Raw genomic sequence first — 56,504 nt, 5'->3', positions numbered from 1 at the left:
TGGAGCTTTGCTTTGCGTCACGCTCGCTGGAGGGAGGTCAGGCTGTGACTAACAGACAGTTACGCAGGGCTGTGTGTCAGGAAGTTCTCTGTCTGCGCGCTCGTACGCTCCTCATCCTCCTGAACGTTCTCAGGCTCTTCTGCGATGGGAAGGTGAGTCATGCGAGGGCAGAGGTTCTCTGTTAGCTGGCCAGGGACTCCACGTGATTCCTTTGGAAGTGACCTCAAGCAGCCCCGGTTCAGAAAGCACAGGCAGCTCAAGGCAGGAAACCTGCTAAGGACTGTTTCCATTATGGTGCCATTGAGTTGGCTGAGATGGGATCAGGGGCTTGCTGATAGGGCAGAGAAGAACCAGCTGCAGGGTACTGTTACGTGCAAGTAGAGGACTGATGCTTACAGCCCCATTGTGCTCTCTGAACATCCAGGATTGCATTGTCATCTAAAGCAGGGTTCTGCTCTCAGAAAAACCCTCATCTCCAGCAATGTGCCTGTGCCCAGGTCCAGGTCTTGGCTGGGGAGGTGTGCAAACAAAATAAGACTTGTGATTACTTCAGTACCTGGATCTTGTCTGGGTCATGAAGCATCTGGCTGGTGTGGTGTCAGTCCACGTGCAGTGGGTTTGTGAGCATTTTGTCCAAGGTTTAGGAGCCACAGGGTGTCCTGGAACACAGCCCTCTGTGTCTCATACCCCTCTTCCAGCAGCACAGCTTGGGAAACAATGGGTTTTAGGTCTTGCAAAAGATGGCAGAGAACCTGTGCAGCCAGGGATCTTCAGCAGTGCCCCACTGTGATCTGATGTTCTTGGTGGGGTGGGATCTCTGTGGGAAAAGAGCTCTTCGGAGGTGTTTGCTTTCTGTGCCCATCAGAAAATACTTCCGAGCCTTGTGTTTCTGTAGCCTCTCAGTTTTGCTGATTTTCTCACCCCGCTGATAAAGGTGATTAGATCTGATTTGTTTGAATTAACAGCCTGACAGCTTTCAGCTCACAAAGACACAACACCGTGCTGTGCTGGGTTCACACCGGCTTGCATGCAGGGGAAGTGAGGGGAGAGCCTTTCTCCTCCTCTGATAATAGCTAGCAGATGTGATATCATTACCAGGTCAAGGATCTGAAAGCATCAAGCAGCAGGAAAAGGTTGCGCTCAGATGGCACTTTAAAGCTGTAAAGAGGAGGCTGTGGCAGAGGCTGGATCATCCCATGCTCAGCAGCAGGTCTCTGCAAGCTTTCACAAGCTGTGGTATATTTAAGTAGCCTGGTCTGGTGGGTTGGCCCCAGGAGCTATTTCTTTGCATCTGTACTAAGCCATTACTGATTTCTTCATCAGAAAACAAGGATGCCCATGGCTCGTTTGTATCTTGAGAGCTGTGCAGCCGGTTTGGTAATGAATGAGTCTTGTTTTCCTGGACATGTGATGCCCATTTTTTTCCCTTTTCAGAGGCTCTGGACTACTAGAAAGACTTCCGTCCTCTAGCCAGGGTTTGTCCAAGATTGGGGACCTCCTGCAAGACAGACCATGATGTACGCAGTGTTAAAATCTGGCTCTTCTGTGCTTTTGGGAGTGGTTGGTTTTTGGTGGGGTTTATTTTCATGAAGCCCTTGCAGTAGCTTTCCAGGGTAGTTAAATCTGGGTTGGGTCATACTACAGATACTCCTGTGCCCTTATACCTTTGTCCTTTGATCTAGTGGCTGGAAATCTGGAATAAGACGTGATCCAGCTGTGGGTTTGGTGCCATTTCGGGCTCAGGGAGGAGGCTGAGTTCTGCCTGGGCTTGGCTGGGTGCATCCCTGAGTCTTGCCCCCCTCACCCTGCCCATCCCCTCTGCCAGGTGATTTAAATAGGGCCATAGAACCCCAGACTGGTTTGTGTTGGAAGGGACCTCAAAGCTCATCCAGTTCCAACCCCTGCCACAGGCAGGGACACCTTTCACTAGAGCAGGTTGCTCCAAGCCCCTGTGTCCAACCTGGCCTTGAACACTGCCAGGGATGGGGCAGCCACAGCTTTTCTGGGCGCCCTGTGCCAGCGCCTCAGCACCCTCACAGGGTGCTTCTGCCTAAGAGTTCATCTCAGTCTCCTCTCTGGCAGGTTAAAGCCATTCCCCTTGTCCTGTCCCTACAGGCCCTTGTCCAAAGCCCCTCTCCAGGTTTCCTGTAGCCCCTTTAGGCACTGGAGCTGCTCTGAGGTCTCCCAGTCTCCCCTTAAGGAGCCTTCTCTTCTCCAGGCTGGACCAGCCTGGCTCCAGAGCAGAGCTGCTCCAGCCCTCGCAGCATCTCTGTGGCCTCCTCTGGACTTGCTCCAACAGCTCCACATCCCTCTGGTGTTGGGGGCTCCAGAGCTGGACACAGTATGATAAAATCCTTGTAGGATTCCCATTTAGGAAACAGGCTCTGCTTTAGCTTTGGCTGATGGTCTCAGTATGCTTGAAAAGCCGCATCGCAGTCCTTGAATACAGCCATGGGTAAAAGAGCTTCCCAGGTTCTGGCCAAATGTGATCATCAGAGAGTCAGTGGTTGCTCCTGGCATGAAGCTGGAGTGTTGCAGGAGTGTTAAGGAGAGAACAGTGTGCCTACAGCATACCAACAATGATCAAAATACATGAAGGTCTTGAGGAGCTGCTGTGGGAAAGAGAGGACTGAGGTGCATCTTTGGGGGCTTCCATGGGGAGGAGTTATGGGAATGGGCTGGAAGGGAGGATTTGGCAGCTTCATCTTAACATGGATGTCCATGTTAGGGAGAAATGGCTCACCATAGCCTGAGCTTTTGTCACTGCTATGCTCTAGTGGTGGCTTCATGGTAAAAGACTATGTCCCTTTCCCATTCCTCTGCTTCCACTGCCCCCTTCACCTCCAGCAAGGTGTCCTCCAGGTGAACTTTAGGGTGAAGAAAGGGAAGTCGATGTGTTTTAGCTCAGTGGCTGGTTTCAGTACCTGCTGTGTGAATGCAAAACAGGGGTTTTGCAGCCAGGAAAATCCCATGGGGACCCAAGTGTGTGTATGTGTGTTGGCAGAGGCTGTAAATAGCATAGAGATATGTACTACATTACATTGTATTTTGCTATTCTCTTATGCTGATGGCACATTTTCTGACAGCACAGATGACAGGCCCTTCCAGGTGATATTTGCCAATATTGAGAGCACTTGTGAACTCTTAGGCCACTGCTGTTTGCTGTCTAATGGACATTGGAAGACAACTGCAGCACTTGCAACGCGCTTGCTCTCTCCCACCTCCCCCCTAGCTGATTTGACCACATCACTCCCCATCTTTGATTCTTTCCTCTTATTTACAGACCTCCTGTGGCTGCATTGTCTGGAAAAGCTCTGGTAGAGGCTTCAGAGCTGTACTTCCACCTAACTAGAGAACACGCTGTCATTAACAGCCCTCGAGGAGGATGAATATCACTGCTACCTTCAAGGAGAGATACAGAGCGAACTCCTGGCCCTCAGCTGGATGGAGCTCTGCTTTAGACATCAGCAAGATCACAGCATCAGCTGGTGCGAACAGAAGTGATGTAGGTGTTCCTCTGTGATGCAGGAGTTGTGGTGGCTTTGGTGGTCCCTGGAGACACGAGGTGAGCTGTCCTTAACTGGCTTTGGTACCGATCAAAGGGCAGCAGTCACTTGGGTGAGTGGCCCACCTACTTGCCTAAGCCTGTCTGAGCACCTCTGCCAGGCTTCTGTCTCCTTTCTCAGTGTTGTACCTCCATGGATGAGCTCCAGATGGTTGAGTGGGAGCCTTGCCAAGCATGGAGGGCGATCAGCAGTGTTATGGATGACTGTAGGCTTCCTACTGAGAAGTGTGTAAGATCTGTTGGCTTCTTATTTTAGTCCCCTAAAAGAGCACCCTCACAACTGCTTTTGGCTTTCCTTTTAGCCTAATGAGTTCTTCTCTCTTTTCCAAGAATTCTGATGCGAGTCAATCCTAAGTGATCCACAGCATCTATGTGTCTGATTTCCCCCTTCTCTGGAAGCATAGCCAGTGAGTGCAGTGGGGTGGAGGTAGGTTGGACTTCAGCCATCCTTTGGCTCCTGCCATGAATGCAAAGACTTTTATCTATGGGAGGAGGGGGAAGAAAGAAAATAACCCACAAACAACTGCATTAAAATAATAATCAGAGCCTCATGAAAGCACACAAAACCCCAGTAAACTTTCTGTTCTTTGAAACTTGAATCTTATCTCCCCCTGTCAAGGTTAATTGCTCCTGGGTTCAAACCATGGACAAGCTTTCATTATGATTGGATTTCTGAGGCATGGCTGGGCCAGGTTCATCTGCTGGGTGATGTGTAGCAGGGTTGAATTTGGTCAAGTCTGTTAAGGAGGCGATTTCATCTGTCACTGTGCATTTTGTTGTATTTGTGGATTTAAATCCGACCTTCAGTGTTTCAGGGTAATCATCTGTGGAGCTATTTTAAAGGCAGTCACTTCATTTCTTTCTGTATTACATTGAAGACTACAGTATGGTCAGAACTGGAAAGCTTAGAAGCTTTAGAAGGTCCGCTAACATGAGACCCTTCTAGTTTATGTGGTGGGGAACAAACAGCCTGAATTGTGAACAGGTCCTCCCCATTTTGCAGTTAATGAAGCTATCAAGATGCAAAGACTGGTTTTCCTTTGACCACTGCAGAGTTGCTGAGTGTTCAGGATCCCAGCTTTTCCAGTTGTGCTTTTCAGCCCTGTAGCTCTTGTTCTCCTGAAGGCATGCTTGGAAGAGATGGGTTATTAAAAGCATGAACAATGGAAAACTACTAAACTACATTACAGTATTAAAAAGACATTAATGAAATGGGCATAATGAGTATCTGAGAGTTTTATACCCCCTTGAGCAAGGAAATACAATAAATGACACAGAGTTGTATTTTCAACTGGCTAGATTAGTCTGGGACACAGTATTTCACATACAGATAAGTTTGGGTTATGGTTCTGCTTGGGTAAATCACAGACACTGTTCAGTGCTTCAGTTTACTCAACCTTAAAAGGGGGTCATTGGTGTTCTCTTCATCTCTGCACTGTCTCCTGAGATCCTTAAGCACAAAGGGAGGCTGGGTTGATATTAGAGGAAAAGAACTTTTCTCCCTTCCAGCCATTTTTATGAGGTGGGTGAGGGAGCTGCTTCTGTCAGTGCTGGAATCTTTCCTAGAGGTTGTGCTAGAACTAGCAAAGGAGCTTGTAACCTTGTAAAGCATCTTTGAAAGTGCTGGTTTTCCAGCACTGAGCCTTCAGTGATTTCTAGGTTCTCCTGGTGCAAAGCAGTGCAACTGTGGAGCTATGGGATGTGTAGTCATGGCTGCTGATGTCTCAAAGGAGCCTGTGCCCAGCAAAAGAGCTGCAGGATTGGGCATGCAGGATTCTTCCTTTGCTACAGAGGTGCTGTTTTGAACAGGAGGAATCCTCTGACATGGCTAATGGGATGTGGCCAGCCATGGCTTGACATGGATGCCTACCATTACATCTGCATCTTTTCCCCCAGCCCACTTCTTTGCTGTGGCTGTTTTCATTTCCTTGCTAATTCAAGCATGGCTGATGCTAGCATGAGGAATTCTTGTCAAGGTGATCTGAGTGAAACTGTACTTTGCAGGTGACATTCATATATACAGGTAGGAGTATAGGACAACAGGCAGGTCATGGAGATGGGAACTGTAAGAGACGCTGTTGTAGATGGGGAAGTCTGGAAAGGTGAAATGCATAAGAATAACTTGCAGCAGTGGGTAAAATGTGGTCAAAAGACTTGTGAATGGGCACAGATGGGTGCAATCCATGGGGATTTGTGTTGTCAGAGGAAGGTGAGTGCCTGGTCCCTGGCTGTGGGCACCAGCTTCTGTCACTGTGCACCATCAAATGCTCTCCTTGGCCAACTCAGAAGTGCTGGTGATAGGAGGTGTCCCTGGCTGGTGTGTGGAAAGAAGAGGCAGCTTGCCTTGCAGTGCTTTCCCCAATGACAGCTTCAATCCTTGCCTGTGTGAGGCTTAGCCCATTCATTGCTGTGAGTTACAGAAACCAGACCTCTCCTTTTCCTATGGACTGTGTCCATGAGCAACCGGGTGGTGCTGGTATTTGATATGAGCTGGGAACCTGGGCAGGAAGCTTGTTGCCTACATACACACCGCTTGGTCTGTCTGCTTCACCCCACTTACACATGCCCCAGCAGTACACTGGGGTAGGTGTGAGCTCGCATAGCACAGGGGCCAACACGGTACCAAGCTATAGATGGGTCTCACTTTGGGCAGTCTGAACTTAGGATCATTTCTATGAAGCTGGATAATCAGAGAATCAACCAGGTTGGAAAAGACCTTTAAGATCATCCAGTCCAAGCGTTTCCCAGCACTGCCAAGGCCACCACTGAAAATGGGAAGATGTACAATTTACTCAAGATGATGCTCAGAGAGCTCAGAGCTGTAGCTTTTACATTTCTTGTGAGTTTATTTTTATGGGGAAACCAAAAACAAGTCCTGTGTTTCCTCCATTAAGGGATAGTATTTGCTTTAGGTACAGCAGAAGTCTGATGGTGAGCATCAAATGAGGTAATTCCATAGTGCGTCTGATTCCAGATCTCTTCATGGTACGTTTAGGCTCCATGTCCATATTGGAGACTTAAAGCTCAGCAGCCTGAGCAGCAAGGGATCTAAGCCTTCGTCTGACTTTTAGGCTTTATTAAAGGCTGGTGCCATAGGGGGGTGCAAAAAGCTTTTTACGTGGCCAGAGGAGAGCCCTCCAAAGACAGCCAGAGGCTAATGTTGGTGGAGGAAAGTCTATAAGCAAGGTGAAGACAGGAATCCAGCTGGTTAGAGGCACCAGGAAGGTGCCAACTTCTGTTGGTTCCTTTGCTCTAAAGCAAACTAAACCTTGCTTTGACTTTGGTCATTTGGCTTTTCTTTCTCTGGCAATGTATTGCTTTATCATGATTGTCACCACTGCCATCATTCTGCAGTATGTTATGCGTGGTGCCCATCACTGTACCCAGCACCAGAGGTACAGAAAAGCTGTTTCATGTGTGTGCTTGCTGGATCAGAACCACAGCACTTGGCGTTTTGCAGGATGAGGTATGAGGGTGCTGCTCACCCTGGTCTCTAGTTTATTAGCAGTCTCTCAGTAATGACTTTTGAAGGAGAGATGGCGCTTATCTCCCTTGTGCTTTCTAGGCTTTGGATCCAGCTCAGTGTGACTGTGCCTTGCAGCAGGGATCATTATCATGTAATTGACCCCTTTTGAAATCAGGTGAAGCCTCTGGACTTGCTTTTGATTTGTGCAGTGTCAAGGAAGTACTGTCAGGCTTTTCCTCCTGTCCAAGAGATCTCAAGATGAGACAGGTTAATAGTGACCATGAAGATCTGCCCTATCTTCTTCCCTAGCACTTCTAGTAGGGCGGATGCACCGTCTGTAGAAGAGGGGAGTGCAATTGCTGTCTACTTGCCCAAGCACACTTGGTTCTGGCATAGCCTTTTGCAGTATTCTAGTGCTGGTATTAGATTAACTGGAATTGGTAGTAATAGAATCAAATAATCAGCAAAAAGTAAGCTCATCAAGGAAAAAAACAAACCCAGACAAAAGCCCCAGGAGACATGGGCATCTCCCCATCCCCCTCAGTGTTCACAGTGTCAGAAAGCCTTCTGTAAACTGTGGGCTTTGGGAAAATAGGTTAGCAAATGCATGCTGCTGCTGTTGGACTGTGCAGGGACTTGCAAGCAGATGCCATGGGTGATGGTCATGAGGAGCTCTGCCCTTTGCTGTCATGTATAGAAGCCTCTCTGCAGTCATCTTCTCATCCTGGAATAATGATGCACATTCCTGCCTAACCAAATCACTTTACCACACATCTCTGTCAGGCAAACCCCACACTGAAGTGACAGGCATTAGGAAAAGCAAAGCTAATTCACTACCTTACCTCCAGTGTGCCGTATAATTGATTTCATCAAATAAGATCTGTGTAATAAAGCTCTGGAAGTTAAGAGAAAACTACAACTTAATGGTGGTTTAGGCAAGGATCGATTCCTCATTTTGTTTCTTGGCTATTGATGGTCGCTGCTTGTTGCTGAGGCCAGGGAGGATGGAGATGTTCCACATGCTGACATCCTCTGTGTCACTGGTGTTTCAGATCCAGGCTAAAAAAGAAAGGAAAATATTGCAGCTATTTTTTTCCTCTGGATCAGCCACAGCAGGGAAATGTCTGGGTCGCAGCAGTCACCCAGCAGTGAAGGGCTTCACCCCTGCATGAAACTAAATCCATTTTTCAGCTGTAAAGTTTTCACAGTATGCTGGAGATTGGAAGGGACCTCAAAAGATCATCTAGTCCAATCCCCCTGCCAGAGCAGGAACACCTAGATAACGTTACACAGGAATGTGTCCATTTTTCTCCAGGGAAGGAGACTCCCTGGGCAGCCTGTTCCAAACTGTTTTGTTTAAGTGGAACCTCTTGTGTTCCAGTTCTTACCCCTTGTCCTATCATTGTTTGCCACTGAGTAGAGCCTGGCTCCAACACATATATTTATAGACACTTATAAGGTCACCCCTAGGACCCTGGTTTAGTTCTTCCTGAACACAGAGTTAGGGAAGAAATGGATTAGGAGCATCTTTTTTTATGGTGTCTCCATTTCAGAGATGCAATAAAACTTCAAAGCACAGTAAGAAGTGGGAGCCTCAGCCCTCTTTTGCTGAGTTAAAATGGTTTAGGAACTGCTTTGGCTCAAACCTCGGCAATGAAACCCTGCGGTCATTCAGGCTGATACATTATTTTGCTTCACTTTGGCTTCAGTTCAGACTAAGTGCCATACCCAGGAGGAAAAAGGAAGGATAGGACCATTCCAGGATGCCTGGGTAGCTGGAGGAGTGATGGATGGATTAGGTGAACTCCTGTTACATAGGCATAAATTGTTTGTGAAAATATATTCTATAGGAGTCCAGCCCATCCAAAATGCAACATGTAATTTGTTCTCTAGATGGAACTGTTTGCCTTCTGGGTGCTTCTTCAGGCACGGCTTGGCTCTATCCAGTGGTTAGGTGTCAGCTGCAGCTCCTGAGAGCTTTCCAAGGTTGATTCTTGTAGAAAGCCTCCATTATACTTCATCTCTCTCCATTTGTTGCTGCTTTTCATAACTGTAAGATGCAAAATATGTTTTGGTCACATAATGAGCCTTAGGCTTTTCAGAGGAAAATGCTGTGGGGAGTGGTGAAGTGAGAATTGGCATCTCCTCTCCCTGATCTTGTCAGCCTTGGGTTTTCAGTGTGGGCTGAGCAAGAGGCGGCTGCTTAAATGGAAGCATCATCTCTATTTAGATGTATGTCTTGCTGGGGCTCTAGTTCCTATCCAGGTAGGTTGAATGTGCCGGATACAGCAGCCTGGGTTCAGGAGGGTGTTCTTAAAAGCATATCATTGCAGGCTTTTTATTTTGGGGATGTCCCTGTTTGTGTCTGCACAGATCAGGGAGTGTCAGGAATGAAAGGAGCAGGGAAAATCTACCTAGTTCTTGACCTGCCCTCCAGTGCTGCAGAGCTGGGCTTCACCAGCGATGCTGCTCCTCACTCGCTTTGCTTACACAGCTGGGTCTTAAGTATGCTCTGGAAAAACATGCATTGAGTACAAATGTTATCCCTATACATCCTCCCCCTGTTATTTCTTGCATGCAGGACCAGCAGTTTGCAGCATGTACCTCGAATCCCTCAAGAGGCTGGAGCTACTCTGAGAAACATCACCTTTAAAACAACCCTTCACTGGGCCAGCTATGAGGGAATGCCAGCAGTGACCAAGAGGTGCAGTGTCCCTGCGATGGGCTGTGTCCAGCCAGGTCGTACAAGGGGGTGGATCCCAAGGAGGTTTTGGTCTGTGGGAAAGAATGGTGAGGTGTGAGCTGGCTCCATGCAGCCCATTCCGCTCCTGTTGCTGGTTTTGAAATACTCTCTCTGTTGCTGAGAGAGAGCAGGTTTGCTTCTACTGAAAACATAGGGGTGGGCTTTGGTTTCTCTTGCACCAGGGTGTGTAACTTTAGATGCCTGCTCTGTGCCTGCTTATCTCCGAGATTTCCTTTCCGCTGACATTCACCTTGACAAGCTACAAAGAGGTAAAAACTGCAGCGGCTTGCTGCGTCTTGACTAGTGCCTTGCTTTGATAGGAATCCTCAGGGTAAACCTTGTGCAGCAAAGGCTGAAGTAGCTTTCATGAGGCAGGCTCAGTTCCCCTGGAGGAACTGACATCCCTGGGTTTGAGGCCTAATTGCATGAAGTCTCCTGTGATAATTTGAGTGATGAAAAGCAGCTAGAGCCAGCCTCCAGCATTGAGGTATGACCCCAGCAGGTTGTGTGGCATCTTGATAGGGCAACAAAGAGATCCACAGACTTGGACAACAGTGATCCTGTCGGATGGCATTAAAGCCTTTTTTCATCCATTGCTAACACAGATTCCTCAGGTTGAGCGATATTAAAGCACTTCACTTAAACGTGCATTCCCTTTGCAACTTGTAATGATATTCTTGTGATAAAAGAATGCTCTTGTATTAAGTTACTGGTTTTGATTGGAAGCAGTGCGTGTAAGAGTCATTGGTCTGACTGGCCTGGTGGTGTCAGCTTGGCTGTGCAGGGCTTTTGCAAATACCCATGAGCAGCATCTGCCTTCGTGCTATCCAGGAACTGCAATCCAGGCTCCCTGATCCACAGCAGCAACCTGCAGGTATTGTGTTACTGGCTCCCTCCTTCACTCCATCCTGCAGGATCACTCAACGCTGTGCTTCCTACCTGCCTGTTGTCCCGCACCAGGGGGAAGCAGCTGTGCCTGGGGCTGCTGTCACATCCCTTTGCTCTCTGCTTTGCGGGTGATGCAGTGTCATGACCCCCTTGGCTTAGCTTGTAGCAGTGTGTGGGGTATTGATTCCTGTTTCACAAAATGATAGCCTTCAAAGGCTGGCTGGGCATAATGAGTTGGGCAGCTGCCAATAGCTCCGTGTCACCAAAAGCCATAGCTCTCTGTGTGTTAAAGCCTTTTTGCTCCTCAGTAGTTCAGATGGCTTTGTGTCTGTAAGAGCAGGCACAATTTCCCAGGTTCTTGGGGTGTGCCTTCATATTCTGAACCCTTTTTGAAGCTCTTTCTGCATTTGATTTGGCAGCCTGAAGCCCTCAGAAGGGAAGAACATAGCTGGTTTGCAGGCATGTGACCCCTGCATTTAACTTGGACATCATAGCCCGCTCATAAACCCCATTACCCTCAGTAACAGCGGTTTTGAAAGTCCTCTGCAGTATTGATTTATATTTTTCATCAGCATCAGCATCACTTTAAGGAACAGGGGATTTTCTAAAGCGGTTGTAAATGATTCCTGTAAGTATCTTAAGTGCCTCATGGGAATGCACGATCACTTGAGATGCTGCCTAACTTAGTTATTATGTTTTTCAGCTGTGCAATAAACCACTTGTAAATACCCAGGAATGAGGGTCCTAACAGATGGCACTGATGTACACCAGGCTGGCATGAAAACCCTTGTATCATCTGCAGGGAGGAGAAAAGGAAGATAGGAAAGTTTCCTGAACCTATGTGGCGAGTGTGTGTCACTGAAGGTTATAACCATGGTAATTTTGCTTCTTGAATCCTCTTCCCATTGGAATCTCCCCATGCTGATTGTGAGCTGTGGCTCGTGCTCTGAAGTCAGCTGTTTTCCTGACTAGGTGAAGGTATATGCTGGTTGAAATCTTACAAGGGTGTGTTCTTGAGCTGCAAGATTACTGTTCAGTGAGTAAACATAGAGAAGTAGTCTTGATTTTTGACTGGATGTTGGCATTTCCAGCTAACTGCTTCTCCAGGCGCACATACTGAGTGCCAGCAAATTCTTGTAGGTAAGTCAGTGAATGGTGCTCCTTTGACAAAACAGATCTTGAGGGGTTGCGATACCATCAGCCTACCCCCTGCCTGCTCATATTAGCTGATGCAGAACTAGTAGTGGTTGTATTGCTCAGGGCATAAAACAAATACCAGTCACAGCAGAACATTGATCTCTGTAGCAAAGGAATTGTTTGTGGCGTGTTGACCTGCCCTGAACTCCTGGGCAATCACAAAGTGTTACTGACAGTTCCAGCACGAATGCAGTCAGCAGCACCTTTTGCTCTGTGCAAACATAGTGTGCATGCTTGAGAGAGCAAGTGTAAGTCCTAGTGACTGCCCTAAATTCATTCTCATTTTGTGTATGACCTCCCAGCACGTCCTCCCTCTCTCACGAAGTTGTTCTGGCTATGGGCTCCAGATGTTTGCCCCACTGTGGCTGGCTGTCCTTGCTCATACATAGTTCATGCCCAAATCTTACAGAATAAACCAAAATGCCTGCCTTGAAAAACCAGGAAAGCCCCAAAAGCTTTGTGTAGTGTCTGATTCACAAAAGCAATCATCCTTGGTGTGTGGGCTTCTTGCCTTGAACAATTAACTGCTCGGTGAAGATCTTGCAGACCTATTGGAAGTGCCTTTTGACCTTGCTTTCATTCATCTGGCCTTTAATAGCTTGTTCAGGGATCCAGAGGACTTAGAATGACTGGCAGAGATTGTAGCTGGTGTGGTGGCAATCCTGCTGCTTGCACCACTGTCTCCTGGCTTCATATGCAAGCGATATAGAACCCTGCCTTGCTTCAGGAGCCAGCTGTGGGTGTGTGCTCATTACACGGCTGTGGTTGTCATCAGCATCTGAGCTCTCATCATTGGCTTGAAAACAAATGTCTCTTTCCTCTTTCGTGTCAAGAACACGATTAACTTCTCCTGTTTCTGTGCACGAAAGGCGATGGGCCTCTGCAAGGAAAGAGTAATCCTGCAGGAACAGCTGCCTCTGTTCTCCTCTGGCTGGACTGTGAGGGATACAGGAGGGATGCCAATGAAGCAATGTCTCTCCTGAGAGAGAGTTGGATGATTCATGTTAACAGAGTTCACCCACAAGGGGTGGGGAGTAGCAGCTGATCTAGACCAAATGATGACTTAACCTTGCCTGACAGTGAAAGACGTCGTTCCTTCAGTTTTTTTTCTTCTGGGGGACTGAAATGTTGCCATGAAAACAAACATTTATTTTCTGCAGAAACTTTTTTTTCCCTCTCTGCCCTTTGGGAAGCTCCCCCCTCCCCACCAGCACTATTGGTGGGCCAGGGAATTGGCCAGGATGAGCCTGAAATTTCCATTAGGCAACACAAGGCGTTTTTTGCTTGTTTATTTGTTTGCATTTTAATCCAGCCAAGCAAAACAACTGCTGGTGAGAACTTGAGTACCTGATTCCTCCTTATAAAATGCTCTGCAGAGTGAGAAGGCATTTTCCAAGCTATTTTGCTCTTAAGACTGAATTTTCCCTAATACTACAAGCAGGAGTTAAACAATGATTTAGGTGTTTGTTTCATTTTGGGTGCTGAATTGGTTCTCAGTTTGCTTCAGATGAGACAGGTTACATTTATCCCATCACCCTGTAAATACAATCTTCCCATCTCTTAAACAACCTCCCTGTCCTTTCAACCATTCTTTTTGGTTCATCTTCCTGGCGTCCAGTTTTAAGTAAGTATATGAAACTTGGAGGAGCACAGTTCCCTGCTTCCTGCTTCTCTGGCTCCCTTGAGGACAGCGAGCGCTCCATTGATTTACACTGGTGGACTTGAGAGCAGCTCCAGATTTCTTTCTCGCCTTTCATTTGAAAGCTATTTAAAGAGTGGAAAGGAGCCTCGGGGAATCTCCTTTTTCTCCTTGACAAGTGCCAGTACTGGCATGCTTGGCAAACAATCACTCTTCTGTCTTCTCCACCTTATGAGCTTGGTGCAGGTGATGGAGCAGAGCCTGGCAAAGCAAAGTCCTGCAGAAGGAGGAGAGGATGTGCCCTCCTGCCTGAAAAGGGTGGAGTGGGGTGGGCTCCTTGGCTCTCCACTAAGCCATGTGTAAGTCACCACCCATCTGGTTCTGTGGATGACTTCAGACTGGCTGGGGATGGAACAACACCAGGGGATGGTATTTTACTCACATTTCCAAAGCTGTAGGCATTGTCCGCTTCATGTCTGATTGGTGACACCTCAGCCAGTAACTGAGCTCATAGCTTCTGATGTTTTTTAAGAGGGAATGCTGGGCTTTCACTGCTTCTGTAGAGGTTTCTCCATGTGCTTTGAAATGTGACTGTCTGTGAGGCAGTTTTCTCCACCCCCCCTCTCCTTAGTGACTACCTTTGCTTGGATTTCTTGTCCTGCTTCAGGCTTAATCACACTGGTAAGGAGAGACAGTTGAAATGGCCACAGGTTTAAGCTGAACATTTTGCTGTGTTAAAAGAACCCTCTTCATCTAGCTTACAATATTAATCATAGAATCCCAGACTGGTTTGGGTTGGAAGAGCTTCTGCCTAAGAGCTCATCTCAGTCTCCCCTGTTCTGGCAGGTTAAAGCCATTCTCCTTGTCCTGTCCCTACAGGCCCTTGTCCAAAGCCCCTCTCCAGGTTTCCTGAAGCCCCTTTAGCCACTGGAGCTGCTCTGAGCTCTCCCCTTAAGGAGCCTTCTCTTCTCCAGGCTGCTACCTGCCATGCTGTGCAGAAAGACACTTTGGCTGCAGTGCACTTGATACCAGAGCAGAGAAGAGGCAGGTAATGGATAGCAGACTGTGAAGGTCTGCTCCTGACTGTGACCTCTGCTGATGGGTGGAAAATCTCTAGGATTGGTTTTCCTCATGTTTTTACTGGAACTGACTTTGAAAAAGGAGGGTTCAGTTGGTCTCAGGGAAGACAGGGAGTGAGAAACAGAGTTGCTGTGATGATGACGTTCTGTGAAGGAAAGATGTGTCCATTAACAAATACTTGCACTTCCCTGTGTGTAACCCTTGGACCAGTCCTGACAGAGCAATCCCCACTGCACTGGAATTTAGGTGAGAAGTCATTGTCCCAGAACTCCCTGAGAGGACCAGTGTTTGGGCACTACCTGTAAAGCCACTGCAGGGAGACTGATCCATACATTCTCTTGGTCCTGATGTAGAGGATGGACGTGTGCTGGGAAGGTCTTTACTAGAGCGTTGGTGTTAGATGGTGTTGGTTGGCTGTGAATATTCATGTGTGACTTGTTTCTGGAGCAAAAGTGTGAACAGGCGATTGCAGTTGAAAGTGTTAATTTTCACACACTGCTAAAAGAAATCCCAGTTTTGTGAAGATTTCACTGGAGCCAGGGGTGAGGCTCCTGACAGATTTAATGGGTGCAGATGTGAAATGCCGAGTTTGAATATTAAGTCCCTCTTAAAGTACTTTATTTCATCTGAAACATTCCCAGGCGCTCTCAGCATGTTACTTTGTCAAACTCACCTTTCCTTTCCCCCTAGAGAGGTTGGAGTCTCGACTTACTATTCAGCTTTCTATTGCAGCTTTGTTTAGTGGAGTTTATACATTCTTACATCAAACATTATACAATCTGACCAGGAATCGTGCAATCACAGTGGGAGATGGGAAGAAGCAGCATAATTTGCTCTATAAACAAAGGGATCTTGTACATTAGAGCACAAGTTGGTTAATAAAGTGGGGTTTAGTGAAATAACAAAATAAATACGCACTTTTCCCTGGGCTGTGTTTAGAAATACTTGCACTCAAATGGGGAATGTGGCGCTCATGTCTTACCATAGAGACTGCCTTTATCTCCTGAAAGCAGCTTCCCTGGGCTGATGTGTCCTCAGTGAAGCTCCTGCTGGGGTTTGACTGCTGGCTGGACAGAGGATCCTCCAGAGCATTGGCTGGACAACTAGTCACATTGAGAAGCTGGGAAGTGTGTTTAGGGTATGTGTTGTAGGTATGGGCAAAGGGCTGGTAAGTCAAAGAGCTGCTTCTGGATCTGAGGTCTGGGAAGGAGGAGAGTCAGGAGGGAGTTTTTTTACTTATTTCTGTGGATATCAGATGAGGATCCCTCCTATCCAGGGAGACCTCAGAGAAGCTCCAGTGCTAAAGGGCTACAGGAAACCTGGAGAGGGGCTTTGGCCAAGGGTCTGTAGGGACAGGACAAGGGGAATGGCTTTAACCTGCCAGAGGGGAGACTGAGATGAGCTCTTAGGCAGAAGTTCTTCCCTGTGAGGGTGCTGAGGCGCTGGCACAGGGTACCCAGAGAAGCTGTGGCTGCCCCATCCCTGGCAGTGTTCAAGGCCAGGTTGGACACAGGGGCTTGGAGCAACCTGCTCTAGTGGAAGGTGTCCCTGCCCATGGCAGGGGTTGGAACTGGATGAGCTTTAAGGTCCCTTCCAACCCAAACCAGTCCATGATGCTATGATATACTGCAGTGTGGGTAAAGGAGTCTCTCTGTGGCTCCCTGCAGTACAGACCTGGAAGTGTTTTATCCAACAACAATTGAAATAAGGCTCCTGAAGGAAGAGAAAGGCTTCAGTGGAGTTCATGGTACAACTCCCCTTAGCATGAGCCAGGAGCAGGATTTCGTCTTGGAGCTGTAGTGAGTACAACTCGCATTCCTCCTGGACCATAAAGCTAAAGTTGCTGAGAGTTATTATGCACACGTGCACACAATAGTGCTCAGAGCCCCATCCGCTGAGATCCTTCCTTGGGGATCCATATAAAATACCTCTCACAAAAGCTGCCCTGTGTGAGAGCAGAGGAACTCCATCTAGTGATGCTAAGCAAGAAAAAAAGCCCACAAACCCTTTTTCACACACAAATGCAGTCACGTACCTCTTATCTTCCTGCTATTCTGAGGAAGATAGCAGCACAGCTAAACAGCACACACTTGCTGTATGGGGAACTAAAAATTCTGCCTGGAAAGCGCTTTCAGTCCCTGCTCTGCATTCTGCCAATGAGAAAAATGCCCCTTTGTCCTGGTGGTGAATGAATTTTCTTGTTCCCCTTTCTCCTTGGATTTATGTTAGCCCTGGGTTTCAGCCGAGTTTGATCTCCTCGCTTTATTGTATTGCAAACAGTAGTCAATGGCTCTTCAGCTTGAGATTGCCTGGATTTATTTTCAGGTCAAGTCAACTCTCCTTGACCCAAGTCTGAACCAAAATACATTCCCAGAAGATTCCCCCACAGGATATTGGATCCAAAGACAGAGTGACATTGTAATGAGTTCAAGGCTTCAGCTCAGTACAGTGCAGTCCCTGTTGGCATGAGGAAGGCAACTGAGCCATCCTTCTTACTTCAGAGCTGGGACCTTAATGCTCATCCAGCTCCAACCCCTTCCATAGGCAGGGACACCTTCCACTAGAGCAGGTTACTCCAAGCCCATTGCATTCCTAGTATTTGTGGTCTGAAGGGAAGCTGGTCCTAGCTCCTTATGTGTTTGCGTGGCTCTAACATGCATACATATAATTTGGTGTGCAGGCTTTAAGCAGCTGAAGAGATCATCTTCATTCTTCGTTCTTCTTTAAGGAAAAGTAGGATCTCTTTTGGGAACTGCCTACCACAGTGGCAGAGCCAACTGATATAGCATCCTGAAGTAAAACCACCACTTTGAAGACCTGGGACAAAAATGGGATGAAGTAATGAATTTATCCTGAATAATACATCTCCCTTCAAAAGAAGGCAGCCTTATGATTAGTACAGAAGGGTGTTTATTATTTCTATGGAAAAAAAAGAAGTGGTGTAATCAGATAGGATTAACTTTCCAGGGGGCCTGGAAAGAAGCTAAAGCACAGGCTGCCTCCCTCTTGTGCTCACACTGGATAATCTGAGTTAGCCTAAAACCTCTTTGGCTTCCTATGGCGTTGGGCAGTGAGCTGCTGCCAATGTGCCTTGCACACCTAAAGCCATTATTAAGGACCCCAGCAACAAGTGTTTCTGCAGGACCTAAGGCTGTCCAAGTGTTTGGCTGGTATTAACTGCTTGTCTCAAGTGGGAGCCTGGCCCAGGTATGGAGTAAACCCCAATGATATTAGTGTTTTTACAGGTAGCTGAATACACTTAACGGCAAATACGTAAATAACATACAACTGACTTAATGTTGCATTAAGAGACTGGTTTGTGTGTGCTGACTTTGTTGTTTTGACTGTTCACGGTTAATGCTTCATCAGTTCTTTTTTATCTGGTTACTTAATTGCCTAGGAGCAGGCTTGGGTGCAGTTCTGTCAGTGGGACCGGTAGTGCTTCCGGTTTCTACCTCATTGGGATGGATGGGAAAGTTTTCAGCAAGAAAGCTGGGTCAGCAAAAGGTAGGAGCAGAAGAGGTCCAGCTGCAGTTTGCATGCATGTGCTCTCCTGTGCAATCCAGGTGATGAGCAAATCCCATTTTTTCTGATGTTATCCATGTGTTAATCAGGAGGTTAAGAGTGTGATGTGGTCGGACTGGTGTAAGTCATATTAAGGTGCAGGAGCTGCTCAGCAGTTACTGTTATCTTTTGTGGTAAGCTTCAGCTGTCTCCTCTCCTTGTTCCTCTAGAATAGGCTACTTTGGATCCCAAATTATCAGAGAAAAGATAAGATTGTGCCCAGTTATTGTCCAGTAACTTGTATGTTTCCTGAAAACCTTCTCATATTATGGCAGCAGTTATGTGGCAGAGCACTCTTGGGATGATGGAGAGAATCAGAGACGCTGTGGCTGCCCCATCCATGGCAGTGCTCAAGGCCAGGTTGGACACAGGGGCTTGGAGCAACCTGCTCTAGTGGAAGGTGTCCCTGCCCGTGGCAGGGGTTGGGACTGGAGGAGATTTAAGGTCCCTTCTAACACAAACCAGTCTATGATGCTATCATTGGAATTGTGCTTATGGTGCTTTGTGAAGCTAATATGAGCTCAGGTCTGTGTGTGTTTCTCTCTGTGATCCACAGCCTTCTCCTGCAGGAAAATATGCTCCAGGAGCTTGTTGGGAACTTGTGCATGGGATGACTACCTGGAAAAGACGCAGAGTGGGCAGGAATTCCTTCCCGGTGTCCTCCACATCTGAAGGCATGCTGGAGGAGATTTGAACCTACAGCATGTGTGGGCTATGCTGGCTACCATGCTAAAGGTATGGATGGAGAAAGAGGGGAAAGGATGCTCCTATTTCAAATGAATGGGGTCAGAAAAGAGGTGGGAAGCCAAAGGTGGAGTGTGGCTGTGAAAGGGGGCTGTGAGACCAGTCCCACCTCAGCATTCTGCCTGTTGTGAGGAGACCTCATCCAAACTCTGTAGCTGGCTGTGTGCAGGGTGCTTATCAAGTGAATGTCAGATATTGTCCCTCAGGGAAGGGGGAGGTATTTATTATCCTCAACCTGATTGCATCTTGGGCAGGAGATTGGTGTCAGTTTGGTGCAGACATCTCTGGGCATGTGCCACAGTAGGCATGGACAGAAACCAGGCACATAGGGAGCCTAGATTCAGCAGCAACCAAAGAAGGACTGTGGTGAGCCCGTATTTTGCAGCTGGGTGTCTGGTTCTACCTAAATCCTGAGTATTGGCTGCACTGAGAGCCAGGAGAGCTCAGCAATTTCCACTGCTGAGGCAGAGACAATACAGAAGGAGATGGTTGCTTAGTTCCCAACCAGTAACCATCAAACTGAATGCAACTGTGATGTCTTTTTCTTCTCACATCTGTCAGTGTTTGCTGGTGGGCAAACAGTGGCTGTTCACAACAGGCCTAGTGAAAAATTACCCTTTGTGTTCATTTACTTAACGTTTTCAAGGAGGTGTAGCTAAATGGAGGTGACCTTCGTTCTCAGCTCCCATCTTGGGCTTAGCTCCAACAGCTCCAGTCAAGCTATGCGGACTTTCGGCAGCTGGGACTTGGGCCCTGCTTTTAATGTCCCTTACTTGGTGCTCGTGCAGTCAGTGTTCCTTGCCAAGGTTATATTTGCTTTCCTTCCTAAAGGACTGCTCTAAGTATCATACTTTAACACAATATGTCTTTTTCCTCCACAGAGAACAATATGATATGCCACTGTTAAATCCGTATGTTCATGTAAAACGAATATAATCTCCCCAGTAGATTCCCCTTCCAAAAGATTTATGATTTAATTAATTTTTTATTCCTTACTGGCATGTCGTATTTAGTTGTTTTACACCTAGCAGGACTCTTTCACATGGAAGCAAGTGAACGTAGGGGGGGATCCCATCATCCTAATTCAAACTCCTTTCTTCCCTCTCTGTCCCTGGCATACCACTTGTAAGCCTTGCTGCTGATGCAGGGTTGGAGTTCAGCTTTCCATAGCATGACTTCTGTCAGAACCTACCCATGTTAATGTCACCTTGCTCATTTGAGGCAGCACTGTACAGGAGAGGAGTAGTTTATGAATAGCTTTTATGTAAAAATCAGTGCCTCTGAACAATCTCCCCTGCTGCCTGGCTGCTCCAGGCAGGATTTCTGGCTCAGGGTCCTGATTTATCTTCCTTGTGGTCACACTTCAGCATGCTCTCAAATAAATGGCAATAATACTATGTCAGTAGCTTATGAAGCTGCAAATAACATTCATAGGTAACACCTTCATTTAGTGGAAGAGTAAGGTGGAAATGAACTGTGAAGGAGAAAACCATCTGCGATAATTAGTAGCTACACGAGTAATATTCCTAATTACACCACCAATTGATTTGTCCCAAAAGCTCTCATAACTTGAAAATAGTAAGTTTGCCAGCCCTTTCTTTATCAGATCCTGCAGGGATGCTTGCTGTACTGTTGCTTGGCTTTTGGGAAGCTCACTGGGGTTGACAGAAGGTGCCCTGCCGTGTGTTAACCTCTTCTGCTGCATCTTTGGAGGGGGGAGAAGACAAAGAATAGTTAAAATCCTGGGTGGCCCCGTTCATGGAGACCCACATGAAGTGTTGTGTGCTTTGCGTTGTCTCTCTGCAACAGCGCTGTTCAGCATCACTTGTCAAGAGGTGAATGCTGACACAGTGTCCCTGGGCTGGACAGTGCCTCGAAAACACCAATCACCTCTTTAAAAGGCTCCAATGTGTGGTGCTTCAAACCGCAAGTGCTGGGGGCCTGTGGCATCCTAAGGAGCTCAGCTTTCCTTCTCTAAAATATTCCTCTTAAATTTGGTCCTCATTGTAGTGGTGGTGAAGTTTAAAATACAGCTTTGGAGCTACAGCACAGGTGGGAACCAGCTCCCAAGGGGCTTTCTGCAAAGAAACCCTCACCAACAATTCTCATGAACCTTTAAACCAACAAGTGGAGTGGTGTGGAGGGGAAAGGGAAGTCCTGCGCTGTGATTTCTCTTTTGTTGCTTGGTTTAGTGCTTTAGGCGAAGCTGGGGGAGGTGGGAGCCCTGCTCTAGGGTAATTTGTGGTAACACCTGGGTTGGGGCAATCCCAAGCACAAACAGAGGATGGGGGATAATGGATGGAGCAGCCTGAGGACAAGGACTTGGGAGTGTCCCCATGACCTGGCTTTAGCGTGCACTTGAGCCCAGAGGCAGAGGAGGACACTGGTTTCCTTGGAGCTGCCTGTGAGTGCCTATCCTGTGCTGCTGCAAGCACAAATAGTGCCTCTTTGCAGCAGAGCACTTCTCCTTGCTCTCTTCCCTTTGGTGTTCTCATCGTGTGTCTCTTCCAAACAGGAGAGGATGGAGCGGGACAGGAGAGCAACCCTGTGCCTTTCTTGAGGGCTGCCGGGGGGTGCTGAGACTGCTGTAGGCATGCTTTGGCGCTCAATAACTCGATTGTTTGCTGTTGGTAGGGGAAGTGAGGCTGGGCAGTGCTGCAACGGCTGCCTCTGGAAATCACTGCTGGCTTCCTTTCTGCCTCCAATCTCAGAGGTGATTCCTCATGTAGTCATCTATTTATTCCTTTTGGTAGGCTGGTAGCTTCTTCCTCCATCCATCACCCAACCAATGCAGCGAGGAACGTGACCGGGAGAGGACAGAGAACTGGCTGTCTTGGAAGAGGGAGGAAATGAGTACTGTGTTTTCATCCAGCAGCCCTTTGGCGCTGGCTCCCAGGACTGCAGGAAGCTTTTTTTTACCTTCATGAACTTCATGGATCACAGCCTGATTTCCTCCAGGGCTCGCTCTGGCTCTCCTCTCCATGTGGGTGTTTGCAGTGTGTTGTTCTCTGCCTGTGCATCAGGCTGCTGCTTTTGGACACCCACTCGGTGCTGCTGCTCCCACCTTGCTCTTGCTGCAGGCAGATCCTCTTGTACGCAACAGGGAAGTGTTTCCCTGTGTCTCTCTTTGATTCCCGCTGTGCTGTTCCAATGCTCCACACCCAACACACATACGCACTTTGCCTCATTGCCTTTGTATCTCTTATCCCCCACCCCAGATCTTCCTTAGCACTTGAAGCTGCCAACTTGTTTAATTGTTGGATTTGTTGGCTTAAACAGGCAGGGCTGGGTGTTAGCTTCCATCTGCTTCCCACTTGCAAAGGGAAACCTGGAGAGAAAATGAGGATGCTTCCAGCCCATGTTCCCAGTGCCAGCTGGGAAAGGCTGCGTGGGCCCCGATAAATTCCCACCTTTTCTCTCTCCCTTCCCTCTCTGCCCCCTTTAGTAGAAAATTATGCTTTTGGAGAAAGAATTATACATTGCTGTACTCAGGCGGTTAATGTACGAATACAAAACCTTTGAATAAGCAGTCAAAGCTTTTCAGTGCCCAACACCCTGTGCCTGCTCCTCCTGCTATACCTATCTCTGTGGGTCAGACCTCAGCCTTAGGTGTGTTTATCTGCAGTGCTGAGCATGGTGGAGTCGACCTCATGCAGGGCCCCATGAAGGAGACCAGTCCCTCCCTGCTGTGTTGCCACAGACTCCTCCATAGTGGGGTGAAGAGCTGCAGAGCTTTGCTTTCCCCCTTTCCTGAATCATAGAATGGATTGGGTTGGAAGGGTCTTTAAAGCTCATCCAGTTCCAACCCCATCCAGCCTGGCCTTGAACACTGCCAGGGATGGGGCAGCCACAGCTTCTCTGGGCACCCTGTGCCAGCGCCTCAGCACCCTCACAGGGAAGAGCTTCTGCCTAAGAGCTCATCTCAGTCTCCCCTGTTCTGGCAGGTTAAAGCCATTCCCCTTGTCCTGTCCCTACAGACCCTTGGCCAAAGCCCCTCTCCAGGTTTCCTGTATCCCTTTAGGCACTGGAGCTGCTCTAAGGTCCCTCCTTAAGGAGCCTTCTCCAGGCTGAACCAGCCCAGCTCTCTCAGCCTGTCTCATTTGAATGAGCGATGGATTGCTTGCCTGCATAGCTGCATCTACAAGGAGGTCTGGTCACAGGACTATCTGAGCTCCTGTCTCTTGAGACACCTGCTTGGACTGGCAGCAGATACCAACAGGCAGGTAGCAGGTAGCATCTCAGCCCTCTGCTGATCTTACCTGGAGTGTCCAGCTCTGCTTGCTGTGTTTTAGGGATGTAGTTTCACATCGCGTGGGCTTTTCATGCCTGAACATGGAGCAAAATCTGGCTTTCATAATGGAAAGGGAATGGGCTCTGTCTCCTGCGTTAGGGACTTGCTCCCAATAAAAAGATGGCTGGAGGGAGGAACCTGGAAATGGGATGGCTGGAGGGAGGAACCTGGAAATGGGATCGAGGGCTCTACTCGCAGCGAATGCAGGCGGGGAGGAGGTTGCTTGTGCCTCCTAGACAGCTATAGCAGCTTTCTGTTTGCAGGTCCTGGCCGGTGGTTTTGGAGAGCTTTGAAATGAATCATACTGCTTGATGTTAGTTTCTGGCACACCAGGTAGGGAAAGCCCACTCTGCTGACCTGTTTGGCTAAGGGATTTGGGAGTTCTGCTGGATATGGCTTTTTCCCTAGGATTTTCAGAGCCTGATTTAGCCCCGTGCTTCAGTACATGCTTATTTTTTACCCTAATCCTGTCATTGCCTGAACTCATCATGCTTTAATTCCACCAATGTCCACAGACTTGGGTGAGCACTTGGAATTTAGGCAGATACCGGAATGCTTTGCTCACTGTCAGCTGTGAAGTTTGGAGAACCTCAACTAGGGGGAGCGGGACACAAGGTACTTTACATACCCTCTATCCATGGGATGGCAAGAGACTCATTGCTCTGTGCTTCTCCTCTGCAGTGCTGTGAGGATGGTAGCGGATGGAGTGGTCCAGATGGCCTGCTTGGTGGCCTCTTACAGTCCTGCTGCAGGGTGGCACTTACTTTGAGCCAGTGGCAGCCCATATCCTGGTGATGAAGAGGCTTCAGTGTATGCTTGGTGCTGCAAGAGGAGTAATACCTGCAGTTGAATCTTCCCTTTGCTGGCAACAATGCTGAAGCTGATTGTGCTTTCAGAGCCATATGTCAGCCCAGCTGTCAGTGCCCTTGTCAGCCTTCAGTAAGTTGTATGGTGTGGCTGTTGTGTTGGCAGGTAGATTGTCATCTAATCCTAGCATCTTCCCTGGGACAGACAGACAGGCTGACCCTGCTGAAGCAAAATGCAGACCTACCCCTTCTCCTCCAGGGCTAATTTAATCAGCTGCTTTTCTTGTGCTGAGGAGGAGTGTGAAGAAATGGATTTTCCCTGCCCATGGCAGGGGGTTGGACCTGACTGATCTTTAAGGTCCCTCCCAGTCCAAACCAGTCTGTGATTGATTCTATGATTTTCAGGTTTAGTTAGCAAGGTTCTGGCTTCCTGCCACTTTTTCTTGGCATTCATTTTTCTTGCCCTGCATGTGAGGGAGTAGAGCTGAGAATTCCCTGCCTCCCCTTGCTTTGGGTTCTCAATATTCCATATTCCATAGATCATAGAGTATTTTACATCAGAGAATAGTCAAGCTTCTCAATATTCTATTTCCCTGTTTTTTTTTTTTATAGGGAAAAGCAATCCAGAAAACAACTAGAAACTTGCTTTACATTCCTTCCTCCCTTTCCCCTCTCTCTTCCACCCACTTTTTCCTCCTCCCTTCCCTCCCCCCCCCCCCCCAGTCCTGCTCCCATTCCCTCTCTCCTTCCCGCGGGTGCCTGATGCCCTGTACCCCGCATCCCGCTCTCTCCGCTGTTACCGGAGCCCCCCAGCGAGCCACCCACCCCTTCTCCCTCCCGGTGTGCCGCGGGGCCCCCGATCCTCCCCTCGGGGCTGGCCCGGGCGGGGCCGGTGCCAGTGCCGCCCCCGGGAGGCGGTTCCGTGCCGCTGCTATAAGGGGCTGCGGCCGCGGCGGGCGGCAGTAGCTGCGGCAGTGGCTGTGTCTGGGCTGAGTAGGGTAAGAGAGCGGCCGTGAGCGCCCGGGTGACCCCATTCCCGCATCCGCCCGCATTCCCGCATCCCCCCCCATTCCCGCATCCCCCCCCCATTCCCGCATCCCCCCCATTCCCGCGCTGCGCAGGGAGAGGGATCCGAACCTTCGCTCCCTCGGCCCCGGCTCTCGGTGGCCCCGCGGAGCCCTCTCTCGGATCATGGTTTGGGGTCGGGGCGCTGTTCCCGCCCGCACTCGGTGTCCCCGGGGCGGGTTAGCGGGTGCCGCACCTCGCCAGCGGTGTGCGGGGGGGATGGAGACCGCGGGGTCGCTGCCGCTCACCGGCACCCGGTGCGGCTCGCTCTGTGCGCCTTTCCTGGCGCGATCCGGAGCTGTGTGGGACACTTGTTTACCTCGATCTGGGTTTCTTTTCTTCAACTCGGAACTGCGAAAGGGAGCGTGAATGTGCCGGGCTCAGCCTTGCAAAGCCGCGTGAAAGCGTGAGTGTTCTGCAGCAGCCAGAAGTCCTGGCAGGACACGCTGCTCACTTTCCTGTGTTGGAGATCCAGGCTGGTCCTTTGGCATGGGAAGGGTGAAGGTGTGTAGGTGACACCCTGGGCAGCCGTCCTGGCTTTTCCTGGCATAGCTCAGTTCGCTTCTCTTCAGAAGGGCAAAGCCCAGTTTGCCTGAGGCAGGACCGGGCTGCAGGATGCTCTGGGGTGGCTGAGAAGTTCCCAAAAGTGTCAAGGGCTTGAACGCTGCCTCGTGATGTGAGGCTGCCCTCCCAGGCAGGGATGCTCGTGCCTGTTTACTCCTTCACAGCCCAGGGATGGGGAAGTTGCAGTCCTGCAGGCTGCATCGGCTCCAGGGACATCTCTGGGTGTCTGGAGCAGGATTTTGGGTACGTTGCCTTCCCTTCATGCCGTAACTCCAGTGAACTAAGGGACTGGCCACAGCACATGTACCTGCCAGGTGAAGGGGTGATGGGCTGGCAAGGGCTTTGCAGTGCAGTGGCCACAGAAAGCAGTTCCAGCTGCCTTCCCAAGTGTTGAGGATGCTGTGCTGTCTGCAGAGTGCGCTGAAGGTATTCTTTTAGGAGCACGGGGAGGCTGTGTTGAGTTTGTCTGGTGGTTCCCTGCTCACTCCCAGCTAATTTGAGTGGGAATCGGAGTTATGTTACAGCAGCTAATCCCAGGCTATGGGGAGCCTGTCCTCGGAGCCCTGTAATCCGGGAATAGCGCTGTCCTGGCCATCAGGGCTTTGAGCCTGGGAGGCCGTATCGGGTTCAGGTTTTATTGCCGCGCTGGGGATGCGGAAGCGCACAGGCATGCAGCCGGCTCGGGCAGAGGGGATGCACGTGCGTGCAGCAGACCTGTGCTTGGAGCAGAGGCAGGCAGAGATTTGGGCTGGTCATTGTGTTCTGCTGCATGAGATGCCCAGAGTGAGCGCCTGGGATGTGATGCCCTCTGCTAGCTGCTGTCCTAGGCTGGTGTTGGTGTGAGCCCCAGCTTCAGGGGCTTCCTGCTGCCTCCCTGATCGCCCTTAGTGCCTCTCTGTTAGCACCCCACAGCCAGGTCTGAGTTTCTTCTCCATTAGGGGATGTGCTGGAGACTTTGTCATGAGTGGTCACAGCTGTCCTGGAGGGTGGTTTAAGCTGGGGTCTTGAGATGTGGAAAGAGCCTACTCCCCTTGCTCTGGACCACAGAAGATGCCCAGCCCCACCTGTGCTACTTCAGTGAGGTTTTGTGGGGATAGCCTGATGTTTTTGCTGCTCTGTTCACCTCGCTGTCCACAGATGCCAGCAGGAGACGGTGGCTCATGCTGTGGGCTGGGATTGTTGTGGCTTTTAAGGAGTTTTGTCTGGGTGCTGTGGGGTTTTGAGATACGGCAGCTCTGGGATCCTGCTGATTCTCCCCACACTTGAGAGGCCTTCAGAAGCGTTTGCACTTGGGACGCAGTGGTAGTGATGAGACCCTGGATGAGGTCTGGCAGAAGACCCATCTCTCTCCCCTCTGCAGCTCTTCTGCCCTGCATAGAAATGGGTTAAATCACTCTCTGCTTTCCTGAAGATGGGGATCGTCTATCCCAGGACAGAAAGCTGCCACTGTCTGAGCTCCCTCTTTAGCCAGCGTTTCAGCAAAACCCATGCTTAATTTGATTTGAATCTCAACGCCATCTTTCAGCAGGCCAGCTGGATGAAAGCCTGGAAGGCTGAATAGGTTTGAAGTGATAGGCTAGATCTCCTCACAGGGCCAGTTTGGGCCCTGTTTGTGAAGAGATTTGATCTCTCCTGGATGCATGCAGGGCTTCCCTCATTGTTAGTGCCACCAGCTTCCTCTCCACTGGAACAATAGTGCCTTGAGTCCTTCCTGGTAATCTCCCCCTTTATCTCCCTTCTCTTCCGTAGTCTGTATCTCTGGCAGGTGGGGAGGGAGGGAGGTTTGGGAAGAGCCAATTATGCAGATGGAGAAGGGAGAGGTGCTGTGCCAACCCATGTCCCTTTTTTTGGGAGCAGGGGCTAAAAGACGGTGCTCGGAGCTCTTTCCTCTGTGGTCTGTAAGCCCTACCAAGCTGTCTTATGGTGGGGTTGAGGATGTTCAGAGGTACAGGTGGCTGTAGGGGTTTACCCCCCTGTTGCTCTCTCTGGCTGTGAGCTCATGCTGGCCTTGCCCCTAGGGCTTGGCCAACATCAGGAGGTACCTCTCCCTGTTGGGGCTGTTGGCATGGGTAAGAACAAGGTAGCCACGGCTGAGGATGCTAGAAGTGTGCATGGTGGAGACTCTGGGTGGGCTGGCTGACATACTGCTCTGGCTCCAGTGAAGCCATGGGGAATGAGATGGGGTCCATCCCTTGGAAACACCCCTCTCCATCTTTATTTTGGTGTGCTGGAGCCTATGGGTGCAGGGCTGAAGCGTGGGGGTCACAGGCCAGGGCTGCTGCTGTGGGTGGTACTGTTGTGGGGTGGGAGGGTGCCAGTGAGGGAGCAGCGTTTATCCTCAGCCCCTAAAGCACAGTGGTAATTAGCAGCCTGGCCTCAGGTTTTGCATGAGCCACGTGGGTCTGCTGGGGCCTTTCTGCTGCTGGCAAGGAAAGTAATGAGAACCCTTACTGTGTCCGCTGCCTGCCGATAGAAGAAGGCAGTCCGGAGGCAGAAAAAGTCAATGTAGGAAAGCAAAAGGGTGGGGAGGAAACAGTTGTTGTGGAGCCAGCTGTGATGGGGGAGTCCTCTGTAAATCAAAGCGCTCTCCTAAAGAGAAAACTTAAGCCCAGTGGTCAAGTTCTGACTTCTTTCTTTCTTTCTCTCAAGCTACGTGATACCATTAGCGGCAGGGAATGCTGTGTAATAGGGAATCCAATTGAAGGGGGAAGGATGGAGCAGGGTTTAAATTTAAAACTGGGCAAGGGTACAAAGCCCCTCATTTCCCCATTTCTGCTTAGTGCAGCTGGAGCTGGGCTTGACAAGATGCTGACCAGAGCTTGTGGTAAATGTTTTACAGTACCATGTATCAGCCAGATCAATTCTACTATGCTTGAGGGAGTGCAGATAAAGTGGCTTAAAGATTCCCCTGCTGAAAGCGATAGGATCATCATTTATGCTAGAGAAGACAGATTTAGTCGCCTGACATTTATTTGGCCATGGTGTGCTCTGCAGATTTCCCACCCGGGGATGATAGCTAACCTGATGATGTCAGATGTGAGCTGCATGCAAGAAAAAAAACACACAAAAAGCCAGTGCTATTCCTCTTGTCGGCCAGAGGAGTTTTGCTGTGTCTGGATTGGGTGTTTTATTCCATATATCCCTTTCATGGAAAGGGCTTTATAAGCGTAGTACTAAAATGCTGTGTCCTGCATTGCATTGTGAAGATGGCAGCAGAAATATATTTGTTAATTTAGGTCATTTCATAGTATCCCAGACTGGGTTGGGTTCGAAAGGACCTTAAGCTCATGTAATTCCAGCCCCCTGCCACAGGCAGGGATGGGGCAGCCACAGCTTCTCTGGGCACCCTGTGCCAGCGCCTCAGCACCCTCACAGGGAAGAGCTTGTGCCTAAGAGCTCATCTCAGTCTCCCCTCTTTTTATCCTATTTTGCCTGTAGGTCCCTTGGACTCCGAATTGAGCAAACATGAGCGCACTTGACTTGACTTCCATCCTTGATTTTCTGGAAACAGCCAACTTGACAGAGATCAACTGGACGTGCAACAATGGCGACTGCATCACAGTCGATGCGACAACATGCCCCGGCACGCTCAACAAGAGCGCCCTGCTATACACCCTGTCCTTCTTCTACATTTTCATCTTCGTCACAGGGCTGGTGGCCAACTCGGTTGTGGTGTGGGTCAACCTCCAAGCCAAAATGACTGGCTATGAAACCCACCTCTACATCTTCAACTTAGCTATTGCTGATCTGTGTGTTGTCATCACCCTTCCAGTGTGGGTTGTCTCCCTCATCCAGCATAACCAGTGGAACATGGGAGAAATCATGTGCAAGATAACTCACCTTATATTTTCCATCAACTTGTTTGGCAGCATCTTCTTCCTGGCGTGCATGAGTGTGGACCGCTACCTCTCGGTTGCCTATTTCACCAATTCCAGCAGTCGCAAGAAGAAGATAATCCGTCGCTGCATCTGCATCTTAGTGTGGCTCCTTGCCTTCTCTGTGTCTCTGCCAGACACCTATTATCTCAAGACAGTCTATTCCAACAATGAAACCTATTGTCGTCCCGTCTATCCAGAAGAGAGCTTCAAAGAGTGGTTGATTGGCATGGAGCTCATTTCTGTCGTGCTGGGCTTTCTCATACCTTTTCCCATTATCGCTCTCTTCTATTTCCTCCTTGCGAAGACCATCTCCGCCTCCAGTGACCAAGAGAGGAAGAGCAATGGGAAGATCATTTTCTCTTACGTTGTCGTGTTCCTCATCTGCTGGCTGCCCTACCATATAGCTGTCCTGCTTGACATCTTTTACAGCCTTCATTTCATACCTTTCAGTTGTCAGATGGAGAACTTCTTATATGCCACTCTTCACATCACTCAGTGTTTCTCTCTAGTGCATTGCTGCGTCAACCCCATCCTCTACAGCTTCATTAACCGCAACTACAGATACGAGCTCATGAAAGCCTTTATTTTCAAGTACTCTGCCAAAACTGGTCTCACTAAACTTATTGATGCTTCCAGGGTGTCAGAAGCAGAATACTCTGCTCTTGAGCAAAATGCCAAATGACTGCAACCCCCTAAAGACACCTCTTTGACTCTCTGACCTTTGTTCTTTGCGTGATGGTTTTGTGTGTGTTGTTTGTTTGTGTGGGGTTTTTACCCAGCTTTCCTTGTACGTGTTATGAACGGGGCATGAATTCCAGCCTACAGAAGAGAAATAGCAAACTGTAATTTAAGAGTAGAATCAAGTGCAAGAATTGAAGTGGTACCAAAATTAAGCCTTTTCTCCTAGCCTGGTCTGGACTTCTCAACAATGCTATGCAAATGGGGGTGACTTTCTAGCAGACAAAGCCATTGTGTACCATAGATAACATGATTTTTTCAGCATAAGCTTTTCCTTCCACATGTAGATTCCCTCTGTCTCCTTGTATATGTTATATATATATAGTGTGTTGTATTTAAAAGCTCAAGACTTTATTTTCTGGCTCTTGGTGTACCTTATACAATTGTATTTGAAAGTTAAATATATTTTTATCATGTATTTGAGGTGTATTGCTGATGAGTGTATCCAGAGTGCTGTAATCTGAGTGTTAGATTGCCATTTGGTTTCAACTGTTGTAGGGAAGAGGATGCTGATGAATAGCAGCATGGAAATGATGCTCTTAGGCGCATCCTCCTTGGCTGACACACTTTGCTGACCATAGCTTTGTGGGGTGGTGATACCCACATTTCTGGAGCATGAAATGTATGTAGTGTAATATAGTTGCCATCATGTTAAAATTAACAGTATTGTAAGAGTTGTTAACTCCTACGCCCGTCCTTCACCAAGCTCTATCCTTATGCACAGAATGAATGAGCTGACTTCTGAGAGTTGTCTCTATTTGTAAGTTATTTTTGTAAAATAAAGATCTGGAAAAAAACCAACCCAGTCTGTGCCCACAAGTGGTTTGATTTGCGGTCCTTTCTGTCAAAATCCCCAGGCCACCTCCTCTTCTTTGTCTGGTGCAGGAGCAAACAGGTCAGGCTATGCTCTCCTCGTGTTTGTTGACAGTGGGCAGGAGCCCTTGAAGGAGGAATGTGAGGCAGCACTGGTGCGTGCGGAGAGGGGAAGGGGTGGGAGGAGCAGCTGCGCTGTTGCGGAAGGTGATGGATTTATAAGGTGAAAGCTGTTGGGAGTGATGAAAGGTTGTGCTTGTAGCTTAGAGATAAACACGTGGAAGGAAAATATGCAAGTATGCAGATGGAGTGGATGTTTGGACTAATCCAGGTTCTGTGGGTTTTGCTTGTGATGGAATTTGGGGTTAGCAGTCCTGACAGCATTAAATCCCTTTTTATCTCTTCCTCTCTTTGTTATAATTTGCATTGAATTTGCAGCACCATACTGTCAAAGTGTGGGGCCAAATTCAGCTGCTGCCGGAGGCACAAAGGAGATCTTTAAGCCACCAAACACTTGAATCGTGGTCATCCTCATCTCAGGACAAGGTAACTGATGTTAAATCATTGGTGTCTCACAGCCACCACTGACTTGCTGTTGCTGGTGTGTGTTTTGCAACTCTAACACAGTGCTAACTGCATTGCTGTGAAGGCTGTGCTTAAATTCCTGTTAAATCAAAGCACAGCCGCATCCCCCTGAGATCCGAAGAGCTAAACAGTTTTGTAATGACTGTATTTTGTTTCTTTCTCCATGCAGCATTTCTCACCTCGGAGGTGATGCTATAGAGACATTTGGCAACACTGCAAAGTCTATCATCCTGTCCTTGTGCTTCTAAAATATCACTGGTCCATACCCAAACAGAGGAGCCAGTTGCAAAGAAGGCTGCCAGCATAACTGTCACCACATAGCTACATAGGTATAGCCTTTTGTGCCGCTGCTTCAAGGAGAAGGGGATTTTGAGCTTCCCGTAAGACTTTCTTAAGGTACTGCTCAACTGCAAGGAAAGAAAAGTGCTCCCTCGTGCTGATAGTTAACACTGGAGATGGTGTGTTAATCCTGAGAAATCAGTGTTCCTGATTTAGCTGGGCATTGCTTTACATGCCCAAGCACCCTTATGTGTATCCTCACTGAAGGTGCTGGGTACAGCTCTTTATCCCACTCCTGTGTGCCTGCAGGGTGTTGCTCAGTTTATAGCAGTGTAACTGTATCATTTCAGGTTGTGTCTCAGGCAGAGAGCTGTATTCATGGGATGCTGTACCTGGTTTGGAGGTTGGAGTAAGCAGAACCAGCACTGGGGCTTGGGAGGGGTTGCACGAGGCCTTCCCTGGGATTCAGCACTACTTGTGTGGAGGTGAGTGCCCCCGAGGTGACTCTATGAGAAGTGTGTAAATGGACAGAGACCAGAGAAGTGGATTTGGATGCCTTGGGGTCTGAGCTGAGGGAATTTATCAGCAGATAACAGGAGAGTGAAAACACATCTTCAGGTGGGTGTGACTGTGACTTGCAGTGACTGATGTGATGAGGTGGCTGCTGCCACCTTGCCTGGCCAAATGTCCCAACCCTGGAGATGAAGAGTCTCTGCTTCTTGCTGCTGCAGGGCTGTGGCTTTGGGGCAGGACTGATGGGTCCTGTGGCTGTCTGTACCCAGAGATCTCCATTGTTCCTTTGACAACTGCAGGTGCATGTGGAGGGGGGACAGGTCTTGCCTTCACAGTGGGGTTAAATTTACTATGTTAAGATCAGTAAAAATCAAACATAATGCATGCTGGAGCAAGTCCTTGTGCTTAACCTTTGTGTGTTATGGCTGAAAGCATCCCAGGGCTGTCAGACTCCACATAGCTCAGGGGCAGGCACTGAGCAAATACAAATACATCTGCTTGGGGAGAAAGGATTTGATTTTATTTCTTATATATAGAAAGCATAGTCCTGCTTTACTGTTACTTAAAGACAGAGTTCCTTTTATGAGCCATAAACGACATTGAGGTGTAGCACAGTGACTTTAAAACAGTTCCTCTGGCAACCATCTACATAATGTATTGTAGGGAACGCCTAACCTGCCTGCTTCTTAATCCATCGTTTCAGTGCTGCTGACTTTAGATACTACCCTTTCATGAGTTCACTGAGCAGAAAAGCCATTTCAAGTTCCAAAGAAGCAAGAAATAACTCAGCTGTGAGGAATATTTAAGCACGTGGCCATGGCTGCACTGTCAAAGCCAGCTCTTAAACTGCTTCAGAGAGTTTCTTCATCAGAAGAGTTCAGCTGGTACTTCGACAAGTGGGGCTCAGCCCCCATGATGAGGTATGGGGCTGAGCAGTGCATGATGAAGTGCGATGGGGTTTGGGGGGAACTGGTGTGTACCGAGTCCAGGTTATTGCTTTTAGCCTCCCTCCTCCATAACGGAGTGTAGTGAAGAGCATCTGAGCCAGAGTCTGCCCTGATTTGCAGTAGGATAATGCTGCGGATTTAAAGGGAGCTATCTGGGATTTACAGGGCTTTCTATAAGTAGGATCAGGAATTGTAGCCATAATCCTGTGCAAATGTATGGGTGTGAGTGCAGACGTGCGCATCAGCATCACTAATGCAAACAAACACAGCCATAACAGCAACAGAACACATAATAACAGTGAGTTGCATTACAGGGTTATCATATGGTTCAAGCCAGGCTCATAAATATCCTGTGATGGATAATCCAGCTGTAACCCTATAGCGTGTGCCTGACTCTTCTGACACCTACTGTCATGAGACAAATCTGTCTCCTTCCATTTTGGTAGTTGCTGCTTGAAAACAATCCACATCTTTTTCATGTAATTCTTGATCTGTTTGGTTTCCTGGGTTTATGTGGAATACTTGCAAGGTCTAAGCTAAAGCTCTAGCCTGGAAATGTTACAGCTTCATAGTACCAAAGAGATAGCAATGTCCAGTGATGCTGTGAGTCCAGGGATACCACCCAATCCTATGGCTAAAATAGTGAGTTGGGTGCTCTTCAGCACTGGCTTTAACCTGCCAGAGGGGAGACTGAGATGAGCTCTTAGACAGAAGCTCTTCCCTGTGAGGGTGCTGAGGCACTGGCACAGGGTGCCCAGAGAAGCTGTGGCTGCCCCATCCCTGGCAGTGTTCAAGGCCAGGTTGGACACAGGGGCTTGGAGCAACCTGCTCTAGTGGAAGGTGTCCCTGCCCGTGGTAGGGGATTGGAACTGGATGAGCTTTAAGGTCACTTTAAGCCAACCCAGTCTGGGATGCTATGAAAGTGCTGGGAAACCAACCAGACCCTCTGCACATGCCGGTGGGCCTGGTGCCAGTGTGAAGTATGAAATCAGTGCAACTCAACAGGGCCAGTTCAGCAGAGGGCCTGGGCTGCTGCGCGTTGTAGCCTTCTTGACATCACCTGATTCTAAGCCAGCTCTGATGATGGATGTTTTTGCCTCTAGGTTTTGTTGGGGGGAACACCAAGGCCCCGTCATGTTTGCTGTCTGTACAGTGCTATTTCCAGACTAAAGAAAAAGAGTTAGATTACATTTTAGCAGAACAATACTGACAACAGCAAAGGTCGGGCAACTTTTAAGTAAGGTCACCCTATCGATTGCAGCAGTGAAAGGACAGACATCAAATGCTTTGCCATGAAAGGCTGAAAAGAAGTAAATTCGGCATGATATATTGAAACCCAAGCCTCTTTCATATGTTGCAGAGCCTCTGACATAGCAGGTTTACTGTTCAAGCTGAGATGGGTTGCCTTGCCAACATACATTCTGAGTTACCCAAGCAGATTTAATGTTTTTGCAGCAGTGACTTTTCCCTTATTTTTTGGGGAGGAATGGACACTTTTCCTTTTCTTTGCATAAAATTGTTGCAGAAGGTTTCAAACCTACCGAGGAAATGACCTTAATCCATTTAGTTCCAGCCATGAGTATGAAAACTCTCATCTGTTTCTTGCTTTCTCTGAGCATTGTCTCGCTCGCATTGAGCAGAGTGACCCAGTCACAGCTTGATGGAAAAGTGCATTCTGTTTGGTGTTGGTTTGTTGTGGTTTATTTAACCCACTCCAGTGGCAGCTATGTTTTGTGCAGGGGGGTTGATGTGACTGACAGGGGTTTGAGTTTCTAAGCTCCAGGGTCTCAAAAATGCATGAAAAGAGAATGACACATGCAGAAAAACATTAATCTTTGGAAAACAAGCACCAAAACGTAACAATTCTGTAGAAGCCTGACAGAGCTGCATTCATTCCCTCCTCCCCCTCCTCCTTCTTCCTCTTTTTAATAAGTCAGTGTTTCTGGGCCACCTACAGGCACATTTATGGCTTCGGCAGCAGGGAATCAGGATGCACAATAAGCCAAAGTCACAGTCGTCGTGCATTAGGGTGGGTCTATCTGCGTCTCATAGAACCATGGAATGTTTTGTGTTGAAGGGACCTTAAAGCTCATCCTTTTCCAAGCCCCTTATCCTGTTGCTACAGGCCCTGATGAAGGTACCCCTCTCAAGGTTACAGCCCCATCACCGCCAGCTTGTGAGGATCTGCTCCCATCAGCTCTGTGGGTCTCAGTTCAATGGGCACACAACACTTGAAGATCCTCATTATTTATGGCTTGTGTTGCAGGAGTCCAGGAGAGTGAAGCCATTGAGCTGGGCAGTGGAAACACAGCTGGAGGGCAATGCCTGATCCATGGAGTGCATGCCTCAGCCCTGCTGAAGGTGGATAAGGTGGGGGAGCCCAGCTGATTCCAGCATTGGTGTTCATGGTCCCAGTCCCATAGACTGGGACTATGGCATCCCCTGGGCTGTCCCCAACAGGCTCTGCTTTGGTATAGGTATGTGGGATGCTGTCTCCAAAGAGCAGGTATGAGAAGGAAGGAAAGTCATATCTCTGTCTTCTGACCAGGGAGCTGGCATCTCCCTTCCTCCAGTGCCCTATTGCAAACTGGCTGTCACTCCATGTCCTGAGCAATGACCAGGGACACAGTGGATTTGCCCAGCTCAAGACTTTCTGTGACAGCAGTATCAACCCCCTCTGGGGGTCATTGTAATCATTTTTGCTTCCTTTCCTCAAGGTCTGGTAATAGATCTGAGACCACACCACCTGGATGCAGAACATGGCCTCACAGAGCAGCCTGTGAGCCCTCTGCAGCACGGCCATGCTCCTTCCTGCCTCTCCTTTTCTCCATGGCCTCACTCTGAAAGCAATGCAGGATGAAACGTATGGGAATTCAGTGCTGCATGGAGGATGCTGAGCCCTTGAGGATGTGGTCCAGAGCTTTTGTCTCAACCCAGTTAACAGTTCCAATGGCTGGCTTGGGTTTCAAGGCTGCTTTGGTGGGAGGTGGATGGCAGCTCTGTAAAGGAGAGTGGTGATGGAGGGAGAGTTTTTCTTCCCACTTCCCATCCCACCTGGGCTGGTGAATGAGGTGGCGATGGCTGGGGGGCTCAGAGGGGTGAGGGAGGCAGTCAGTTGGAAACGCTGATTCTCAAGCCTCTGAGAGCCACCAGCCACTGCTTCCCCTTGGTTCAGCTCCATCAGTTCATCATAGGCCGGAGGTGGCTGCTTTAATGGAGGAGGATCTGTGCCTTTGCTTTGCAGTGAATCAATACAAAGCTGGGGTGTGCTGGATTCCCCCTTTCAGGAGAGAACAGCCCTCATTGTGAGTCTGGAGAATAAAGCAGCAGAAAGAAAGAGAGGGAAACTCTTCCCCATGCACGCTCCAGCTCTCTTGGCTGAGAGGCAGCTTTGCTTTGCATGTCCCGGCCGCGTTTGAGTTTGGCATTGCTTGAGGCTTTTAAACCTTGCCTGAGAGTTGTGTCTGTGTGTGGAGGTGAGCGCGAGGCATTGTGTGCCCAACCTAATTATGGGATGAGAGCGATGGAGCCAGGGAGATCCGTAGGAAAGGGTGGAAAATGGGGGTTTAGTGGGAAAAGCACTGCTGGCTGCAATGAGCTGTTCTCTGGGCACCACCTTGTCTGTGCCTGTGAGCCCCATCAGTCCTTTGCACCGGGTGATCTCCCGATCCTGTTTTCCAGCCTGTATTCCAGGTTGAGAACTCTCTGACAGGGGAACATCCTGAGCATCTGAGAGGGGTGACTATTTGGCTCAGCCCCTGGAAGCCTGGATGCAAACCTGAAGGGCATCCAGGCTGCTCCAGGGAGCAGGTTTCACACTTGGAAAGCTTTGTGAGGTTTCCAGCCTCCGCTGCTTCCAGTCGGGTTGGAATCCACAAGTGAAGAGGCCCATGAAAATGGTTAATAAAGAACAAAAACCAGACCCCAGACAGGTCCAGGTCTGCGTCTCCTCTGAAGTTGTGTGCTGGCAGAAGTCTCACACTGCGCTAAGGGGATTTGCTCTTGTAGAGCTGAATCCCATTCCTCAAACTGGATTCCACCCTGGCTGCTGTTTTTATAAGGGTTAAGAGCATCTCCAGGAATAAACTTCCACTGTCCATCAGCATCATGGGTTATACCGCTTTAGGTGGCTGGAAAGTCTTGTCCAGGTAGTTCAGTGGAAGTAAATGGGATTTACTTGCACGGGTGTGTGAGTGCTTCTGTACACGTAGCCTTCTTCCCATGGTTTGCCATTGCTCTTAATGGTGACCTCTTTTATGCAGTGAGAAAGTCCCAGACACTGTTTGGCCTGGATTTCTTCATATGAGGCTTCTTGCTTGCTCCCTGCTCTGCATGACCAGCAGCTTGTTGCCTGCCGTGTGTGTTGGACCTGGGAAGTGTCTGGGGGAAAGGAAGGCTGTTTCCCATTTGAGCTGTCTGCATTGAATGCAAGGAAAGCATATGCACGCAAGGATGCCTTTGGAGATAGTTTAGCCCCAAAGGTGCACTGTTGTCACGCAGAATATAAAAGGAAACAAATGTTTAGGATTGAGTCGAGTTTTGGTGATGATTTAGCACTGGCTGGGAAGCAGCTCTGGCTTGATGGGGTTTTCTCTTTGGCCATGCATCTTCTGATCTGCTTCATGTGTTGAATGTTATTCCAGCACATAATGGGAGGTCCCTTATGTCAATGGCTCATCATCTCTGTCAAGGGATGCCCACTTCTAAGTTACAGCTGGTGCTCCTGTTCTTGTGGCTGACAAGCCATATGAAGCCAGTCCTGGGGATGGAGAACATGGCAACATCCAGCACCAGAAATACTGCTTGGGCTCTCACCTTCCCCCCTTCCAGCGATGGCTGAAGTTACACATTGGAGGCAGACAGCACAGGAGATGGGTTCAAAACAAGGCTCTGAGGTAACCCGTCATCCCAGGCCTTGTAGGAGAAGGTGGCTGGAGACAACTGGTGGGGGCAGAGCAAAGGTGCTGACTGTTTCCAGGAGCTGTGCTTCACAGGTAAGGAGGGTTTTTTGCCCTTTGCTGCTCTGTGATGTGAGTTAAGGCTCCATCTTAACCAGAAACAGGTTCAGTTCTGGTTTTGTGTCAGCTGAGGTCTTGTTCAAGCTTTTTCATAGCGCACAACCTCTCTGTTTGGTTGCTCTTGTTCAGTTGCCAGGGGTGAAGATGAGAGTTGGTTTGGGAGAACCAAGTAGCCCACATTGGTGCAAAGTGCAAAATCACATTTTCAGCTGTAGCATCTGCTTGGTAAGCAGCCCTGTATTTGTGCATAGATGAAACTTCTCTGAGGTGCTTTGCTCGACTGATTTGACTGTGCTCTTCCTCTGCCTTATGTGCTTTTCTTCACTCCTCCTGCAGACCCTGGGCTTAGTTGTGCCCTGCATTTCCATCGGTCCCAGGGGCCTTATCTCTGCCTTGCAGCCAGGAGCAGGACACTGCCCTATCTCTGGTGCTGCAGCCACAGCTCTGCAGGATCTGGCACCTGAAATCCCAACAGCAGGGCTGGAAGTGAGCACCAAGTTCTCTACTTGTCCATTCCCTTCTCATTGCAGATGCCTGCCTGTTGAGAGTCGTTTCTCTGGGCCCCTTCACAACCATGTGCAAGTGCTGATGCTTTGTAAAAGCTGTTCTGTAGCTGTACCACCTCAGGAACAAGAGCAGTGTGTGCTTCCAGCCAGCTCCCTCCCTTAATGCACTGATGGTCTTGCTGCCTGCGGCGCTCCCATGACAAGGTGACGTTCATAGGAAGTAGTATCTCCTGTTAGGTTAGCTGATAGATTTGGGAAAGACCAGACAGGCCATCCTTCAGGCTAAAAGCATATCTGCTGTTCCCCAGGTGATTCAGTGCTGGCTTTTCCAGTGGTATCAGTGTATCACGTAGAGCCAGATGATAAAAGACATGCATTGTGGTCCCCTTGCTATCAAACACTGTGACATGTTGCAAGAGTTACGTGCCTGTTATTGGCAGCAGCCTGGGATCTGGTAGAGTCCAAATCTGATGTGCCTCTGCCTGAAAGCCCATGGTAGATGATCTCTGCTCAAACAGGGGCTTCCCATCCCTACTCCATTAATCAGTTGCTTACAAAGATGTGGGGGGCTCTTCTCTTGGTAGAAAGTGTCCCTGGAAGTGCATTCCCCAGGCAATTCCCCCTCCAATCCCCATCTGACAGACTGAAACTCCTGAGATAATACCACGGCTATCTGAAGTCTCTTCTGTTCTATGGTGCAGTGCACTTACTTCCCCCTCTTCCCCCTCCCCTGCAACAGCAGCCTGGTGTTTCTGTGCAAAGTCTAATATGGGTTAGTAATATATCATGGGGTAAAATGATAGGTGTTTCTCTAGTGCCAGGCATTTGGCAGCATCTGGTTAGCTCGAGGAGTACCCAGCATGTAGAAATTTGCTTTAAAAACTTCGTGATTTCTTTGTTTTCAACTGCTTCTATATATTTATGTATTTATTGTGTGCTTCCGCTTCCTGGGGCAGTTCCCCAGCTGGCTGTGGAAGAGGGATTGTCAGAGAGAGTCCAGCCCAGAGGATGCTGGAAAGATGAGAAAGTAGTGGAAATGCTCTGAATTCAGTTTTATACCTCATTTACTATGCCTTTAAAAGCTGATTCTTCAGCTAAAATGGGTTTCCTTTTACTCTCTTGGCAAAGGAAACATTTTGCACAGGGCTTTTGTCAGAGCATCTGTTTATGTGAAAACTGGGGGTTTTTTAAGCTATGCTTTGCAAGTGTGTGATATAGCAGTGCTTATATAGGAATTCCTTGCTCCTCCTTACGGTAGGTGCCCTTCTCAGTTGTGCATGCTTTTGCCTGTTTGGATTGGAGTTTTCCAGCCGAGGTTTCTGCCTTGGACTGTGTTCTTCTGGACAAACACCAGCTCAGAGTGAAACAATCACTGCTGAGAATGAGGCTGTGGAAACTCAAGTAATTTGGTCCATGTTGAAGTAAACCTGGCTCTCTCTTGCGGGAAAGGCGAAGGGAAAAGAATAAAAAGAAGGCGTATTAAAGCTTTTCAGTTCATTCCATGAATCTGCCTATGCAGGAACCTTGCTTTTTCTTACCAAGGGGACTTGCAGCTTAGGAAGGAAAGGATGGTTCCTCTGTCCCCCCTTTCCCATCAGCGTTGGCAGGTGAAATCAGCTCTGTCGGCGTCCACCTTTTGGGTTCATTTTCACTGGTCCTGCAGAGGATCAGTATTGCAGAGTGTGTCAAACTGTTGTTCAGGAGAGACTTCAGCGATCCTGCATCACACAGGCATCCTTGCATGCAGAATGACTAGGAATCAGTCAAATGCAAGGTCAGAGATGACTGGGGGGGTAGTCACACTGTATTTCCAGATCTGCTGTATTTGGCCAGAGCTGAGTCCAGACACAGGAAGCTTGTCTCTGGCTTACAGGTGAGCAGCCTGGCAAGGTGCAGCCACACTTCCCTCCTTTTGCATTCAGAGAGGATACTGAAGGGGCTGTGGGAATATCCCCTTGAGAAGCCAAGTTCCCTGGCACCCTGCGAGTGGGTGCTGGCTGGAATCATGGACCAGGTTTCCCAGCCTCCGATAGCAGTGATGGGGTGGGCAAACAGCCTGGGGTGCAGGGAGCTGCTGTCCCCAAGAGGATGATGGCATTTTTCTGTGTGGGGTAGCCCTAAAAGTGAAGCTACTCAAAGCTAAAGTAAAACCCATGTTTACATGAGCGAGAGCCCTGGCCTGTTGGTGGCTGATGGGCAATGAACTCTCCCAACGGGTTGTCTGCCTGTACATGATAAGATAGGAGGGGTGAGCAGGGTCCTACTGACAGTTTCTGGATGCAGCAGGTCCTGAGGATTTACACTGCAGAGCGATGCAAAGGAACATCTCCCTGCAACACCCATTATGTTCCATTCACAACCAATTTGCTTTGAACAAAGGCGTGTGTAATCTGCATGAGAAAAGCTTGCAGAGGGACAGGGGCTCTTAAATTCAATTCCATACCGTACGTGTGCATAGGGTAACTGGGTGGGCTTGGAAATGCCTTCTTGGCCTCAGCCCAGCTTCCAGGGAGAGTGTGAGAGGCAGTTGACTCCCAGAGCAGGTTTGGTAGCTGAGGGCTGGGAACTGGATGGATTAGTGGATCCTGCAAGCCCAACTCACCAGGCAGAATGGGTCAGAGCTGATTCCTGCAGGGCTTGATCTCAGAATTGATGTATCTTGAAGCAAAGAGTGGCTGAAACCTGCAAAATGCCTCAAAGTCACTAATCATACAAGCAAAAAAGAGCTGCTGCATGCTGCCCTGCCCTCCTGGGACACAGGCAGGAGAAATGTGATGGAGAGGATGCTGGGGCAAGCAGGAGATGTCTGAAGTTTATAGGCAAAGAAAATGCTGAGCTTGTAGAGGCACTGTAGAATCATAGAATGGTTTGGGTTGGAAAGGACCTTAAGATCATCTAGTAGATGGCCACTCTAGCAAGACTGTAGTTACACTGTAGTTAGGCTGTAGTAAGAGACATGTTTTGAGCAGTGATGTGATGCTGCGTACATAGCACCTGAGCTGTGCATTTAAACCAGGATGTGTGCCCGTCCTTGCCAGCCAGGAGGATGCTGACATCTCTGTTTGTCCTGCGCTTTGCTTTGGTGGGATGAGTTTCTGTGCTGAGCTGCCCACAGTGCCTCATAGGGTAGGTGGAGTGAATTAGTCATAGGGATGGTCATAGAGGAAACCAAGATGGGGAGAAGGATGAGTGGAGGTCTGAGGGTCTTACAGAAGATGGACAGAGGATGGGGCCTCTGGCCACTCTCCCCAGCTTTTGCTGTTCTATCCCTTTTCCATCACAGCACTGACTGGGTACTGATGTGGGAAGGAGAGGTTGGTACCCAACCGCCATTGCGCTTGGCAGCATCCTTTCCTGCCCATAGTCTTGTGCCCTTCTAACCTGAGTTTGGTGGTGTAGCAGAGTAAAAGGTGTTCTGCTGAGGTTATTTTACTTCTGTTTGAGCTTTCTGAGTTCTCTCATCTCTTAATGAATCCATTCCCTGCTCCTTTTCAGTCCTACTGGAAATCTTTTATGTACAAGGGCATTGCTCAGCAGAGTATTAAGCCCAAATTGATTAGAAAAGGCAGGAAGAGCTTCTGATTGTGCTGTATCTGTAGCATAGGTGTTAAAGATGTATTTGTGAGTCAGTCAAGGAAGAATGCTGAGGAAATCCTGTTTGGGTTAATCTTGTTTAATTTTATAATCAAAACCAGATGGCTGGCCATCTGTGCTCCTTGCAATCAAATATCTCACAATTAACAGTAATTTACTTGCCCTGAGACTTCCATAATCTTCATGTGCTTTCCCCCCTACCCCTGCAACCTGAATATGTGTGGTCCCTTCCCATAGAGTGGTGCTGAGCTTAAGCCTATCCCTGGAGCTGCCTGTCATGATGGAGAGTGATGCAGAGCTCCTGGGAGGCATCTGCTTTCCTGCCAGAGCTCCCACTTACACCCCAAAACAGAGGTAAGCAAAACATCTGCTTTTCTGAGCCTGTAGGACCCACGTTCAGGATAAGGTAAGAGAACGACTGTCCATACCTGTGTACGCATCATTGCAGGCATAAAGGACAGCACTTAAGGGGAATATACAGATCATATATACAGACATTTTCCACCAGGCTATGGGATTTCTTTAGAGCTCCAAATGATTATAGCTGAAGAGGGTTTCTCCAGCAGTTTAAGTTACTGGATGTAATTAAACAAGATGTAGGCCATCCTTTGTGCTGGGAAAGCTTCCTGAGGGAATCTGCAAAATGGGATGCAGAATATAACCCACAGAGTAAATATACCATTCTTCTGTGCAGCCTTTCCCCTAGGAGGATTAGAGACCCCCAGGATTCATCCCACATAAGCTGTTCAGTGGTAATGCTGGGTGTGATGGGCAATTACCAGCTGCAGAAGCAGACACCATGTAGCCAGCTCATCTTCATTGATCCCAAGGATGAGTTTGGACCTTTGTGACTTGTGGCCTATTTCTGATAACATGAATGAATTTGCAGACAGGAGGAAGAAGTATCCTGCTTTTCAGGGTGATGGGAGCCATATCAGTCTGTGATTCATTCTGTGGTTCGATGATTTTTAGGTGGTGCTGCTGAAAATGTCATTTCTTCTTCTTCTGCAACACTGGCCTGATGGTTCAGTTTCATTGTTTCCAGAGGGGACACTGGCATTGGAGACTGGCCCCTTCAATAACTTGAGGCATCTTTTGAATATGTCCTTCCCCAACCACCTCTGTAGCTTAATGGCATCAATTGTGCGTATGAATAGATGAATTCCAGATGAGAGACCTGCATGCCAGCAAGTAAGAGATCTCACAGGCATTCCTATGTGGTTGCTGGCTGTTTACTCTCCTAATACTTTCTGCTAGTAGATGAGCTATAATAATTGGGCTGCTTCTCTCCTCCTCCACAAAGTTACTGGCTTTGCATAAACTCGGCGTGCTCGTGCTGGCTTCATCAGGGAATCAGGTCATGGAGCTGAAAGATCTGTTCAGATACCACGGTATGTTCGACTGCTGCTATGCTCCATCCTCCAGGTTGTTTATTTAAATAAAGAGGAGCTTTCTGAAGGGCATGAGCTCATTTTAACAGGGCTCCCAAAGGGGATGTCAGGCATTGGTGGGATCTGCAGGGCTTGCAGGTCTAGGGTTTCACACTGCCCTAGGTCTCAAATGCAGCTTAGATCTGACATCCATCCAGAGCAGCTCACAGCCAGCCTAGATAACGGCGGTTACAGAAACAAAGTGGTTACTGAATGGATGCACAGGTCAGTGCAATGGTTGTTGTTGTTAGAGCAGTGCTAAGATGGTGCGTGGGATGATCTGTGTACATGAGCACTTCTATGCAAGTGCTGCTCAGCACAGAGCACATCTTGGAACCTCTCCTCACTTTTCCCCCCTTTTCTCCTTCCCTCTTTCCTGGTGGGACCAGGGCAGGCTCTTTTCTCCTTCGGTGATTCTTTTATCTGCTTGGTGCAGACTATCTGCGGTATCCCTCTCAGAAGGAGGATAAAGCTGCCTGATCCGGGGATGAGGACCTATGTCTGGCCGGTATCCCTACAGAGAATACTTTCTTTCTGAGGTACGCACCACTTTGGGATGTCCCTAAGGATGCAATTATGAGCTTTGCTCCAAACCCTGCTCCAGTTCAGGTTTTCCCACGCTCTTGGTTATTTATGTGGAATGAATGGAGGCCCTGGGACTCACTGGGTGGGATTTCTCCCACCTGAAGGTCCCCCATCCTTGTCCCTCCATGCCCATACCGCTCGGTGTGCATGCTGCCCAAGCGGTGTGCAGACTGTTCAAGCCTGCTCTTCATCCTGCCCCATGGACACCTGCGGGCTCATCACCCCCTTGCTGCTGCTCACCAGATGGGGACAAAGCCTGACTGCCCCACAGACCTCTGATGGAGGGGTCTGTGTTATCCCTGCCAGGCAGAGGAAAGTCAAGAGGCACTGGGGACAAATAAAGGATAATGAATCAGCCATGCCAGGAAGTGAACCTTGTTCTGCAGGAGAGCTGGAGCTAGCCAGCACAATAGCTAGGTTACAAAGCCATTTCCTTCAATTACCTTCTCTGTCAAATCCCCATGTTGTCTGGCACTAGGAAAGCTTGGATACAAACTCATTGTGAATTGGGGTGATGACACCAGAGATCTCTAAAGTAATTCCCTGCCAAGAGGAATGGGGCTTGTTTTTTCCAATCATGTCAGTTCTGATTCCTTGGCTTGTCAGGGAAAACTCTGGCTTCTCAGCTGGTTTCAAGGGCACAGCTTAGGGAAATCATGGGTTGCTCAGCCCAGCACATGGAGCTTGCAGGGAGCTTTGTGCATGGGGCGGGGGGGGGAAGGCATTGTGGACCCTTGTTGGCACCTGACAAAGTGCACAAGCTGTGCACAGCAGAGTGGACTGGGATGGAGGGGACTGGGCCCTCTTTGTGGCTTCCCAATAGGAAGTCATTGGTTATTCCAGGTGCAATTACAGCCCATGGTGTTTTTGCTCCACAGGCTGGGTTAGATATATTCAACTGAATGTCAAAGGACTCCTTTGCACTGCAAAACATATGGACCAGGAAAGGAGCAGCATGCTGGCCAGCCACTGTGCCAGCTAATGAGGTCTGATGGTCATGTTACCCAAAACCCATTATTTTACAGTCTGGGATGACTGTGTTAGAGGCCTTCACTGCTGGTGATGGGAATGATGTGGACCGGCAGGTGAGCTGCAGTGTGGTAGGGGGGATTGGGAGGCTCTATGTCTGCTTGTCCTATTGCAGACAGACTGGGACAGTCTTTAGAAAAGGGGGGTGCAGGTCATAGCATCATAGAACCCCAAGCTGGTTTGTGTTGGAAGGGACCTTAAAGCTCATCCAGCCCCAACCCATGCCATGGGCAAGGACACCTTCCACTAGGGCTGGCTGCAGGGCAGGAGCAGATGTGGGATGCTGTGTGCCGGCATCCCCAGAGCATGCTGAGAAGAGGCAGAGCCAGGGGGTCCAAACCCACAGGCCTTGGCTGCTGGCTGTGGGGGAGGCAGGAGCATGTGACAGGGGGAGAAAAGCCCCAGCTTGAGCAATATGTGAAGCCCCTTTTGGGGTGGTGAAGCTGGATACCTTGTGTGTGATGGTTTATGTGCCTCCAGTCAGCTCTTAGGGGGTGCAGGAGCCTTGTGGGGTGCACCAGAGCTGAGCCCCACCAGCCGGTGCCACTGGATTTACGTGGCTCCTTTGTCAGGGCATCAGCAGTTGGCAGTGGGCACCCAGCCAGTGGGACGCATCACTGCACAGGCATTGCCAGTGCCAGCATTCCCATTCCCAGCCTTTGGGAAAGGAGCACCTGCTTCCCACAGGCATCCCTGCCACAGCTGCCACTGTGGGGAACATCCCCATGTCCAGGGCCAGGTTCTTCCCCTCCCAGCCCCTTGAAGCTGCAGGCAGGGGGTCTCTGTGCATGCACCATCTCGGGGCACACAGCACTGTAGGTGCCCATTGCCAGCTGGCAAAGGGGAGGCTGCCGTGTGCCCGCAAGGAATTACAGAGGTTTCTAGACTGCTATCTGCCTGCCCCAGGTAAGGTACAGAGCTGGGGTCCAGCACAGCCATGGCAGAGCTGGAGAGATGCTGCAATGGTCAGCATCCCTCTTTCCTTAATGCTAACCCCAGCGCCTGCCTGTGGCTGCTTGCGCTGCTGAGCTTCCTTAGGAAAGGATGAGAGGATGGGCAGGCTCCTGCTCTCCGGATGAGCGGCAGAGGTATCGTTGGTCAGTGCTGGGGCTGCGTGACCAAGCACCCCATTTATCACCCCACACATCTCCAGCGCCCGCAGCTCATTATTTCTCCTCCCAGCACTGGTGTGGTCCCTGTTCAGGGCTGGAGCAGAAGCAATTGGTCCCTGTGTCCCCTCTGCAGGCTCTTTCCAGTTGGTGGGTCCTGCTCTGCCCAGTGCCTGCCTTGCTGTGCCTGGGTGCCAGGGGGCTGGATGCTGTGCTAGGAAATGCTGCTCTCCTGGGGGCTTTTCCAGCCATGGCTTTGTGAGTTCAGACATACGTGGTTTCTGACAACCTCAGCTTTGAGGCTCCCTTTTTACATGGGTGGAAATCCACATTGTAGTGGATGTGTGGAAAAATGTGTGGAAAAGTGGTGTTTTCAAAGCAAAAATGAAATGAAAACCAGCCTGCCCCGTCCCTCCCTCCCCCAGTGCAATGTTATTTGGGAAGTGGGGCCTCTGGTTTGAAGCGCTTGAAGCACAGACACATCTTTCTCTTTATTCCCTCCACGTTGCTGCTCCTTCCTTTGCTTCCATTTCCCTTATTTTCGTTATGTCTCAAGTCCATTCCCAGCCGTCTCACACAGCCCTTGCTCCCCACGTCCCCTGTAGGGTGTAGGGTGTCAGGAGAGGTCTGTTGAAGGGTTTAGTGCGTTAAGTCCCTGTTTTTCCAGTTCTGTTTTTGCTGTCTCAGAGCTGAAGCTCTCTATAGAAACTTTGTGCTTTTTACATGAATTAGGCTTTATAATTAATGCCCACTTCCCTGGGTCTGTGCCTGTGCGCTGAGGTCCTGCCTGTGCATAGGAAGGAAAGCAGATGGCTTCCCAGGAGCTGCTGGTTTAACTATGGCTGGGGAGCCTGTTTGCATTGGCAGCTTGCTAAAACCCTTGTGTCCTACTGCACATCCCGGCCCCTCCGTTTGCGGAGGTGATGCTGTGCTGCAGTCCCATGCCTGCAGGCTGGATTTAACACTGAGGTTTGGGCAGTGCTGCACAAGCTTGTGTGTGTCAGCTTGGATGTGGTGTCCTGAGCATCTATGTCTGAGGAACATGAATGGCTGTGCACAGAGGAGCTGTGGCTGCCCCATCCCTGGCAGTGTTCAAGGCCAGGTTGGACACAGGGGCTTGGAGCAACCTGCTCTAGTGGGAGGTGTCCCTGCCTGTGGCAGGGGGCTGGAACTGAATGCATGTCAAGGAGTGGGGCTGAGACCAAAGGGATGCTGCAGAATGTGAGGAGGATGGAGCTGGTGCTGTGGATCAGTGACCACGAGATGCTGTGTCTGTGCATTGTGCGAGGAGCTCTCACATGGGTTCAGTCGAGCCAAAATACTCTTTCAGAGAGAGAAGGGACCAGATGTCTTATTATTGCTGCTGACAATGCTGCCCCTGAGTGCAGTGATCCATCAGGGGCTCGGCGCAGCCCCACAGACAAGTCCCTGACATGATTTTAGAGCAGGGCCAGGTTCTCACCACTTGTGTGCATTTGTACCCCCTGACAAATAGCTGTTTGACTCTGGTTTTGTTCAAAGCCTTGGTGGTGTCAAGCACAGGGCTCCTATTCAAGTGCCCACCAACAGTGGTCCACAACTCACTGTTTCCTCTTCTTTCATCGCTTTGTTTCCCTGTGGCAGTCACTGGGAACTTTGTCTTTTTTTATCTCATAGGGGTTTTGAAAGACAAATTTCAAGGATTTATCTGCAGCAAAACAGTGCCTCTTATGATGACAGTGAAAATGGTTTGGGGGTGCATGTGTGAGGAATCCCGTCTGCATGGATATGTTGCTGATGTGACACTTGATTGCTCTTTATTTTGTTGGTATGTTTTTAAATATATATTTGATGTATAGAATTGTCAGGCAAAGACTCATAAGCATTGAGAAATGCAGCTCTCTACAGCGGGCCAGCCTCTCCTTAATAGTGGTTCTTCTTCAATGTGGGAGATGTGCTCCTGACTGCTCTGAGCACCTTGGCTGGGGAGGAGGATTAGTGCCAGGTGCTTGTCCTGCTGTATAAACCTGCACAGGTAAGGTGTTGACTTTAACCTGCTTTCTAAGTGATGTGTGCGCCCAAAGTTGCCTGTAGAGAATAGGCCCCAGGTGTGTCATGGGCTGTACAAACACGTAGTGCAAGGGTGTCCCAGCCTGCAGCAGCTGGCAGTGTGAACCCCCAGGGTGCTGGTAAACCCATGCAGACCATGTAGCCCTGCTTGCAGAGTGCCACCATAATGTTTCTGCCCACTTCTCCTGGTTATTAACAGCTTGGTTTTATAAATGAGGAGCCCTTCGTATTCTGCAGATGGTGACTTCCTGATGTGCTTCTCCAGTTCAAGTTCCCCTTTGACTTCAGTGAGTGTTTTCTGTGCTCAGGGAGCGTTTTCCATCATTTGGAGCCTGAAGGGAAAGAGGATTTATGGAATGGGGAGCGTGAGGCACCAGCTCAGCAAATACCAAAGCATCTATGTAAGCGTTTGTACGTTGGAGACGTAAGTACACAAGTGGTCTTGATCTTAAGCCACTCCGTACTGCTGGGTCCAAAGGCTGAACTGGGAACACGCAATACAGTTTGTATGCTGGCATTTTGAGATGTCTTCTCTAAGGAGAGGTTTCTCTGTGCTGTGATTTCGCATCTTCTTCCAATCACTCTCAGTCTGTTTAGCAGACTTACAGCCCCTCAGCACATGCTGAATGTCACATCGTCAGTGCAGTCGATTAATCATTTTCTTATGGTCTTAGCCTCAATTCTCTTAAATTTTGGCAAGGACATTGTAATATCTGACCTATTATTGTTTCTCTCTCCTTCTGACCTGCTGATGTCCCCCAGCTATAGGTGGCATTATGGAGGTCTTTGGTGGCCCTTCCAATACTCTTGTACTTTAGAGATCAGCTTTCACTGCAGCCTTCAAAGTCAGCTCTCAACACATTGCTAGCTTCTTTCTATGCAGGTGAAGCCATGAGTGAGTGTGTGTGTGTGTGTGTGTCTTGTGGCCGATAATGGGAGCATCTTCACTGGTAATTGTAAAGTCAGGATCTGTAATTAATTCTTCTATAAAGCTCTCAACCTCAAGGTGAGCCTTTATGCATCTATTAGTGCAGGGGAGGGACACACTTGTCTAGAGGCAGAAGACGGGAGCAGGGAGGAAAGAGAACTGGTTCCTTTGTTTGAATGATAAATATTGTTCCCTTCATGCCTCAAACAAAATGAGAGTGTGGCTAAAACCAGTGAGATTTGACCTCTCAGAACACAGACTTCAAAAGGATTGGAGAAAATAGTCCTGGAGCAGGCACTGGAAACCCCATCCTGCAGATTCCTCTCATTCCAAGGTGAGCCCAGTGATACCTGTGTGAGTCTTTGTAAATGTTTGTTTAACCTGTTTCTGGCACTGTTGAAATGTTCCTTTTCCCTTTGCAGATGTGAGGCTCAGGAGCACACGCACGTGCTCGGGTTCCCCTGTTAACCCCCAGGAGCTGTGGCTTAGGGAAAAGCACCAAATACTGCAAGAGCTGTTAACACTTCATTATTTGCATAAGTGGTTTTTTACCCCCACTCCCCCACCCCCCTTTCTTTTTTAATAGCAGCTTGGAAACAGTTTAAAACTCTTTCCATGGAAAGCTCTGTCAGAGAAGAGATGGTTTTGTCACAAACCTTCATGCTGAACTGATTATATAGCCCGATGTACTGGAGCCTTCCCTGGAAGGAGAACTTGATGTACCTCCATATACACTTAACAGGCAACAGGACTTGTTCTGCCAGATTCAAAGGAAAGAGAGGAGTCCCCTAGGGGTGAGAGTAATCTCTAACAAAAGCAGATAGTGTCTGACAAATCTAATTAGTATTGAGGATTCAGAGCGTGCTGAGCTGGAGAGCGTGGTGATATGGCCCTGTGTTAGTAAGGATACGTGCTTGAGGACCATGCAGCTTTGCCAAAGGAGAAATGCAGATCAAGGAAAAGCTGAAGTAGATGCTCAAGTATTTGTTGGTTGGATGGACTAGCTAAAGACAGAAGGGGCAAACAAACCACAATAATCAAAAGCTCTTTCAGTTGACTCTACCTCTATTGAAGGCTCTGGGGGACTCTTCAGAGAAAAGTTAAACCCATTTTATTTCAGTGTCTTTCATTTGCCCTGAAGAACTACATTTTTGGAGACTAACATGTAGAAAACCCAACAAACCAAACCAAAACCCCAAAACACAACAGGTTCTGGTTTTTGGTTTTTTTTTTAGGTAAAATGTAGCCCAAAAAGGGAGTCCATAGTTGTATTTGGTGCAACTGTAATCTATTGTTAAGCACAGCCTAGGGTGGTAGGCTAACAGGAGCTCATAGAAATGTGTCTCTGCAGGTGATGGCAAGCTGACTTTTCACCTCCTGATCTGGACTGATGACTACCTTTTGAAGACCCTCCTGGTCATTAAGGGATGTAGTGTGATCCTGTTTCCAAGCCTCCAATGCTCACTTATACTACTAGAAAGCTGACAGGAGAATGGTGTGTTGTAATATGTGAACTGCTTTGGAGATACTTAAGTGTAAGTTCATTAAGACATGGTTTATATTCACCACTGACTGGGCTTGGAATTTCTTCCAGGAGATCCCAGCATGCTTGTATGCCTTGTCCCTGCAGGTTACAGGGACACTGACAGATGGCTGAGCTCTCATGGGTGGTTCTGATTTGTGGGGTTCCTCGGGTCAGGCAGCTTCTCCAGTGGGTGTGATTGCTTTGGTTTGGGTTTTTCTTTTGTTCATTGCACAATTCCTTGGAATAATGCCTTTCACCTTGTCTCCACATGATTGGTTTTTCCTCTGCATCCCACTCAGTGACTCAGGTCAAAGGCATCTTTTCCAGTGCACTGTTTCTTTGGGGATTTTTTTGCCTTTCCAGATGTGCATGAGCTCAAGGACAACAACTAGAATGGAGACAAGTGTTAAGAGAAGCATTGATGCTCAGCTCTAGTTCTCTCAGAAGGTGAAAAGGGATGAGGCTTTGATGTAGTGTGGAGGATCCTCACTTTCCATCCAATTAGAGTTGATGACTGGACTCCTTTGGAGCCAGGCAGGTGACCATGGAGCTGGTTTATTCTCTAGCAGCACTGGCAAGCATTTTGGATGAAACCGCCACCAAAATTATGGCCTCCCTACTTATCTCCCAGCTGATGCTTTAAGTACATCTACTCAGCCTGCCTGATCCTGGTTAGGGTTGTATGAGATTCTACCTATCCTTTGGTCTCAACAACCTGGAGTCTATTCACTGATGGAGGCTGATCAGGACAGAGAAATCGCGTATCTCCATGTCTCCCTACAAGGAGTGTCCAGAACCAAGGGACTCAGATTTCCAGCTTGGACTCTCCACAGCCAAAGAAAACCTCTTAAATACTTCTGAACTCATGAAAGACCCTCAGATACTGTAATGATGAGCCCAGAAGTGCTTGGTTTACTTGCTGCTGATAACCGTGGAAGTGTTGCCAGCACTGGGAACAGCTCTGCTGTCGCCACAATGTGGGAAGCTGAGCAGTCAGACGCCTTCATGCATGTTTGTGAGGAGCCCAGGCTGATGTGCTCAAAATGGGGTGTTTGGCTGCAGGGCTCTCGTAGCTCCTATTAAGTTCTGATCTGGCTTTTGAAATCCCAGCCCATGTGTAAGTCAAGCTGGCTTGATTCAACTTACTCTTTCCTACCCAGCAGACAATGCCTTACTCTGAAATGGGAAGGAACGTGCCTCTGCTATGTTGGGACTATGGGTTTCTGATGAGAGCTTGTGAAGATGTTTCTGATGCGTTCCGGCCTCTTGCTTCCTGGGATATGTGTTTCTCTTTGCAGTGAAGAACTGTGCTTTCCACCCTGCTACGAAGCCAGATGCCCCTACCCCAGGTAGACCCTGCTTTTAATCCTTCTCCCCAAGCTGAGGTTTCTCATTGAATTCCTCCTGGTGGTTTCCACCCTTTCATGTTGTGCAAAGACCTGGTGGTGGGGTCAGGACTTGTAATCCACAGCTGGCCTGAGGTCTTGTGATACACAGCACTGTGAAAGAAGCTGGGAATGGGCAGGCGGAATTCCTGTGTGTCTCAGAGGGAGCAGTGTCTGATGTGCAAGCACAAACGCTTTTGTCTAAAGTGAAGTCTGTGCAGCCAAGCCCCTTCACATTGGAACTGCAGTGCTAATTAGACCTGACTGGGAATTTCCTAATGTTGGTATACAGGGATTTTTGCAGATTGAAATTTCCAGCTGAAAATGCATTGACAGAATGGAGAGGCCTTGCCAAAGCATGTCTTAAACCCAAACCAAACCCGAACACCTTTTAGAACACAGCTAACCTGCCATGCCCATAGTCACAAGAGGCCTGTGGCAGAGCAAGGAGCACAAGTGCTGCTTTTCTACTCCTTGGACCCACATTTAATGTTACAGGGTTGCTTTTCCAGCTTCCAGGGAGTGACCTCAGCCAGAGCTTGGCTTCACCAGAGCAGAATTAGTGCTTAGTGTCTTCATCCTCAGTGCTTCCAGCCGCAGACATGGAGAGGGGGCGAATGGAGCTGAGATCATGTCAAGTGATCATTGCAGGAGAAAGAGACCGAAAGGACGTCCATTTCTGCCCCCTGTCTGTGGTGTTTCAGCTGTCCATGAATAACCGGGTGGCTGCTGGGAACAGCAGGATGATGACTGTCATCTCTGCTGGTCTCTGCCAAGGTAAGGCAGCTCCAAAAGAGATTACAAATGCGTTTTTTCATCTTGTTGTTGTAGGAGCTCGTGTAAGTTGCTCCTCTGTGCTCTGGTATTTCATAGAGTCATAGAACCATAGAATGGTTTGGGTTGGAAGAGATCTTAAAGCTCATCCAGCTCCAACCCCTGCCACAGTCAGGGACACCTTCCACTAGAGCAGGTTGCTCCAAGCCCCTGTGTCCAACCTGCCAGCCATGGGGCATTTCATTGCAATACGGCTTTGTATAGGTATGAAGGAGTATCTTTAAGTGACACCTCTGTAATGGCCTTAAGAGAACCAGAACATGAAGAAGGCTGAAGGGCTGCTTAGACTTGATCATTCCTAGCTCATGTTTCCAAACACAGCGTACCATCTCCCCTCACTGGAGGCTAGACAGGGCTTAATGGGCTGTGCAAATAGTGAGGTATTTTTTGTATGCTGCAACATTATCTACAGCACCAGACACTGATTCATGTGCTAAGTTGGTACCAATGGGTGTTTTAAGTTGTGTGTTACATTGTCATTGCCCTAGTTCGTGCTTGTTACTTAACCATAAGGAGAGTTTTAGACATTGAGTGCATTTTGATTATAACTGCTACAGAAGTTCATAACTTGCAAAACTGACATTTCTGCACCTCTCTGACCTTTACCACATGAATAGCAATGCAGGCTTGGCAGCACTTTGCTTTTCTTAGCACTTTGGATGCCGTAAAATCACAGAGCATCCCAGGCATCCCAAGGAAATGTGTGTCTTAATTTATTTCAGCCTTGAGAATATTCTTGGGCTGTTTTGCTCACCAGCCCTTCAAAAGACATGCATGAGCCCTCATCCCCCTCCCACCTTGGCTTAGTGAAGGATGCTTGCCCAATATTCAACTACCCTGAGCCTTGGGTTGAGCCAATGTTCCTTATCTTTCTGTGGATGATGATAATGGCTTTGCAGAGCGTGTACTCCTAATGTTACTCACAAGAAGAAAAGTCACTGAAATCCGGAAGAGTCTCTTTAATGTTGTTATTTATAAGCCCAAATGAATGTGTCCTCTGGAGATTATTGACTCCTGCTCCTTCTCCTGGCTCCAGCTTCTATGTTTCTGGTCAGTCTTTGGCTTCCTTTCCATTTTCTAGAGCAGTTGTTGTGCTGCCCCGATGCTCAGATCCTGTGTTCAGCCTGACAAAGGTTTTCAATGGAAAGTGTTTGTGCACTGCAAGCAATTTGCTGCTGTTTAAGACTCACGTGGCCACCCTGAGATCCCTGCTGTTCCACACAGGAGCTTGTTTTCTCACAGGAGTTGTCTTCTCAGTGGTGCTATGGGTCACAGCACAAAACATTACTGTGTAATGGAGAAACTGGGGAGCTAACGGTGAGATCCTGATTGCTTCATACATAACCTGTAAATGTATGCTGGATAAAAGTAGTGCTTCAAAGCACCTAATGAGGTTGTCGGGACAGGTCAAAACAGGGAGAGTTCTCTGTGGCAGAGCATGACGGGTAAATTCTCCCATTTCATGCCATTTCCCATCGCATCAACTGATTACCCCCTCTTGGTACATGCAGAAACCTCCTGTCACTCCATGGTGGGTGAACCTCTAGGCAGCTGAAGCTGAAGTATCTCCAAGCTGGATGAATGGGTTTTACAGATGTCAAGCCTTGCAAACCAGGTTCATTCTCCTTGTGTGCTTTCCCCTGCTGTCCCTGCTTTGGGACTCTCTGCTGCCTGACTGTATCTTGATTTCTTCTCAGTCCTGCCCTCTATGTGTGATCCTGATGGGTCACCTAACAATGGGGGATTCAGATTACTACTTCTTTCAAGTCTTGAAGGCTTAAGCAAAGCCTTCCAGGCAAGGTCAAGAACACAGATTTGAGGAAGGACTTTGCTGTGGAGAATCACATTTTGTTTGCTATCTTAAATCCGTTAAACTCAGCATTGTGCATGATGAACTCAGCTAAAATCCATGCTCTCAAATTCCCTCAGCGCTTTATTAGGTGTTTCAATTGTTCACACTCTTTTCTGCATGTTGTCTCAGATGTGCTTAACATCAGGTGCTTTGTCTTCCTTCGTGCAATAGCTGCTGGTCAGTTGTGACTGCTGGGGCCTTGGCACTGGGATTCTGGTTTGGGAAATGCATCAGACCAGCCCCATGAATGAGCCATAAAAAGTTGATGGCATTGCTTTGCCCAGGGGCTGCTGCAGCAGAGGAAGTCTAATCACAGACTTCTACAGGCTTTGGATCAAATCTCCAGCAAAGCTGCTCTAAGAGAACTCTCAACACGCTGCTATTTACTGCAAATTCAGCCTATATGGGAGCAGGAATCACAAGATTTCTCATTCAGAGGGCTTTAACCAGCCCTTCTGACCTGTTAAGTGGGGTCCAACCCATAAGCTTTATGATTATAGCTACCAGAGACCCATGTAAGGGCTGAATGGCTTCTTTATTTGAAGCACTGCTTCAGGTACAAGGTTGGTCAAAGCAGTGCTGGTGGAGGAAGAGCAAAGAACTTACGCCTCTCCACATGAGATGTTACTTCAGTTTCCAGCTCTTTCCTAAGTGGGGAAATACTATTTGCAGATAGTGCAGTTGCAGTGCAGTTGTATGCTACCCCATTGTTAGCAGGATGGATTTATTACTGCAGATGCATCTGCTATCTCACTTCCCCTCACCAACATGTGGAATGGTTCTGCTCAAACCCCATCCAATGGCAAGGCAGAAAACCTCAACATCTACCAACTTGACAGGTCAGTTTGTGGTTGTTTTCTTTACATACAGGGTAGGCTTGGCATGGACAAAGAGTCTGCTGCATCTCCTGGAGATTTTGAATCCTTTTGAGGCCAGATATGGAGAGACTGTTCCTTGCAGGAAAAGCAGTTGCCATGGTAGACAGCAGCCTTGCTGTTCTGTGTGCTCAATTCTGTCCCATCACACCTCTTGGAGCAGATGGGAAAGGAAAAATGCTGTGTTTTACGAGGAAGGGAAGTGGAGTTGCTGCAGTCCCTTCCTCAGATGGAACTGAAGAGTTCTGAAGAAATACTAAAGGATATGGATGTAATTGGCTTGGAGCAACCTGCTCTAGTGGAAGGTGGCCCTGCCTGTGGCAGGGGGTTGGGACTGGATGAGCTTTAAGGTCCCTTCCACCCCAGACCATGCCATGGTTCTATGATCCTATGATGTGTCTCACGGGTGACATGGATTTC

The 56,504-nt window shown here is 48.7% G+C and overlaps 1 protein-coding gene and 2 long non-coding RNA genes across 6 annotated transcripts; all 3 read left to right on the top strand.

Annotated features, from left to right (window-relative positions):
• Positions 1-25,383: 25,383 nt before the first annotated feature.
• Positions 25,384-31,029, top strand: ACKR3 (atypical chemokine receptor 3). 2 transcript variants are annotated; one of them, XM_062642265.1, is made up of 2 exons: positions 25,384-25,552; positions 29,051-31,029. In XM_062642265.1, the coding sequence occupies exon 2, from the start codon at positions 29,078-29,080 to the stop codon at positions 30,170-30,172; it is 1,095 nt and encodes a 364-aa protein (XP_062498249.1). In that variant the 5' UTR covers positions 25,384-25,552; positions 29,051-29,077; the 3' UTR covers positions 30,173-31,029. The 2 variants fall into 2 exon arrangements, with proteins under 2 accessions (XP_062498249.1, XP_062498259.1); XM_062642275.1 differs by lacking the exon at positions 25,384-25,552 and adding an exon at positions 28,710-28,734.
• Positions 31,030-31,236: 207 nt separating this feature from the next.
• LOC134175893 (uncharacterized) lies at positions 31,237-44,159 on the top strand. 3 transcript variants are annotated; one of them, XR_009969176.1, is made up of 6 exons: positions 31,237-31,587; positions 31,796-32,022; positions 32,256-32,394; positions 35,635-35,726; positions 36,083-36,228; positions 42,721-44,159. It is a non-coding gene; the product is annotated as an uncharacterized LOC134175893 (long non-coding RNA). The 3 variants fall into 3 exon arrangements; XR_009969174.1 differs by having other exon boundaries at positions 31,796-32,394; XR_009969177.1 differs by lacking the exon at positions 36,083-36,228 and having other exon boundaries at positions 31,796-32,394.
• Positions 44,160-46,994: 2,835 nt separating this feature from the next.
• On the top strand, positions 46,995-50,669 carry LOC134175841 (uncharacterized). The gene is made up of 3 exons (XR_009969161.1): positions 46,995-48,650; positions 48,994-49,947; positions 50,036-50,669. It is a non-coding gene; the product is annotated as an uncharacterized LOC134175841 (long non-coding RNA).
• The last annotated feature ends 5,835 nt before the right edge of the window (positions 50,670-56,504 follow it).

This window comes from Pezoporus occidentalis, unplaced genomic scaffold (genome assembly GCF_034315485.1).
Source record: "Pezoporus occidentalis ecotype Australia unplaced genomic scaffold, CSIRO_AGI_Poc_V1 ctg118, whole genome shotgun sequence".
NCBI lineage: Eukaryota > Metazoa > Chordata > Aves > Psittaciformes > Psittacidae > Pezoporus > Pezoporus occidentalis.
Note: the sequence above shows the minus strand (reverse complement) of the source record. Positions and strands in the feature narration are given on the sequence as shown.

What these genes read in the sequence shown, in the direction of transcription:
- ACKR3 (XM_062642265.1), top strand. Translation starts at nt 29,078, where the DNA reads ATGAGCGCACTTGACTTGACTTCCATCCTTGATTTTCTGGAAACAGCC.